The sequence below is a fragment of the Heptranchias perlo genome, chromosome 1 (assembly GCF_035084215.1).
Source record: "Heptranchias perlo isolate sHepPer1 chromosome 1, sHepPer1.hap1, whole genome shotgun sequence".
Lineage (NCBI taxonomy): Eukaryota > Metazoa > Chordata > Chondrichthyes > Hexanchiformes > Hexanchidae > Heptranchias > Heptranchias perlo.
In genome coordinates this window covers 82,936,506-83,008,594 of record NC_090325.1, presented here as the reverse complement: position 1 = coordinate 83,008,594, position 72,089 = coordinate 82,936,506, and the positions used below count along the sequence as shown (strand labels likewise).

The 72,089-nt window shown below is 40.6% G+C and overlaps 1 protein-coding gene across 1 annotated transcript; it reads right to left on the bottom strand.

Annotated features, from left to right (window-relative positions):
* Positions 1-13,461: 13,461 nt before the first annotated feature.
* LOC137323662 (cysteine-rich hydrophobic domain-containing protein 2) lies at positions 13,462-56,602 on the bottom strand. The gene is made up of 6 exons (XM_067987428.1): positions 56,372-56,602; positions 41,531-41,585; positions 39,277-39,432; positions 20,698-20,754; positions 20,460-20,519; positions 13,462-15,703 (listed from the first exon to the last, which is right to left on the bottom strand). The coding sequence occupies exons 1-6, from the start codon at positions 56,515-56,517 to the stop codon at positions 15,653-15,655; spliced, it is 525 nt and encodes a 174-aa protein (XP_067843529.1). The 5' UTR covers positions 56,518-56,602; the 3' UTR covers positions 13,462-15,652.
* Positions 56,603-72,089: the final 15,487 nt, after the last annotated feature.

Genomic DNA, 72,089 nt, shown 5'->3' with positions numbered 1-72,089 from the left:
AACAGAATGGACTGGTTACAATCAGTCCTCCAAAAGTGAATTTAGCTGTCAGCTTAGTACACAGTTTCACTCGATTGGTTTTTTAAAAATATAAACAGGAGTGTAGGTGAACCAAACTCGTTGGTAGCTTTTTCAGTACATTGTCAGGGCGATACTAATGATTTTGTGCATAGGGTTTTAGTGAGTGGGTGGTCGGGGCTGATGGAGGCGCTCGATCTCTCTTTCTCCCCCTCTTCCAGCTGATACTGAGCGCTCTCAACTCAACAACAGCAGCCTGCAGCTCACTTCATTTCTCACATGAGTGCCCTTCTTTAGCCTCTTTTCTCTTTCGCACTTTATATCGGCTTCATTACACGACCGATTCATTTGTAATGTAAATTCCGAAACTTAGGAAAGTTTTCCTTCGCCCTTGTCTGAAAGAATACTAAGAGGTATTCAATACGTATTAACACAAATCAGTGGTAACAGTAAAGCAAATCTCCTTAGCAACATAATCTTGATTGCAAAAGGAGAGCCGAGTGTCACGGCGAGAGCATTTAGGATCCAACAGCCCACATGGAATGGGCATTTATCTGCGAGAATGCAGCACAATACCTAGCAGGCAGACAGACTATGAAAAATTCAAAATTAACTCACAGAATTGTTACTCTTTTTCACACGTTAGACAATCGGCTACATTAAATCGATCGTGCAACTTTTCTTTTCAGCAACATTACACCACACCCAGGCTAACTGGGAGCTAAGCTACTAATGAATGTGCTACGACGGCCTCTCCCTTGCTGGCGTTTGATTTCCAGCAGGATCAGCCTAAAGGACGTTTATCTGAAGGGCAAAACCTTCCACAGACTTCAAAAAAACAATACCCACTTTACGTTTTATAGTTGAACGCGCAGGCCAAATGTGATTACTTCGGTCAATCGTTTTTGTTTTCTATACAATTTTACAACGGTAGAGGCAGCTCCTTGAATTGTCCAGGGGGGTGAGGGGGTGTACGGTTTAGGCAGCAATTGGAAATAAACATCGCGCGTTTATCAAAACGGTACATTTCCAAAATCTAGTGTACTTTGCAAAATGCACATACGAGGACTGGTAGAGTCAAAATATGACCATGGATTTAAAAATAAGAGACATTGAAGTATTAGCAATGCTAACAATCGATCGGTGAAAACACTTGGCCGGAGACCACGGGAGTCCTAAAAAAAGTATTACTATATTTTGCATCAGGAAATGGGGATGCTTCCGGAAGCCAGAAATGTCCCCAGTGTGCAGATACATTTATTTATCAACATTTTTAGGTTATTTCACTTTTCTCGAGATTACTTCATTTCACACAGCCTAGATTTTCTGCCCACTGACTATGTATTGGCGAATTTATTTTCATATGAGCGGTTCGCAGTCTGGTCAATAATAAGCCCCATTACCCATAGTAGGTAGAAGGTCCTCAGTGGTAGAGTGAGTGAAACACCGGGATCAAAGTAATTCACAAGAAAGCATTATTTTGAAATAAAGCTAGAGAACTCAACTAAACTTTCCCAATCAATCCTCTTAAAAAAAAACTCAACTTAATGTTCGTAATTGTGTAAAAACACGCATCAGATGAATTAAACAAAAAATCCATTCAAACTGAGTACCACTTGGGTCATGGGTTCAGATTGTTTACACCACATTAACCAGATAGCACAAAGATAGCTCCCAACATACACTGCTGTCTTGCATTAGTTGGTAGCACTCTGGCCTCTGAGTCAGAAGGTTGTAGTTCAAGTCCCACTCTAGAAACATGAGCACAAAATCTAGGCTGACACTTCAGTATGGTATTGAGGGAGTGCTACACTGTTAGAGGTGCCCTCTTTCAGATGAGATGTTAAACTAGGCCTTGCCTGCCCTCTCAGGTGGATGTAAAAGATCGCATAGCACTATTTCAAAGAAGAGCAGAGGAGTTCTCCCTAGTGTTCTGGCTAATATTCATCCCTCAACCGACATAACTTAAAAAGATTACCTGGTCATTATCTCATTGCCATTTGTGGGACCTTGCTGTGCGCAAGTTGGTTGCCACGTTTCCTATATCACAACAGTGACCGTGCTTCAAAAGTACATAATTGGCTGTAAAGCGCTTTGGGACATCCTGAGGTTGTGAACGACGCTATATAAATCCAAGTCTATTACATTTTCTAACCAGGCTGTGACACTTCTTTAAGTATCAGAATCCAACTGAAGGACACAAGAATATTGGCGCATACAACTTTGTGCATATATGTTTAAAGCACTATCTTTTAATTGGGTTTTAACATCTCCCTCACCAATACAAGAGCAACAAACCAAGTAGAAGAAACTTCTTAGGAGAAACAAGTATGGATGGCGAGTGGTTAGAATAATGGTGAGCCATATAGTATTGAGGGCAGCACAGTTGAAAGATTTGTAGACATCATAAATTACTGCTTCCTAATACAACGTGTTAGTGAGGAACCACGGATAATTGGGTACTTGTTTTAGATTTTATTAGTTAACCTGATGCAGTATCAGACTTCCATGTGGAGGAACACCTAGGCAACTATGACCACAATATTATTAGATTCAACTTGATCAGACAAACCAAAGTCACTGGAAATTTAATGCTAGTTCTGGATTTTGAGATGATGTGGAGATGCCGGTGATGGACTGGGGTGGACAAATGTAAGGAATCTTACAACACCAGGTTATAGTCCAACAGTTTTATTTGAAAATCACAAGCTTTCGGAGGCTTTCTCCTTCGTCAGGTCTGACGAAGGAGAAAGCCTCCGAAAGCTTGTGATTTTCAAATAAAACTATTGGATTTTGAGAAGGATAGATTGCAAAGATGGCATAGGACTTAAATTGCTTTAATTGGACAATCCTACTTGGTGGGGATATTACCAGCACAGAAGAGAAATAGAATACCTTTAAAACAATTCTAATGCAAAAGGAAGTCACATATATACCTAAATACAAAAGAAGGGCACATGGTAAAGCAAAGCCAAACTGGCTAACTGGACAATCAGACTTAAGCAAAAATATTTTAACAGACCAAAAGAAAATAACTCTCAAGAGAACAGGGGTAGGTATTGAGCTCAGCTAAAGACAAAAAAACCCACTATCAGAGCAAGCAAAAGGTAATTGGAGAAGAAGATAATGGATAATTACAGTAGCAATAGTAAAATCTATAGCTATATTGGGAGGAAGATGACTGCGTAGGGCCATTGAAGGATTCCTCAGGGTAGATTCCAGTGAACTTTCAGGATATGTCAGGGGTTTTAAATGATTACTTTGCTTCAGTCTTCACTCCAGTAGACTGTGCTCAGTTACCATTAATGCAATGTGCAGTTGACTCTAAAGTTGTGGATGTCTACAAATCTTTCAACTGTCCTGGAAAGAATAAGGGATTCCAAAACAGATCAGGTTGCTGGTCCTAATGGCATCCAACCAATGGAGCTGTGCTCATTGAGCCCCTTGCTTATATATTTAGCAGCTCACTAGGGTCAGCGATTGTTCCCATTGTCTCTAGGGAAGCTCATGTTGTGCCAATATTCAAAAAAGGGCAACAAATCAGTACTAGGAAAATACAGGCCAATTAGCTTGACATCAGTGATAAGCAGGTTACTAGAAGGGATCATTAGAGATACTGTGGCAACTTTCAACTAGCGAAGTGCAGGGTATGATCACATTGCTTGCCTGATGATGTTGGTATGAGGCATGAACCCTTTTTAGGTTTGCGCCTCATTTAAATTTGAAGGGTGAGTTGTCAGCGCAAATTGCACTGGTAATTGCACAGTTTGCTCATTGGGGGGATGGGGGGGAGGGGGAGATATTGGGCGGGCCCGATGTTAGTTCCTGGTGGTCTGCACCTCTTAAAGGGGAGGTGCGCAGTACCAGGGAAGGACTCGCACAGGAAGAGGAACTTCTGGGGGAAGCCTTCACTCCTGACAAAGCCTCGAGCCCTGCCTTCCTGCTTCTCGCTGTCCATGGGGAAAGATATGAAGTCACTGGCTTTGGAAAAGCACACAGCCATCATCGAATCATAGAATAATCATAGAATCATAGAAAGTTATGGCACAGAAGGAGACCATTCGGCCCATCGTGTCCATGCCGGCCAAAAAAGAGCTATCCAATTTAATCACACTTTCCAGCACTTGATCCGTAGCCCTGTAGGTTACAGCACTTCAAGTGCACATCCAAATACTTTTTAAATGAGTTGAGGGTTTCTGCCTCTACCACCCTTTCAGGCAGTGAGTTCCAGACCCTCACCACCCTCTGGGTGAAAAAATTTCTCCTCAGCTCCTGTCTAATCCTTCTACCAATTACTTTAAATCTATGCCCCCTGGTCACTGACCCCTCTGCTAAGGGAAATAGGTCCTCCCTATTCACTCTATCTAGTCCCCTCATAATTTTATATATCTCAATTAAATCCCCCTTCAGCCTCCTTTGTTCCAACAAAAACAACCCCAGCCTATCCAATCTTTTCTCATAGCTAAAATTCTCCAGCCATGGCAACATCCTTGTAAATTTCCTCTGTACCCTCTCTAGTGCAATTACAACTTTACTGTAATGTGGTGACCAGAACTGTACGCAGTACTCAAGCTGTGGCCTAACCAATGTTTTATACAGTTCTATGGAAGGAATCTTACAACACCAGGTTATAGTCCAACAGTTTTATTTGAAAATCACAAGCTTTCGGAGGCTTTCTCCTTCGTCAGGTGAGTGTGGGATTCCATGAAGGTTACCGCATTGTCATGTGTCTCGAAGGCCGCCTTGGAGTCGGGGAACATTTCAGCAGTCAAGGACATTCAGCCACCGATCTTCGGGTAAGCATTCTCCAAGGCGGCCTTCGAGACACATGACAATGCAAAATCGTCGAGCAGAAATTGATAGCCAAGTTCCGCACCCATGAGGACGGCCTCATCCGGGATCTTGGGTTCATGTCACGCTACACGTAAACCCATCAGCGAAAAAAGAGTTATCTGTTTTTAATACAACTGGTCATTCTCTCTCTTTCGGATGTTTCTCTCTCTCTCTCTCTCTCTCTCTGTCTTTGGGCTCTGACCGTTTGTATATTCAGTAGTCCTGTATGTAATGTCACTATGTCTGATTGCCTTGACAACGGGCAGTTGGAAAAATTATCTGTAATCACCAGGCATTGTTCTCTGACTATATATGCGGTAACCTTCATGGAATCCCACACTCACCTGACGAAGGAGAAAGCCTCCGAAAGCTTGTGATTTTCAAATAAAACTGTTGGACTATAACCTGGTGTTGTAAGATTCCTTACATTTGTCCACCCCAGTCCATCACCGGCATCTCCACATCATTATACAGTTCGAGCATAATCTCCCTGCTCTTATATTTTATGCCTTGGCTAATAAAGGAAAGTATCCCCGTATGCCTTTTTAACCACCTTATCTACCTGTCCTGCTACCTTCAGGGATCTGTGGACATGCACTCTAAGGTCCTTTTTCCATCTGCTGAATGCAGACCTGCACAACTGTTTGGCTGGTGTGGCAGATGTCACCTGCTGCAGCCTAGATTGGCCCCAAGACATAAATGTGCAGGGTCACAGGCAAGGGTTTATATGACCTTGTGCTGGGCTGCAGTTGATCCTGCAGTAGGTGATAGGACAGAGCCTCCTTATACACTACACCTTGATGAACTGCAGGTAAGAAGTTCTGGGTCTGTACACTTGTGTGGGGCAGGGCCTCCTGTAAGCTGCCCTCCTTCAGTCTCTTCTCTCTGTAGCTGCTGCTTCCTGGACTCCAGCCTGCACCCCCTCCTCCTCTTCCAGCCACAACAGCAGTGTAATCAGCAAACCCATTGATACCAATCGGAAGTTTGCCAGAAACCCCTGGTCAAAACCCCTCTGCTGACTCACCAAATTACTTTCACAAATGACGAATATCAGTTCCAGCAGCAAACAAACACACTAGCAGTCCAAATAAATTAACCAGTGATTTACCCGAGAGCAGCTAATGGTCCCATTAAATATCACTAGAAGCGGCACCCTCCAGGCTGTCCTTGCCCACAATTTCGGTGACTGATTCAAAATTGACGACTAGGATGTCAGAGCTATCAAAAGGGCTTTTGGGCCCAAAAAACAGTACAGGACCCTAATTAGCATGCTTAAATGAATGGGCCCGCTGGACACCTAATAGAAGCCCCAATTCAATGTAGCAATGAGCAAATTCGGTGCACGAAACAGGCGTGCAAGATTGGTACCCAACTTTCAGCATCTTAGTGCTCACCTTTTGGAGGTAGAATAGGTGTTCCCAAGTTGAAAGTTTCTCCCACTGTGTATGACCATCTGGACAGAGTAATGGTTATTAGAGACTCTCCACATGGCTTCCGGAAAAGGGGATCATGTCTTACCAACCTGGTTCAATTTTTTGAGGAAGCTCCTAGGTCAATGTCTGAAGGTTGCCCGGTTGACAGTGTATACTTGGATTTTCAAAAAGCTTTTGACAAGGTGCCACGTAATAGGCTACTTTACACGATAGAGACTGATGGGCAGATTTTGGGTTATATAAGGAATTGGTTACATTCTCATAGGCAGGAGGTTGTTATTAATAGTAGTGATGCTGCGTGGAGACTGGTTACTAGTGGAGTCCCGCAGGGATCGGTGGTAGGACCGTCGCTCTTCATCTTTATTAATGATCTGGATGAAGGTATTGAAGGAACTGTCAGAAGCTCGCAGATGATATAGATTTGCATGAGCGTTAGAACCTTGGATAAGAAAATCAATTATAAGCGGATGTAGATTGGGGGATGGGCTCTGTATCACGCATGTCATTTAATATAGATAAATGTAGTGTTATGAACGAGGATAGGGCTAATGGCAAGCATGTGTATACTATGCAGGGTTCCGACCGGCAAAGAGACCTAGGTGTTATTGTACATGAATCGGTAAAGGTTCATTACCAGTGTCACAGAGCTATCGCAAAAGCAAATTATATTAGGTTGTGTTGCTAGAATGAACCAATATAGAATAAAGAGCACTATATTTTCCTTGTCTAAGACCTTGGGTACACCTTATCTAGAATACTGTGTCCAGTTTTGGTCCCCTCACATGATGGATGATATAGAGGGTGATTTCTTATGTTCTTATAGAGGCTCTACAAAAGGTTCAGAGGCAGGCCATTAGATTGATACCTAGTTTAAAAGTTCTTAGTTACCACAATAGGCTTAGAGAGCTGGGTTTTGTTACTCTAGAAAAATGTCAGCTTCAGAGAGATTTGTTTGAGATCTTTCAAATAATGAAGTGGCTAAACTGTGTCCATGTGGATAGACTATTTGCATTAGATAGATCAGGAACATATGTATATGTGACATAGCATAAAATGAGGCTAGGTGTCAGGAGGTTGGTTATTTTGCAGCTCACTATGGACCTTTGGAACAAGTTATTGGGTACAAAATATCCCTGGATACAAGGTGTTGAGGAAAGATAGGGAAGGAAAGGAAAGGGGAAGGGGGGAGGGTAGCAGTACTGATTAAGGAGAATATTGCAGTGCTGGAGACAGAGGATGCCCTTGAGGGGTCAAGGATAGAATCTATTTGGTTAGAGTTAAGAAACAATAGAAGTGCCATTGCACTACTGGTGATTTGTATAGGCCACCAACTAATGGGAAGGATATAGAGGAGCAAATTTGCAGGGAAATTACAGCAAGGTGCAAGAGCCATAGAGTAGTGATATTAGGGGACTTCTACTATCCTAATATAGACTGGGACAATAATAGTGTAAACGGCAAAGAAGGGGAAGAATTTCTGAAGTGTGTTTAGGAGAACTTTCTTGATCAGTATGTTTCTGGCCCAAGGAGGAAGGAGGCATTCCTGGATCTGGTTCTGGGGAATGAGGTGGGTCACTTAGAGCAGGTGTCAGTGGGGGAACATTTAGGGAACAGTGATAATAGTATCATAAGGTTTAGATTAGTTAGGGAAAAGGACACAGAGCAATCTAGAGTAAAAATACTTAATTGGAGGAGGACCAATTTCAGTGGGTTGAGAATGGATCTGGCCTGAGTAAATTGGATTCAAAGATTGGCAGGCAAAACTGTAATTGAACAATGGGTGGCCTTTAAAGAAGAGCTGGTTCTAGATACATTCCCACGAGGGAGAAAGGTAGGGCAATCAAAGCCAGACCTCCCTGGATGATGAAAAAGATAGATAGCAAGATGAAGCATAAAAAGGGGGCATATGATAGATGTCAGGTTATTAATACAAGTGAGAACCAGGCTGAGTATAGAAAGTTCAGAGGGGAAGTAAAAAAGGTAATAAGAGGGGCAAAGACAGAGTATGAGAATAGACTGGCAGCTAAAAGGGAATCCAAAAGTTTTCTATAGGCATATAAATAGTGAACGGGTAGTAAGAGGAGGGGTGGGCATGGCAGAGGTACTAAATGAATAGTTAGCATCTGTCTTTACCAAGGAAGAAGATACGGCCAAAGCCACAGTAAAAGAGGAGGTAGTTGAGATACTGTGTGGAATTAAATTTGATAAAGAGGAGGTACTAGAAAGGCTGGCTGTACTTAAAATAGCTAAGTCACCAGCTCTGGATGGGAAGCATCCTAGGTTGCTGAGGGAAGTAAGGGTGGAAATTGCAGAAGTAGGGGCCACAATCTTCCAAACATCCTTAGACACGAGTGGTGTTGGAGGACTGGAGAATTGTAAATGTTACACCCTTGTTCAAAAAAGGATGTAAAGATAAATCCAGCAACTACAGGCCAATCAGTTTAACCTCAGTGGTGGGGAAGCTTTTAGAAACAATAATCCAGGACAAAATTAATAGTCAGTTGGACAAGTGTGGATTAATAAGGGAAAGCCAGCATGGATTTGTTAAAGGCAAATCATGTTTGACTAACTTGATTGAGTTTTTTGATGAGGTAAAAGAGAGGGTGATGAGGGCAATGCGGTTGATGTTGTGTATATTGATGTCCAAAAGGCATTTGATAAAGTGCCACATAACAGGCTTATCAATAAAATTGAAGAACACAGAATAAAAGGGGCAGTGGTAACATGGATATGAAATTGGCTAAGTAATAGGAAACAGAGGGTAGTGGTGAATGGCTGTTTTTCAGACTGGAGGAAGGTATACAGTGTGTTCCCCAGGGGTTGGTACTGGGACCACTGCTTTTCTTGATATATATTAATAATTTGGACTTGGGTGTACAGGGCACAATTTCAAAATTTGCAGATGAGACAAAACTTGGAAGGGTAGTAAACAGTGAGGAGGATAGTGATAGACTTCAAGAGGATATTGACAGGCTGGTGAATATGTGGCAGATGAAATTTAACGCTGAGCAGTGTGAGGTGATACATTTTGGTAGGAAGAATGAGGACAGTATAAACTAAAGGGTACAACTCTAAAGGGGGTGCAGAAACTTGCCTGGGGATATATATTGAAGGTGGCAGGACAGGTTGAGAAAGTGGTTAAGAAAGCATACAGGATCCTGGGCTTTATAAATAGAGGCATAGAGTACAAAAGCGAGGATGTTATGTTGAACCTTTATAAAACACTGGTTCGGCCACAACTGGAGTATTGTGTCCAATTCTGGGCACCGCTTTTTAGGAAGGATGTGAAGGCCTTAAAGAGAGGGTGCAGAAAAGATTTACTAGAATGGTTCCAGGGATAAGGGACCTGAGTTACATGGATAGACTGGAAAAGCTGGATTGTTCTCCTTAGAGCAGAATCACGAAGGGTCTAGACAAAGTAAATAAAGAAAAACTGTTCTCAGTGGTGGAAGGGTTGCAAGCCAGAGGACACAGGTTTAAGGTGATTGGCAAAAGAACCAAAGGCGACATGAGGGAAAACTTTTTTACGCAGCAAGTGGTTGGGATCTGGAATGCACTGCCTGAAAGGTTGGTGGAAGCAGGGTCAATTGTGGCTTTCAAAAAGGAATTAGGAGAAAATTTTGCAGGGCTATGGGGAAAGAGAAGGGGAGTGGGACTAGCTGGATTGCTCTTGCAGAGAGCCGGCATAGGTTTGACGGGCCAAATGGTTGTCTTCTGTGCCATAACCATTCTATGATTCTATTGGCTCTTGTAGGAGTGCAGATTCTCTGCAAGCATTCAAAGGGGAGCTGGGCAAGTTCCTGGCTGTGGCTGAAATCACAGTACACATAAGAGTAGGGATGATAAGCATCATGGTCACTGTGGTCTCCCGGAACTCGTTTTAATTGCCTGCAGGGGTCAGAAAAGAATTTTCCAGATCTCCCCTGAAACAGCATTGATTTTTTTTAACCTCTCCCAGGATATTACATGGCTGCTGGTAGGTGGAGTGCATTGGGGATCATGATGCTCAGTTGCACCATGACTGTATGAGACAGGCTCGATGGACCAGCTGTTTTTTTTTTCCTGGTTAACATTTCATATAGGTGACAGGCTACTGTCTGCTCACTCAGTATTCCACATTGCAGAGTAAAGACTTTATCTGCAGGCCAATTTGGAAGTGGCTGGTTGGAGTCATTAAACTTGGTTAGTTTAACTCCCACATCTATAAAGCCAAGTGATCGAAAGGATGACATTGGAGAAGGCCACTGTCAAAGCACCCCCACAGTTAGAAGAATGTTACAAAAAATTTGGCTACCTGTCCAAATTGTCAGTAACTTACTACACAATTGCAGAATTGGAGCTGATGAAATATTTGAACACAACATAAATATGGATGAGGAAAGCCATTCAGCCAATTTAATTGACCTACCCAAAAAGACCCTAGTTTCTTCCCTCTCCCACTGTGACATTTTTGTTTCTTAAATAATTCTAGGGTTTTATCCTCCATGCCATCTGGTTGATCACTCTGTGCACAGAACTTCTTGATATCGTGCAAATTTAAACTTGTATTCCCTCATAATTTAGTTTGAATTCATTTTCTGGATCTTTACAATACCATTTATTATTTTATATACATCTACAAGATCACCTCTTAGTTATCTCCTTTCAAGGCTTAAAAGTTTTTCCAGTCTTTTCTTGTAATCTTGCTACTAAAGATCAGCCTATCTCCAATGCTTGAATGTTTCCTTTGTGTCTGTGAGCAGTACTGGACACTCAGGTATGGTCTGACCAGAGAACTATACAGTTTGAGTATGACTTCATTGGTTTGTACTCTATTGTTTTTGCTACTGCTCTGCAGTGGTTGGACATGTTGAGTGTCGAATCTATTTGGATTCAGCGGTCTCTTTCAACTTCATCCGTGGCTATTTTGATGCTATTCATTGATCTGTGTGCCCTCTTTTTCCCCAGTGAAGGACTTTATACTTGCTCGTATTATACTTTGCTATTGTTCACCTAGTTAGGTATTTTGTCCAAATTATTTCGTATTTCCTAAGCGGCTTCCTCAAAATCAACTGTCCCTTCACTTTGGTATCAGCTACAAATTTTACCAATTTGTATTTGAGTTACTGAATACAATTCCATGATGTATATTAAAAATTCACAATCAATAACTTGGTATCCTGTATTGCTCACTGGTATTAGCAAAACAACAGACATTGATTGTATGGTTGTATTCCAATCACCCAGTTCCATAATAAAGACTGAAAGATGAGCAAGCAGTCGGAGACACCATCTTTGGCAATCTTGCTGTTAAAACCAGAAATGTACGACAAGTATACCAAGATTGTTAGCAAGGGATTAAGCATCAATTTATACAAACCAATGGTCACAAGGATAAGGACAGAGAACCAAGGCAATTCAGCTTATCTAGCTTATCCTTCCATAGACACCTGTAATCCCCCATTGCAGTATCCAACTGCTTCAAATATGACTTACCTCTCTTCTTCCTTAACACCCTCCCTCCCATAAAAAACATTAGAGTTGGGTTCAAGCAACTTCCATCCACCTAGTTAGAACATATGAATACTGTATTTTTTTATTATTATAAATCCACAGGTTTACTACCATATTTTGTTGATCAAGATAATGAATTCAGTAATAAAAATGCAGTGAATAACCTGTAAATTTTTTCTATTAACTCATGTCAGTAGATGCTGAGAGGTTGTTTCCCCTGGCCGGAGAGTCTAGAACTAGGGGGCACAGTCTCAAGATAGGGGGTCAGCTATTTAGGACCGAGATGAGGAAAAATTTCTTCACTCAGAGGGTTGTGAATCTTTGGAATTCTCTACCCCAGAGGGCTGTGGATACTCAGAGGTTGAGTATATTCAAGACTGAGATCAATGGATATTTGGATACTAAGGGAATCAAGGGATATGGGGATAGGGCAGGAAAGTGGAGTTGAGGTAGAAGATCAGCCATGATCTTATTGAATGGCAGAGCAGACTCGAGGGGCCGTATGGCCTACTCCTGCTCCTATTTCTTATGTTCTTAGTACGAAGTGGAAATATTTCTTGCAGCAACTCTCCTTCAGCAAAGATTTATTCTGTACACTATGCATATGAAATCAAAATTAGTTCCTTATAAATAGGGTTACAATGTCCTAAAACACACCAGAGGAAATCTTTCCCTATATTCCTAGATTGTTCAGAAAGCAACAGTTGTTATCTTTCACATCTGTTCATTTTGCATTTACATCTGAACACAAAAGAGTCACTGAAAATTTTATTATGACTGTTTTCACACATTTGAAGATTATATTCCAAAATAAATATGGATTATGTTGCTGTGGAGCGAATAGTTTCAATGCACAAAGGTGTTATGATAGAAGGCTGACATTTTAATATTTGTGAATATTTATAACAAATCTCAAAAATTCCAGTCTTGGGTTAGGTTCCCTGATAAACTATAACAAAAATGTTACACATCAAAGATTCCAAATTTACAGTACATTAAGGTCTTTCAAGGTTTGCTGCAGTTATATAAAGCCTACACAGTAAAGATGATTAAATAGGTTTAATCTACAACTGGAAAGCCACTGTTTCCTAGGCTTTGATGAAATAATCACTCCTAGCACAGAGCTGGACTTTGGCCAACTCCAAGGATAATTGGACCTCATTCTTAACCAACAGCAACTGGTATTTAGACAGAAAACCTGTTATTAGGCCAAGTTTGGAACTCTGTATATGAGCAGTTGTTTGGACTAGTTTGAGGTAAAATGTGACAGGAAAAACAAAGATATTTAATAACTCTACCTATATGCCTAATTCCATGTGTAATTGCTCATTAACATTTAGTCCCTTTTAACCAAGAAGATGGATTAGTCCAGGCCCCAGATCTCTCCATGCCTACCAACAACTGGTGTCTGTAGCAGGGTTTAGGACAGGTAATGTAAAGTGTCTCCAATTATTTATTTCTCCTCCCAGGTATAACATTCATAGTGTTAGGTAGTTACCCACAGGCCTGCAAAAAAAACCCTGATGAAACTCATTCCAACTGTAAAGGCTGATTTAAATATGACAGGTAGTCCTGGACTTCCAACCAATGAACAACTGGGAGCAAGTGCTCCATACTTTGATGAAAAAACAAGAAATCAACATTCATATTTAAGATAAAGTAGCATTAATATTCCAGTGTTAAATATTTTTGACCAGTGTCTTTTATTTCTGAAATAACTAGTTCTCATTTATCCATTTGTAGAAAACTGCTTTCTCTGTGTATATTATCCCTAGGAGAGTCACTTGCAGCCACATAATGTAAGTGAACTTAAAGTAAATGATGATGAGCACAAATAGATATAAATGAAATAAAAACATAGTAAATATATGACAAACTGAACATGCACATGATCTGGCTGACACAATTAGCCAGCAATACAAGGTGAACAGCTGCTGACAGACCATACTTCAACATAGACATTATTGCTTATAGAATGGCTACACAATCAATACAATGATGATGTAGTACTGTTTTTGGGGGACAATAAATGGGTGACATGTTTCACTATAGAGAGAAGGAATCAGGTAAATTGCTAAACTGCTATTAAATCAAACAAAATTACTTCAGCATTGACTTTGGTCTGTCAGATTATTGTAACATTTACACAAATGAAAAACAAAAATATTTCCCTCTACATCATAGCAGAATAAGGTGTTTTCCATCCAAAATGAACAGGAATTTTAAGTGAATGCCCGATCTCTCCCCCAACCCTGCGCCTCGGATCTGGGTATCAGGTTAGTGTACACAGACTGACTAGGACAGTAATATATCATTACATACAGCAAAACCTCAAGCCAATTATGAAACTTTTTTGCTATTCAGAAGTTATAGAATGTGTTGGATAATCACACATCACATCTGAACAAATATCATATAATCTTCATACATTTCATAAACTGAAATTCATTGCTGGGTATTGGGAACAAATGTAAGAAAACACTAATTGTGAACAATTTTTCAACAGCAGCAAAGGCTACTAACCAGGATATGGGAATTTAATTTTAAAGATAATCCCTAATGTTCCAGATATTGTATTTAATAAAAACTGGTCCTTTAAACACCAAGGGCCAACTTCTGTGAAATAACTAGACTTTCTAAAAATCAGAGCAAAACTAATAATTAAAAAAGCTAAAAAAATAAAACATTAACCTGCACCATAATTCCTACTAGTATGCAGTGAAGTACTGAAATGGAAAGCAGCACCTCTTTGTATACACTTACAGGTTCCACTTTCTGAGAAGCAGAATAAAAAAAATATTTGGCCTGATCCATCATCAGTCTGCATAAATGAACTGTCATTTGTTAACATCTGAACAGGAAAACAAAATCAAAACATCTACATGTAAACCTAAAATGTACAGAAAAAAAAACAGTAAACAAATAAAGTAACAGAAGTCATATAAGCCATCATTTATGGCAGCTACCTGAACAAAGTATTCATTTATGGTTGCGATACTGTTGCATTTTCCATGGTCCTGGCTCCCAGTGACCATGCAATGCATGCAAAAATCTTCATTTGATTTTGCTACAGTATTAATCCAAGGTATTTTATTCCATCTGTTTTGAGTTAAATGTTTAGGACGTAGGCAGAGCCAGTTGACATGATTTCTTCACTCTGTTTTCTTCATATGAATGTTGTGACTTCTGTAGCCACAGTAGAATTTGTGTCCCTGAATATGTGCACAGTAGGTCTCAAGTTCAAATTGAAAGGGACAGAAAGAAAAAATGATACATTAAAATGAAACAAGAGGACAACATAGCACAAAGAAGTTACTTCTGTTTGTTCTACAGGTATTGGGTGGAGAACGCAACACAGACAAAATGTTGATTCTTCTAATAAATCCAACTAGTGATTTTAATCCTTTATCGAAACCTCCTCGAAATATATGGGCCGAATCACAGACATTGTTACCAAACTGATTATTTTAGTAACTGTAGAACCATTTTATACATAATTTTAAGTGACTTTTTAAAAAAAAACTATTGCGTGTGCAAGAAGAAATGTATATCAAGGATCATTAAAAAGGAGAGTGTAGGATGATGATTAGAAGAATTTTTGGGAGGAGGGTGGTGGTAAGAGACAAATGAAGGAAATGACATGATAGATGCATCAAGTGGACAAATAAGAGAAGGAAAGTTTGGAATGTAAGAGTTACGAGAAATACAGAAAAATTAACGAGCAAAAAAGTGTGTGGACAGCAGCAAGTGAAAAACTGCTAATAACAACCATAAGGATCTGTCAGACTGACACAATCTTCACTAGGAGAGTACCAAGCAAGGCACCAATGGAAGGACAACACACTTGGACAAGTCTCTGAAAACAATATCTGTTGCTAATCTGGTCGAAATATTGGCGTCTTCGGTAAAAACTCTATTAAGACGACCTGAAAAAGAAGCAATTAAAAACAAAATTATTACAAAAAACTACAATCCTCTTAACAGTTTCTTCCTAACATCAATGTTTTAACAAGGGTGAAGGAGGGATGACAGTCCGCAACCATCTCACAAATTTTGAAACCATTTAGTATGTCCTTCCTTTAACTTGAAGGTCATGAGTCAACTCTGCTCCCAGCATGTGACTAACAATGGCCAACAGATTACAACACCCACACAGTATCACTCGAGCGGCCCAAACACCCAGTTAATATAAATAGGAAGAAGCTGTGTGTTTTAACACAATTCTAATTTATTTTGATTGGATTCTTTTCCAATAAAACAGACTAATGATCATTTCCAACATTTTTCTGGGAAATTCTTGAGATTTAGCACCATGAACCTGAAATCTGTGGTAACTTTCATTATTTATAGCTAACGAGTCTGGTGCGGTGTCTAATGTTAATTACATACAGAAGTTCAAACAGGTTCTGAAATGAGAAGTGAAAAAGACACAAGGCCCTGATGGCATGTATTGTAGAATGCTGAGGGACGTTTGAGATGAAATAGCTGAGGCTCTGAACATAATTTTGAAAATCCTCCTTAAATATGCCAGGAGACCAGAGGGTTACCTCTATTCAAAATGAGATAACCTAAATAACTAAAAACCAATCAGCTGAACATTGGTAGTGGGTAAGTGTCTAGAGGCATGGCACAAAATTAATATTTACCTAGAAAGACATAAAAGGTAATTAAGGAAAGCTAGCATGAATTTGTAAAAGGTAAGTAGTGTCTGACAAATTCAATAGAGTTATTTGAGGAAATAACAGAGGGTACTGATAAAGAAAATGCAGTAGATTTCATGTATATTGATTCTCATAAGGTGCTGTATAGGTTTGTTGATAAAATTGAAGATATTAAAGAGAATGTGGTAGCATGGATAGGAAGTTGGTTAAAGGACAGTCGAGAAAGAGTAGTGGTTAGTGGACGTATTTCAGACCTCAGGGATGTAAACAGTGGTACCCTCCCAGGGCTGGGATCATTGCTTATATGATCTGGGATTGGGTATAGGGGTAGAATATCAAACTTTGCAGACAACACAAGAAAGTATGGTTAACTGTGAAGAGGACTGTAAGTGACTTCGAGAGGACAGACAGGTTAGTAGGTTGGGCAGAAAGGGGTGAAATGAGATATAATGCAGAGAAATGTAAGTGATACATTTTGGGAGGAAGAATAAGGAGGTAAAACTTCAAAACAAGCAGGGGAACAGTGAGACTTAGAGATTTAGATGCACAATCTATAGAAGTGGGAGGACAAGATGATAAAGCTTATGGGATCCTAAGTTTTATAAATAGGGGTATCAAGTACAAAAGCAGAGAGGCAATGCTAAACCTAAACAAATCACTGATTAGGCTGCAGTTAGAATATTGTGTCCAGTTTCGTGCCTTACTTTAGGAAGAATGTCAAGACCATGGAAAGGGTGCAGAAGAGACTCACTATGATATTAGGGATGAGGTTTTAATTATGAGGAAAAAAAAAGAGAAACTTGGGCTCTTTTCATTACACTTCATTTCATTACACAGTGAAGGTTAAAAGGAGATCTGATAAAGTGTTCAAAATGATGAGGGTTTTTTCTAATGTAAATAGTGATAGATTATTTCCACTGACCGGTGATTCAGTAACTAGAGGGCATAAATTTCAGATCACCAAAAAACAAAGGGAGAGGTTCAGAGGATTTTTTTTTAAAAAGAGAATTGTTAGGACATGGAATGCCTTACCAGAAACAGTGGTGGAAATGCAATCCGTAATAGTTTTTAAAAGGAGAAGTGAATAAATATTTGAAGAAAATTTAAAAGGGCATGGAGAAAGAGCAGGGGAATGAGACTTTCAGAGAATCAGCATAGGGACAATAGCCCAAATGGCCTCCTCCGGTGCTGTACGATTCTATAATTCTTGAACTTCGCCTTCAGTCTCCTTTCCCAACTCTCCTCCGAATTCCTACTTGGGGTCTAACTCCTGACTCCTTTGTGAAATGCTTCGAGATGCATTGCTATGTTAATGGCACTATATAAATGCAAGTTTTTGTTAATGTAGTACAGGCAAGCTGCCCATGTCCAGAAAAAGTGGAGGCATATGACACATAAATGGCTGCTATTTATGTTTGGTGCAGTACATCTGCTGAGGCAGAGAAAAACACTTCTCGAGTCAGTACTCCATATAGTTGGTGGCACTGTTGACAAAGTTGGGGCTGTTGTTGGTGGGTAGGCTCTAATATAAGTGTAACATAATGTATTTGTTAGAGAAGTCACAACTCTTCTGACTTCAAAATTATTTTTCAATAAAACTAAAAATCAGAGTTACATTTTTTCCAAGGATAGTACCAAAATTATGGGTTTTGAGATTTTCTGAAGAAATGCTTTAAATTTAGGTCTAAAACCTAAATGTAGAAAATATGTAGGAACATTTTGAAGTTAATATAAATAGAGAATGAGAAAACGTCAGCAATTATTTTATTTTCAAACAAACCTCATCCATCAAAGTTTTTACACTTTTATATATACTTTATATGAGAAATACACATTTATTTAATGTTTTGGCTTGTGCATGTCCTCACTAAGTTGCTTCAAGTTCATTTGCTTAGAGCAAAGAAGTTTATATTTACACCTGAATGTAACTGTTGACAACTTCTAAACTACTTGGTCCATTCCTTTCAAATTTTTATCTTCCATTAGTATTTATAATAAACTATTCCAATTTCTTTTCTAAAAACAATTTTAAATTAATATATGATATTGATGGTGCTTTACCTTTCTACGTGCCGATTTTTAAAATTTAAAAATGGTTTAGAACTTCGTATATGTAGGGTTACTAGTTACCCTTTAGCTGCAACTATCAGCAAAACAGTTCATGCTAGCATAGAATAAATCTTAATTCAAACTGTTTTCTTGTTTGTTTGGAGACTAGGGACATGACGTTGCTATCTATGAAGAGAAAAACCTTTAACAACTCACTCAGGTCCTCCCTCCTTTGCATTACAAAAAGCTCTTCACGTGCCTTTCACATTCTCATAAATCAACATGTTTGATATAGTTGCTGATGTTACAAATAATCTATAGCAACCAATTCAGCGAATGGGTGCTGTTCCACACAAAAAAGCATTTTGAAAGGCCTTTGTTATCTTGTAGACTTTGGTTTCAAATAGGGTTTTCAATAAGGTTAACAGCAAGAAAGGTGATGAGAAAAGCTGATAGTTAAATAAGACATTAAATAGAAGTTAACTAAGATTTGTGAAATTCCACAAGGGAAAAAAAATTGAAATGTTTATTTTATAACTGCAAAATGAAGAGTGAAACTGCTACTAAAATCTTATGGCTTTCACAATCCTAAAAGTATCCGTGGAACATAGAGGAGGCATTCTGAGTGACCTATGGAAAATTCTCCAAACTCATTTTGCAATCTCTCAAAAAAAAATTCAGATTAAAACTAAAACTAAATTGCTTGTTATGAGTTAGGATACAACAAAACATTTTATATGCCAACTTGCTTCCTTGAGGAAAACAGAGGTACAGAAGTCTGACCTTGAAACTACATGCAACGGACACATTGCAATTTATATACAAACTCAGATCACTTTGGTTCTATTTTTATTATTTTTTAAAATATTAAACAGCACAGCATTTGGACTATGGATAATATCCTTTAAGTACTGGTCATTTGTCTGCAGTGGTCAATGTTAGTAAGTTATCCTTAATCTGTTCTCCCTCCCTCTCACCCCACCCCCCAAGTCTTTCCATACTAAGCCAAGAATACATTAAAAGGACATTACCAGGCATACAAGAGCGATATTAAGTGATGTGCCTCTTCCTATGGGGATTTGGCATGGGGGGGGGGAAATAGGGAGAATGTCGCAAGCCTTACCTGATTGTATATATTATAATGGGATTTGGTGGGTGGAGCAATTGTGGGAGTAACATTCTTATTCTACTAATCTGTAGGAATGTGACGTGCCACCTTGTTTTTTGACTAGCCGATGCCAATTCTACATCCTGCTTGCAGAGCTTTCTAAATGATAATGCGTTTCAGAAACAAAGGCAAAAGGGGAACAGTGAAATTCCTGGTAGAAGCAGTACTAGATTAAGTGACCCAAATAGTTTTCCTTTAGAGTTTTCAAAGTAAACAAGCAAACTGCATGCGTGTAATTTTGCTTTGACCCACAAATTTGACTCTCTCTTTATAAGATGAGATATCTACTCAATAAATAGAAAAATCTTAACAGTTTTGTCTGATCACTGACTACAACAATGATTTTACTTGGTTCTCATGGGACTTCTCCATTAGATCATTATTCAGAATGCAGGTAGCTTCATTTTCTGTGCTCCCTTATGTGTGTGGTTGGAAGAGAGATTATAATTTTACTTCGCATAGTTAAACTGAAACAGGTTTAAAGGTTATTGTGATGAACTCATATAAAAGATTCTTCTCTTCGGAGGCACACACCACCCCCCTTAATACATCTCAGTTAATTCATTCTGGCAATTAATTTATTATTTTCAGAACACAGTGCAAGCCTTGTTTTCAGGCCATTCATAACTTTATAAATCTGCCTTGCACGTGAATATGTGCATCTGTGGACCGTACAAAATTTTTCCACTCAAGCGACTAAGTAGGCTGACACCTTTCTGATTAATAACTGCTAAAAGAATAAGATCAGAAGCAAAATAAATGATCATTTAATAGAGAAAGTAACAAAACAGCCCTTTAACTTACATATTCCATCATGTTATTGGTTTCACATTTCCTTTTGCTCAGTCTCCAGTGCAAGCACAGCTGGAAAAGAAATGGAGAAAGGGAAGAAAAATGACTTCCATTTTATTCCTGCATCCAGACAAACCCATTTATCCATCTTTCATATTTTTCTACCAACAAAAGCATCTGTTTCCATACTGTGCAATTCAGACCCCAATGGTCTGAACCCCATGCTAAAGTTGCTCCCTGCGGCACTCACCTTGTGGTATAACCTATTGTTTTCCCATTCTAATAACTTCTCGATCGATCTTCGTGTCTGGAAGACAAATGAGGTAGAATTTTACTCTTGACTGGCTTCTGAAAAACTTTGCAGTGCAGCTGCTTGTGTGAATGGAGGAGGCAGAGAGGTGTGGGGACAGTGACTGAATACAGGGTGGTCCTATGCCACAGTCTGTGTGTGCTGTCAAAGCACCTTTAGTGTTAAATAGTAACTAGAAATGGTTCTTATTTCTCCCCCCACCAACAACTTTTTAAAAGGCTTTTAGTTATGACAAAGGAGAAAGTTATTACTATTTTAAAATAACTCATTTCAGTATCACATTGACTACTAAAAGCCATCCAAAAATAATGCATGCAACTTCAAACAATATCAAATGCAGATTGTGTACAAGCAAATAGTAAGATTAATTTACGTATACAAGAAACATGCTGCCAAAATCTACATACCCAGAATATTTAAGAGGGTTTGTATATGCATAAATTTTATTTCTGTTTATAATAATTCTCAAACCATGTACCAAATCAAAAGCTCTCCACAATAGGAAATTAATTGTATAATTTTAAAGCAGATCACACTGCACTATTTACGAAGGATAGTATCAAACTCGACCAAAAGAATGAGGTTTAAGATTGAAAAAAACAAGGATTCCTTTATTACAATTAGTATCCATTAATGATCAAGTTAAATGTGTTCTAGCTACACATAAAACCTAAAGAATTATCAGTAATTAGATTTAATATAAATACAAAATGAAAGCTACAACTCTTATTGAAGTTTAGCAGATTATTATTATAATACAATTTATGTATCAGTGTGCTAAAATTCTGTTTGCCCCAATACAGTGAAGTTAAACCATCAGGCAGTGAAATTTGTTTTACTATTTGTATATCGTCTCATTTCTCAAAACACATCCCTTTATTTCATGTTCCTTCATCTGGTTTAATTTTGCAGAGCGAAGAGAATGGTTTACTATGCATCTTCTTCAGGGGTGCCCATGACTATCCGAACTAATGTTGGAAGCTACACGCAAAGCTAGTTTCATGTTATGTTTGAACCAAAAATAGAACATGTAACACTGGTGATATTGCTTCGAATAGAACAAGAGGGACAAAAGAATCCCTACTGATTACCCCTTTCATATCACTAACATATATCTATATATCAACAGGAATTGGACTCAGATAGCAGAGAAAAATTGTTCTTTTTAAAAAGGGAAGGGGGAAGGGTAAATAAGTGATGAAGCCAGGTGTCAAAATAAGCCTCTATAGCTGCAGGTGCAGAAAAGTCATTAAACATTGCCCTGCAGTTCAACTGCACCACTGATGCAGCTGCTGCTCACAAATCCAAGTACATCACTGTTTAAAAGGATGTCAACACAAAAAAACAGGTATGAGATACACATTTGTTCTTTCCTGTTCCAGCTTACAACTGAAGCTTCACAGTGTTAATTAAGAAAAGTTGTAACTTTTCACAAAGTATATAACTAAGTCACAGATATTCTCATGGACATTTGCAAGGAATAATTTTCCCTTGAAGGCAGATTTTAGTCAACCCAGAAAAGTGTCCATCACAGCTTTTGGCGGGCTAACCATTCCTGTTCACTTAGTGAGGCAAGAATCAAACCTGTAGCATCTATGTCAGAAAACTAAACAGTTTTGGCAATTACATTTCAAAATACTTTTATCTGTAAAATGTTATCCTTCAGACGTGAAGTTATGTTTTCGATTATATGAAATTCTAACCAACACAAAGATTGATATTGATGTAACAAGGCACTTATTTTAAAGTATATTGTTACCAGTTTGATTACACAAATGGAACATGAAAAAATATAATAACCTACACTGCTAACTAATATTTCTGCTAAGTGCAGTGGAATATCTTGAAAAACATTCAAAACACAACAGAAAATGTTCTATAAACAATCCAAAGTACTTCCTGTGCATGTTATAATAAAATAATACATTTAAGCAAACAAATGAACATAACCAGGTGTTCAAATATCATTATTATTTTTCAGAACTTTTTTTTAAACTCAATCCATTACTCAGAACTGTGGAAAATTAAATTCTAAAAGATACCATGGGGGAAAAAATCCACTTTGAACTTTAAAATTTTTTCCAGTCTAACTTGAATTTGAAAAAGGAAAAAAATCTAATGTAATGAAATCTTTTTTTTGTGATTGTAGTGTAGGTACATACATAGATTACTGTGATTTTTACTTTCTGAAAATGAAGAGGTTGGCAAATCAAAAGCATTTCAGAATTAAATCAGATCTTCTTCTGAAAACAAAAATACCCTTGGGGGAGGTTTAATTCCCTACTTAACGGTTACATCAGCCGTCCAGATGTAGACGTTCCAGTTACTAATAATTTGTTGAACCACTGGTACTTATTACTGGTTATTTGCCAGCTACACAAACATAAAGTAGAAGCAATGGAGTGAACAGGGTAGAAGTTATATTGTTGAACAAAGAAAATTTGCTAGATACATTTCATATCCAAACTTTGCTAATGTTGCTCAATGTCATTTGTGAACACAGTAACAGCAGCTATGTATTGTCAGATTAACCATTTCTGTCGGCTAGCTGCTTTATGAGGTAAGCTGTTTTTCAAAGCCTGACCTCACTTGCATGTAAACGATATAGCAGTTTATGGTCACACTTTTTAATTTTGGTTGCTAGTCAATTTGAAATAAAAAGAAAATAAGTTTGTGGAGTGTAATTAACATTCAGTTCAGTCATTTTGGCCCTTGTCTAGCCCCCAAAGCTTTGTTGAAATTTGCCATTCTGAAGGCTTGAGGGAAATCGATTTGATTCTAATGGTACCATGAAAAGAACATGATCTAACTGCTTTCAGCCCTCCGTAAATCTGTACTTGGTCTTTATCACAATGCTACCCCAATTTAAAAAGCACTGAATGTCTCGTCAATGACTTTGTGAAACAGACAAGGAGCGGACATAAAAATTCCAATAGTTGTTTAAGCAGCAAAGTTCATTTGCATCACAGCGAATTTGAAAAGGCCTGACCTCTCAAACCGCCTCTCAGGTCTATGAAGTTGTAGCCTTGACAAGCTTGCATTGACAGAGCTCATTGACTCTGAAAGGCTACTTTATCAATGGAAAAAGACGGTACTACGTTCTTCTACTTCAAACTGGCATCTGCCTGCCCACCCGCTGCTGATCCGAAGGTGACACTAATACAAAACTACAGATTTTACTCTCCAACATCTCTTCAGCGCTGACGTTAAGTACAGGATATACTTCATTTCTGTTTTTTTCAATGCTGGCTAGCTGCATTCTGCAGTGGTTGTACTTCTTAACAAAAGCAAGCACCAATGGAACTATTGGGTGCAATCACATTATAGGCTAGAACAAAAACTTTGAACAAGCTGGAAGACTGCTCAGCCTCGATAACAGAAGCTGCACGAATCGCAAATTTCAATGTCGGGCTCTCAATAAAGGAAGTTTTACAAGTTATTTTCCAAGGTTCTGTTTCTAGTAAACTTGCTAACACACATTCTATCAAACTGAAGTTTCAACTAAGATAAAACACTGGGAGATTAATGATCACAGACTATTATCTGATAAAAATCTTATCTGTCTGTTTTTTCACCATTAGCAAATCTGAATATGATAATGCATTTCTACACTTACAAATACATAAAATGTTCCTGATGAAAGGAAATACACTTCATTCGATCTTAATTTTCCTTGTAATCTTCTCCTCTTTCTTTCTAAAGGCGTTAGTTTCTTAGCGAGATTTGGTTCAGCAAACATTGGTTGCCCTCTGATACTTTTCCCAAGTTGCCATTATTCATGCGTAAGCCTCAATGACAGTTGGCAGCAGAGCCCAACGCTGTTCTTACCAGACCCCAACACATCCAAACTTCTAAAAGGGGTCACTGGATAGTGTGTAGGTTTAGAGGTTAATTGTAATGGCGCTACTGCTGCTCTAGCTGAGATCAGGTAGCTCAGCATAGAGAATTAACCTAGGATTTCATGGTCTGTAAGTTGCAGCTACTCATTGGATATATTCAGTGAGGTATCAAGGAAGCTCGTATCAACCCATTTATATGGCTATAGCAGTCTCTGAAGTACAATGTTAATCCCAAAATGGATGTTTGCCAGAAATTGAGAAATATTGTTCTAACTGCACAAATATTCTGTTATTACTTGGCAGCCGGGTAGCTCCAGTGATCATGGCTGGAGCCCCATGTTTTATCACCTTAAACTGGTATTCAAACCTGCCTAAGGCAAACTGGGAAAAAATTTCCAGGGTGCTAGATAGAGCATTATACGTATTGCATCTTGGGGAATGAAGAAAGGAAAGGCAGGAAGGGGAAGAAAGAAAACTGTAAGGGTATACACCTCCTGTTGGGTGATCTGAGGTGACATTTAATCGGTCCAGTACATAATATCCTGGTTCTGACTCAAGAAGGAAACACGAAAACCAAATTTAAAACACCAAACATTGTATAACCAAATCCATGAAGATTTTAGCAATAATTTGAAAAGATGTGCAAACAACGTTAAACTGAAAAATGATTGCAGAGCAAATAGAATATACATTGAAACTACAGCGCAGAAACAGGCCATTCCGCCCAACTAGTCTATGCCAGCGTGTATGCTCCACACGAGCCTCCTCCCTCCCTAATAGTATATGTGATTATAAGTTTTTGATAAAAGTAATGAAGGATTCCTCCTCTATTAAAATGTACACATATAATTCAAATAAAAGTTTTTTTTAATGTCACAAGGGCACTGGGTACTACACTACATTGCCCCCATTTTAATCCAGATGACATTGATGGGAGGAAAGTCATCTCTCACTGCCAGCTGTAAGGTTCACATGAGAAATGAGTTTGGGCCTACAGATTACAGGTTCAAACAATTTGGCACAACTCAGCAATCTCACTCAAAGACCACAAGGATGGCTGATGTAGGAAAGAGAGAAGAAAAAAAATCACACTGTTGCAATGTTGGAACCAAGATGCATTATTGAGGCATTGTAGGGGGAGTTTTACTTGGCCAAATGTGACTGGGGTGCGTTTTACCTCAACGTTACAAGGGTAATTTTATGGCTTTGCATGTTAGCGGGGAGCTGCAGTGTCTGACCATACATATCGTAATTCAGCGGGTGTTGTGCAGAATTTTCTGACAATTTGAATTAATGGCTGGAAAGTCATGCACAATATGCACCCGAATTTCTGATACCCTAGACGACGTGACTCTTTGTCGCGAGTCCAAAATCAGAAAATTATCAGTTAGGTAACCAAAAAGGAAAACGTGTTCTGTTTTCTAGCACTGACATTAGTCACCTTAACAAGTGCTTCTCCTCCCCCCTATATTTTTGTGTTTAATTTCACAATGAAATCTTCTGTAACATAATAGTGCCCAGCAGTCAACTATTGAATTATTTTTAAATTTCCTTTATTGATTTTTCAAAAGCTTACATTCACTTGTATATTTTATAAAGTCACTGGACAACTTTGATTACACAATACATGAGGAAGGAACACACAGACACAAATATTTTTGATATGGCTGTGTATGCGCTAGGTTATATGCAGGATAAAGCAATTTGCTCATGGTCTGTGGGATTCAACTATGTTGAAAGATTATGTAGTATTTAACTTTTTGACAATACATATCTTTCATGTGCTTTAGTTAGTGACAAAAAGGCAATCAACTAAGTCTTTGAGAGGAAATAACTGTAGTTCAAGATAAAATGATAAACGCCAGTGCGACCTATTAGTCTTGATTTAATTTTATTTTGAGCTCAAAAAAGAAATATTCACTGATAGGAAACAACAAAGTCCATTTCTCAGTTTGATCAACTGAAATGTTTATTTTTCAGTTAATGTGGGGCCAGTATTTATTCAAACTATTTGTTACACAAGATGCAAAAATTAGTTTTTACTATAAAGAAAGTTATTTAAGAAATCTGACTGCTGATCTCCACAGCTGTTAATTGTTCCAACCAAACACCAGTCTTTATGAACTTAAGAAAAGATTTGAGTCTGCACCTGAAAGTACTAAAAACAAAGCAGATAATGTGGGTAAGCTGCTCTGCATGTCCAATGAGAAATTCAGTGAACTAAAAAGCATTTCAGTCTCCAATAATGCATCTTCTTTACAACTTGACAGGTGACAAAAAAGCACTTGCACGTGCAGTCTAATTAATCACTACACTTGACGTCTCAGTGATTTACAGTGAGAAGCAGGTGAAAAGTACAAAACAAAATAGGAAACACTTGATTTTTCAAGTCAATGGAGGGAAATGTCATTAAATCACAGCCAAAATAATGCAGTGATTTAAAAAAAATCTCCAGACCCTAAAATGACTCTCAGCAAAATTATGATAGTTTAGTTGTACAACAGATATTTAAATTGCATTATTCCTCTAACATAGGTGATATGTAAAAAGGCAAATTGAATACCACTATGGTTTAGACAGTCTGAATTTTATTGTTTTGTAAAGCATCCCATCAGATCATTGTCTAAAGTTGGTTTAATGTGGGTGGCCTTAACTACAATTGTCATTTTTTTCCATTTCTATCTCTAAGCAATAATAAAAATTACATTAACACAAACCCTCAATATTTGCTGTCACATAAGTCTCCAGGAAGCTTAGCAGTAGTGCCCAAACTATTAAATAATTAAAAATAAAATCCCTTAAAAATGTACAAGCTTCCATTAAAAAGTCTATATTCCACTTAGTTGCATATCTAAATCCATTACAATTACCATATCTCACTGTTCATGCTCATAACCGCCATATTTTATAAGATAATTTTAATAGTTGAGAGTTTGACGGGAAAGTCTAATTTGCATGTGCAAGTATGACCACATTACATAATTACATAACATTAACGTTAATATTAACACAACGTAGTATCCAGTCTCCCTAAACAGCATAATATACTTTGTAAATTCTTGTAAGATGGGATTTATGGTTTTCAGAACAAAAATTCATGCTTATGCTGATGCCAGTTCTTTACCTTTATCATAGTTTACCCTCTTAGGCAATAACAACAGCTTGCATTTATATAGCATCTTTAACGTAGTAGAATGTCCCAAGCAATGTAAAAGCTATTAAAACAATACTCTGCAGGAGTATCAAGTTGACACTCCAGCATGTTGTGCTACAGAATGGAAGGGCACATGCCCATAATTCTCCAAATAGCAGGTTTTTAGTCTTAGTTATGCCCGAAGGAGAAGTATTTCACCCTAGGGGTGTGAAGGTGACAATGACAAAGGTGAGCAATACAGACCATTCACACACTTTCTAGAACCTGGTTAAAAAGCAGCAATGGTTGGTCACCTGCTGAACTTAGGAATGGTATGTGGTGAGGAAAAGAAAACAATCCTCCTCCTCAAAAAACTTTATATATGCTAGTTGCTTTGTTATGCAAAAGTATTCATTATTCATGTCACCATGCATTAAGGAACCACTTTAAAAGAAACTGACTGACATTATTTCAGCCCAAATAAGCATTTTGTGTGTTTTTTTAAAATAAAGAAAAAGTAGACAGGCAACATGCCATGATTGTGCAGCACTCATTTGTGAAGTGTTAGGCCCACATCACAAATTCACAATCTTGGTCATACTGTCGAGAGGAAACAGAAAAATCAGACACTGGAACAGTCTCTTGGGCTCAAGTTAAGTCATGTTATTGAGCTAGAGTAGAAGGTGCTTTACACTATATCGAACTGAATTTTACGTGCCTGGGAGGGGTTTTGATGTGAACAATGGATGCCAGATATGCAGAAGTGTTCCATTAACAGAAGCAACAACACTCTCTTCCCCTCCCTTTACAACAAGAAAACATGATGTGGAGATGCCGGTGATGGACTGGGGTGGACAAATGTAAGGAATCTTACAACACCAGGTTATAGTCCAACAGATTTATTTGAAAATCACAAGCTTTTGGAGGCTTTCTCCTTCGTCAGGTGAGTGTGGAATTCCTTGAAGGTTACCGCATATATAGTCAGAGAACAATGCCTGGTGATTACAGATAATCTTTCCAACTGCCCGTTGTCAAGGCAATCAGACATAGAGACAGTAAATACAGGACTACTGAATATACAAACGGTCCGAACCCAAAGACAGACAGACAGACAGACAGAGAAACATCCGAAAGGAAGAGAGAGAGAGAGAGAGAGAGAGAGAATGTCCACTTGTATTAAAAAGATAACTTTTTTTTCCGCTGGTGGGGTTACGTGTAGCGTGACATGAACCCAAGATCCTTGTTGAGGCCGTCCTCACGGGTGCGGAACTTGGCTATCAATTTCTGCTCGACGATTTTGCGTTGTCGTGTGTCTCGAAGGCCACCTTGGAGAACGCTTACCCGAAGATCGGTGGCTGAATGTCCTTGACTGCTGAAGTGTTCCCCGACTGGGAGGGAACTCTCCTGTCTGGCGATTGTTGCGCGGTGTCCGTTCATCCGTTGCCGCAGCGTCTGCATGGTCTCGCCAATGTACCATGCTCCGGGGCATCCTTTCCTGCAACGTATGAGGTAGACAACGTTGGCCAAGTCACAGGAGTATGAACCATGTACCTGGTGGGTGGTGTCCTCTCGTGTGATGGTGGTGTCTGTGTCGATGATCTGGCATGTCTTGCAGAGGTTGCCGTGGCAGGGTTGTGTGGTGTCGTGGACGCTGTTCTCCTGAAAGCTGGGTAATTTGCTGCGAACGATGGTCTGTTTGAGGTTGAGTGGCTGTTTGAAGGCGAGTAATGGAGGCGTGGGGATGGCCTTAGCGAAGTGTTCGTTGTCATCGATGACATGTTGAAAGCTGCGGAGAACATGGCATAGTTTCTCCGCTCCAGGGAAGTACTGGACGACGAAGGGTACTCTCTGTTGGTTGCGTCCCGTGTTTGTCTTCTGAGGAGGTCTATGCGATTTTTCGCTGTGGCCCGTCGGAACTGTCGGTCGACGAGTCGAGCGTCATATCCCGTTCTTACGAGGGCGTCTTTCAGCGTCTGTAGGTGTCCATCGCGTTCCTCCTCGTCTGAGCAGATCCTGTGTATTCGCAGGGCCTGTCCATAGGGGATGGCCTCTTTGACGTGGTTAGGGTGGAAGCTGGAAAAGTGGAGCATCGTGAGGTTGTCCGTGGGCTTGCGGTAGAGTGAGGTGGTGAGGTGCCCGTCTTCGATGGAGATCCGTGTGTCCAAGAAAGAAACCAATTCTGAGGAGTAGTCCATGGTGAGTTTGATGGTGGGATGGAACTTGTTGATGTTATCGTGTAGTCTCTTCAGTGATTCTTCGCCGTGGGTCCAAAGGAAGAAAATGTCGTCGATGTACCTGGTGTATAGCGTTGGTTGGAGGTCCTGTGCAGTGAAGAAGTCGTGCTCGAACTTGTGCATGAAAATGTTGGCGTTTTGGGGTGCGAATTTGGTCCCCATGGCTGTTCCCTGTGTTTGGGTAAAGAACTGGTTATCGAAGGTGAAGACATTGTGATCCAGGATGAAGCGGATGAGTTGTAGGATGGCGCCTGGAGATTGGCTGTTCTTGGTGTTGAGTACTGATGCTGTTGCAGTGATGCCGTCATCGTGGGGGATACTGGTGTAGAGTGCCGAGACGTCCATCGTGGTGAGAAGTGTTCCTGGTTCAACTGGTCCGTGGGTGCTGAGTTTTTGTAGGAAGTCTGTAGTGTCGCGACAGAAGCTGGGGGTTCCCTGTACGATGGGTTTCAGGATGCCCTCGACGTATCCAGAGAGGTTCGCACACAGGGTTCCGTTGCCTGATACAATAGGACGCCCGGGTGTGTTGGCTTTGTGTATCTTTGGGAGGCAGCAGAAGTCTCCCACGCGGGGAGTACGTGGGATGAGAGCGCGTAGGATGCTTTGAAGGTCTGGATCGAAGGTCTTGATCAGTTTGTTGAGCTGTGTTTGCAACAAGAGCAGGGAGCTTGAGAAACTCGGCATCACCACCAGCATCAACCAAGCCTCCCCCGGTACCACGGTTGCAACCACAGGGAAGTCTATCGTCAATTTATCCGACCACACCCTTCAACCAGACGAAATCGAAGTTCTCAGCCGAGGGCTCAATTTCTGCCCCACCACCAAAATGGACCCCACTGGTCTCACGGCGGACACAGAGGAATTCATCAGTAGAATGAGGCTCCAGGAATTCTTCCACATATCCCAAGATTTCAGCAGCGAACCCAATGAGACAATCAATGATCCGGAACAGCAGACAGAGGGATCACAGCAACCGAAGAAGAAAGAGTCAAACTGGACTCCTCCGGAGGGTCGCTGCCCTAAGCTTGACATGTATGCTCAAGCTGTCAGGAGATGCGTCAACGCCAGATTCATCAGCCGCACTCACAAGACAGTCCAGAATGTCACCCGAGCACAACGCAACGCCATCGACGCTCTCAAGACCAACCGCAGCATCGTCATCAAACCAGTGGACAAAGGAGGAGCCATCGTCATACAGAACAGAACGGACTATTGCAAAGAAGCATACTGACAACTGGACAACCAGGAACACTACAGACGGTTACCCGCAGATCCAACCAAAGAACACACCCAACAGCTCAACAAACCGATCAAGACCTTCGATCCAGACCTTCAAAGCATCCTATGTGCTCTTATCCCACGTACTCCCCACGTGGGAGACTTCTGCTGCCTCCCAAAGATACACAAAGCCAACACACCCGGACGTCCTATCGTATCAGGCAACGGAACCCCGTGTGAGAACCTCTCTGGATACGTCGAGGGCATCCTGAAACCCATCGCTGCAACAGCATCAGTACTCAACACCAACAACAGCCAATCTCCAGGCGCCATCCTACAACTCATCCGCTTCATCCTGGATCACAATGTCTTCACCTTCGATAACCAGTTCTTTACCCAAACACACGGAACAGCCACGGGGACTAAATGCGCAACCCAATACGCCAACATTTTCATGCACAAGTTCGAGCACGACTTCTTCACTGCACAGGACCTCCAACCAACGCTATACACCAGGTACATCGACGACATTTTCTTCCTTTGGACCCACGGCGAAGAATCACTGAAGAGACTACACGATAACATCAACAAGTTCCATCCCACCATCAAACTCACCATGGTCTACTCCTCAGAATTGGTTTCTTTCTTGGACAAACGGATCTCCATCGAAGACGGGCACCTCACCACCTCACTCTACCGCAAGCCCATGGACAACCTCACGATGCTCCACTTTTCCAGCTTCCACCCTAACCACGTCAAAGAGGCCATCCCCTATGGACAGGCCCTGCGAATACACAGGATCTGCTCAGACGAGGAGGAACGCGATGGACACCTACAGACGCTAAAAGACGCCCTCGTAAGAACGGGATATGACGCTCGACTCGTCGACCGACAGTTCCGACGGGCCACAGCGAAAAATCGCATAGACCTCCTCAGAAGACAAACACGGGACGCAACCAACAGAGAGTACCCTTCGTCGTCCAGTACTTCCCTGGAGCGGAGAAACTATGCCATGTTCTCCGCAGCTTTCAACATGTCATCGATGACAACGAACACTTCGCTAAGGCCATCCCCACGCCTCCACTACTCGCCTTCAAACAGCCACTCAACCTCAAACAGACCATCGTTCGCAGCAAATTACCCAGCTTTCAGGAGAACAGCGTCCACGACACCACACAACCCTGCCACGGCAACCTCTGCAAGACATGCCAGATCATCGACACAGACACCACCATCACACGAGAGGACACCACCCACCAGGTACATGGTTCATACTCCTGTGACTTGGCCAACGTTGTCTACCTCATACGTTGCAGGAAAGGATGCCCCGGAGCATGGTACTTTGGCGAGACCATGCAGACGCTGCGGCAACGGATGAACGGACACCGCGCAACAATCGCCAGACAGGAGAGTTCCCTCCCAGTCGGGGAACACTTCAGCAGTCAAGGACATTCAGCCACCGATCTTCGGGTAAGCGTTCTCCAAGGCGGCCTACGAGACACACGACAACGCAAAATCGTCGAGCAGAAATTGATAGCCAAGTTCCGCACCCATGAGGACGGCCTCAACCAGGATCTTGGATTCATGTCACGCTACACGTAACCCCACCAGCGAAAAAAAAGAGTTATCTGTTTTTAATACAACTGGTCATTCTCTCTCTTTCTCTTCCTTTCGGATGTTTCTCTCTCTCTCTCTCTCTGTCTGTCTTTGGGTTCGGACCGTTTGTATATTCAGTAGTCCTGTATTTACTGTGTCTCTGTCTGATTGCCTTGACAACAGGCAGTTGGAAAGATTATCTGTAATCACCAGGCAATGTTCTCTGACTATATATGCGGTAACCTTCAAGGAATTCCACACTCACCTGACGAAGGAGAAAGCCTCCGAAAGCTTGTGATTTTCAAATAAAACTGTTGGACTCCAACGTGGTGTTGTAAGATTCCTAACAAGAAAACATACAGAGGGTGGTTCGGGTTGGCATCAGTGCTGCCATAAACTTTACTAACAAATGTAAAATCCACCAAAGCAGTTGAAGATTCTCCTACTGTTTTTGTTCATTACAAAATAAATTTTAAAATGATTTAACTACCTTCTGCCCGATATGAAACAGGGTGCACCAATATAATGATTTTCAAATAATACTGGCCGTGCATTAAGCAACAGCTAATGGTATAGCATTGTCTATTTTGGGAACAATAAGGTCAAGTAAGTTTAAGATTTGAAAGAAATATATAGGGAATAGATGGCAAAGCAATAAATAAAAGGTTGGGTATATAGCCAGAACAGTACATTCTATAGCGGTTATACTAAGGCTTCACAATGCATTGACCAGATCGCATTTGGAGTATGGCTCAATTCTGCTCCCATTACAAAAATGACTTAAATGCACTGAAGGTGTCGAGAACATCAACACGAATGATCCCAAATGTAATGGGGACGAGCATTTAGCTGGGAAGACCCTTGTTATTTACTATTATGTATTTTTAATATGTATTTTAAAAAAGGTTTCCCAAGCTTAGTGCTGGGAAAATCCTATTGGGGATCCTGCCAACCCTTCCCAGTCAGTGGAACAAGCCTCATTCTCGGCTGTTACTAGATATCATCAACTATTCTATTAGTTATGGAGAGCTGTGGTAAAGAAACTGCTACTTCTAGTAATCAAAGCTGTATTTACTGGCACTGAAATGAAGTAATTTACAAATGGTACAACTTTTTGGCTAAGTGCGTAAGAATATGTCAATGTCATAATGAATGAAAGGCTATCAGCCAAAATATATCAATTGCCATGCTAATGAATTAAAAACATTTTCAGACACTGTTTATTGCATTATATTATTGTTATTCTCAGTCTTCTGCATGGCAGAATATGAATTAAATCAAATGTGGGAATAATCCAATGCCATTCTTATGCTGGTTGGCTTGTTTAAAAGTTAATTGTGAGCCAAATAAAATTGGTCATTAATTATGGTCAACACATCCTGACAAGAAGCTTACATTTACATAAAGGGAGCATTCAGAACTTTAGAAATAGGTAGAGGCTGGAGAATTGAATTTCTTTGTCAGGGGCACAGTTATCTGGTTGAAAGACTGATTATACACATCTGACAATCACATTTAAAACAAGTAATGTTCCATATATTGTCATCCAGAGTATTACTAGTTATATTCGCAAGTGTGTTTGTATTCAAAGAACTAGCATGCTACTTTAAATGGGAAAATTATATCTTCTGTATAAGTTCCCCCTCCATTTATGTCTCACTCACAGTTTACAAAAATTCTATCTGAGGAGAAATTATTTACAATGGAATACTGCACTCTTAGACCATCTGACACGCTAAGTCAGGTAGAGGCCTGATTTGCCCTAAGCTTATTACAGACTCTGGCTCCCGCACTAAAATAGGAATCGATAATCTTTTCATTCCTGGATACTGATCTACAGCAAAAATTTTCTACTGCACTGTTAAAATTATATGAGTGATGTTAAAAGAAGTTACTTATTACTAGAAGTACTTCTTCACTGCACAGATTATTCTTTAAAATTCATGCTATTTTGAAATTCGCAAATATTTGAATGAAAATCAATAAAAGGCTAGTTGCCACCTTCTTTTCTAAAGGCTTATGTTTCAAAACATTTTTTCTCCTTAAAACACACTTTAGTTAAGCATTATTCAAAATCCATTTCTTACTGTTTATGTTATACATTTAGTGCCCAACATTACAGACAACTACCACTGGCACTGAACCAACAGTATTCCTGCAGTAAAAGTGTGGGATGTCCTATCACGCAAGTCATATCATACCCTTATCTACTTGGCACTTGAAAATGAGGAACAAGTCCATTTCTTTTTTTTAAAAATAGAAATAAACCAAAAGTACATTCAGTGTCAGCTATGACTCGTTCTGGCATTCTCACCTCTGACCCAGAGGTCATGGGTTCAAGTCCCACTCCAGAGGCTTGAGCACAAAATCTAGGCTGACATTCCAGTGTGGTACTGAGGGAGTGCTGCATTGTTGGAGGTGCCGTCTTTCAGATGAGTCGTTAAACCGAGGCCCCGTTTGCCCTCTCAGGTGAACGTAAAAGATCCCAAGGCACTATTTTGAAGAACAGCAGGGGAGTTATCCCTGGTGTCCTGGGTGATATTTATCCCTCAACCAACATCACTAAAACAAAACAGATTATCTGGTCATTACCAAATTGCTGGTTGTGGAACTTTGCTGTTTGCAAATTGGCTGCCATGTTTCACACATTACAACAGTGATGTCACTTCAAAAAATACTTAATTGGCTGTAAAGCACTTTGGGACGTCCTGAGGTTGTGAACAGTGTTATATAAATGCCAGTCTTTTTTTTCTGGTTATAAAATTAAGTTTTGTGCACAAGGTGCAAAACTTTTCTTCCCCCCCACCCCAAGAAAAAAAATCATAAACAGTTCATATAGAACTAGGCTTACATGGCAAGTTGTTGTCTGAAAAAAAAAACTGGAAGTTGTTTGAATTCTGATGGCTTTACATTGCAGATTTATTCTAAAATTAAGCCTCACCTTTTCTGGGAGGCAATATAGTTCTGGAAGTCAGCAGTGTGATCTTCATCAACAATTCCTCCAGAAAAACCTTCAAGCATTTTGCAAGTATATACTCAACAAGACACACCAATATTGCAGCAAGTCCATGTTCTGCATCCCTAGCTCAGTTGTTCAGATTAGTTATGTTGTTGTGTAAGTGTATATTCAGTAGCGGAATCTGGGCTCGAATTGAAGTCGGTTAACAAGCATCGCAAATCCACTTTGTTCATGTAAACTATTCGATTTTCTTAAACCCACTGCAGCTCAACTGTTACAATTGCTTTTCCATTACTTAAAAGTCTAAGAATAGTGGCTCAATTCAAAAATTAACTTCAGGCAAATTAATTTTTATAGTCCTGTGAATTGGAAGACATTCACAGAATAAATCATCCCATGTTGATGAAGGTAGCGCAGTAGATTTTATATATGTGGAGTTTCAAAAGGCATTTGATAAAGTACCATGTAACAGACTTATTCGGAAAATAGATGCTCATGGGATTAAAGGGACGGTGGTAACTTGGGTACATAATTGGCTAAGGGATAGGAGGCAGAGAGTAGTGGCGAACACATGTTTTTCTGACTGGAGAGGAGTATGCAGTGGGGTCCTCCAGGGGTCCGTATTAGGACCATTGCTTTTCTTGTTATATATAAATAACCTAGACTTGGGTAAAAGGAGTAAAATTTCAAAGTTTGCAGATGATACAAAACTTGGCAATATAGTAAATAGTGAGGAGGATAGCAGCAGACTTCAAGAGGATATGGACAGACTGCTGAAATGGGCAGACACATGGTAGATGCACTTTAATGTGGATAAATGTGAAGTGATGCACTTTGGGAGGAACAACATGGAGAGGCAGTATAATCTAAATGGTACTATTTTGAGGGAGGTGCAAGAGCAGAGGGATCTGAGGGTGCATATTCACAAATCTTTGAAGGTGGTGGGGCAAGTTGATAAGGCGGTTAAGAAAGTGTATGGGATACTTGGCTTTGTAAATAGGGGCACTGAATGCAAAACAAGGAAGTCATGCTAAACCTTTACAAATCACTAGTTAGGCTTCAGCTAATTCTGGGCACCACAGTTTAGGAAGGATGTCAAGGCCTCGGAGAGGGTACAGGGGAGATTTACCAGAATGATACCGGGGTTGAGGGATTTGAGTAATGTAGAGAGATTGGAGAGGCTGGGATTGTTCTCCTTAGGGCAGAGAAGGTTAAAGGGAGACCTAATAGAGATATTCAAAATAATGAGGGGTTTTCATAGAGCAAATAGGGAAAAACTGGCAAGTGGATCAGTAACCAGAGGTCATAGGTTTAAAAATAATTGGCAAAAGAACTAGAGGGGAAATGAGGAGAAATTTTTGCAGAGGGTTGTTAAGATCTGGAATGCACTACCTGAAAGACTGGTGGAAACAGATTCCATAGGAACTTTCAAAAGACAACTGGACATGTACTTGAACAGGACTAAGTTGCAGGGTTATGGGGAAAAAGCTGGGACGTGGGACTAAATTGGACAGCTCTTTCAAAGAATGGGCACAGGCACGATGGGCTGAATGGCCTCCTTCTGTGCTGTAAGATTCTATGTGAAGGTATACTTCTTGCAAATGAACCATTTTTTTTAAATGGAAAATGTTTTGGTTATTTAGCAGTCTTGCATTAATCTATGCTTTCTGAAAATGGCTTCTCAAGTAAATTTATAAACCTTTGTATTAACAGTCTGTTATATACAGTGCCATGCTAAAGATGCTTCCAATTGGAGCTAATAAAATTATTAAATTAGTTTCATTTGTGATGTTGTTGCTGATTACAAATGCAACAATTGAGCACTTTTCATAAACAAAGCAATTTGGAGAATTTAGGAAAAAAGAACTAGTGCAATTTTTGGAGCTTACATCAACTTTCATATGGTGCTTATACAAAGCTCCATTTACAGCTCTCATCTCAGTACGCTACTGAAACATCTGTGAGGTTGAGTTACAATGGAGACTCCAATCTCATAATACACTGGCTATTTTGAACTACTGAATGCTTGCTGGGCACCTTGCCAAAATCCCTTGAGAGGGGATCCTACAGCACCTCACACCCATTGGATTCAAGAACAAAGATCAGTTCTGGGAACAAAACAAGCTTATTTTAAACTAATATACTGAGTTTTTGAAAGGTCCCCCCAACAAAAAAAAATATCCTCGCTAGCTTAGTCAAACATACCAATTAAGCATTTGAAAGAAATGTATCAAGAACTTTATTTAAAAAATGATTTTTTACACCTATAGTTTACCATAACTTTTAATATTGGCTGATTTTATAAACTTCAAGTATACCAATATTGAAAAAAATCTGGTACTTCTCATTGCAGGTATTTTATAATTTGGATTTACTATACTATTGCAGACTATGAATCTTCAAAATTCAGTTGCTGAGGTGTAGGACAACAATGCAGTGTTGCATTGCCACTATACTGTTGCTCAAAAGTAAAATTCAAAGCACCAGGGCCATATTAACATAAAACCAATTTTTTTTAATGTATCACAAGGATTCTGTATGAGTATAAGTATTACTGTGCAGTTTAGTCTACAATGGGTTCACTTCAGAACAAAACACTGTATATAAAACTTTGATTTTGACTGCTTTAGTGGCAATACCCAATGAATAGCTTAAAATTAGTCTAAGGGATATTTAGTAAGAGTTTTTGTAATATTAGATTTTGGGATATCCATCAATATTTTGTTTTGTTTCAAATGGTATAAGACTGAAAATTATCTACATAATTTAACAGAGTATCCCCTATTAATCGATGTCAACCTCTCCTTTAAATTCTGGTGGTAATCAAGGTTAGGTTCAAGAACAGATTTCACTGAAAGCCAGTCATTTCCAACACTAATTAAATCTTACTTCTGGGATTGCAGATGACATTCTGAAAACTGATTTATACAGTAGATGTAAACTTAATTCTAAGTCGATAATAGTGTTTAATTGTTTTAACACATTTTTCAAGGAAAAAAGTATTCTGTAAAACAAACCCTAATTTTGAACAAGATGAGAAAAAGGTTTCCATGATCACCAAAATACAGTTACAAATTATTTTAAATTCCAAAAACACTAATCCCAATTTGAAATCCAGCCCAGACTAGTGGGATGAAAGTCTCTTTCTGCTTGCTACAAGAATCTTTTGTGAAATTAGTTTAGGTAGCCTCAACCCAGTCCCTGGTGAGCACAGGCCACAAAACTGTCCCTAATTTGGCAATAAATAGCGCAAATTGACAATTTCACACAGGATACTTAACTGTGGGAAATGTAATACTGATGGAAGTAGGAGTGCTCTTTATGGTTGGGGTTGAGGCATATTGTTGGAATAGAGTAGAGGGAGCATTACTCTGCATGTTATTTTGCTATAACTGGCCTGGGTGTACTTGATAATGACATTGGGTGCTCCACATGAGAAGCAGTTCCATTCAGTAGCTAACATTCCTCACCTTGTTCAGCACAAAATTCAATATTGATCAAGTGGGTTGAAGACATATTAAAGACTTCAAGAAAACTTACCCTTTTACTGAGACAGATTACTGGCCACATGCTGCAGCCCAAGGTACAACAACAGCACAAGCAGCCACAGAGCAGCCATCGCACGTTGACAGGAAGGTTCTTCTTCAAACAGCTGTTAACCCGGCTAATGCTGGCCTTGAATTCCTCTGGTGCAACCTGTTGAAGCAAAACAGTTGAAAACATAATGGACTGATTCAAAAGTTCTCCAAGTACTACAAATGGTAGCAATTATTGTATTATGCATGTTAGTTTTTAACCCGTAGGCACCTGGCAAGTCCAGGGAAATGACTGTCTTCCTGGGCTAGATAGTTTTGTAAGTTTTCAACTCACAATCTGTAAAGCTGAAATATTACAGTAATGAAGTTACTCAAATGCCAGAAGTAGCTTTATTACAGTAAAAAATTCTAAACTATAATACCTAAAATAAAACAGTAGTTAAAATAGAAGTTGTTAAGGAGGCATACTTGTCTCACTCCAGTAATATTTAGTATTGCCAGCAGCTTGGAGAGTCAGTTTATCCGAACCAACTTTTAATCTTGTTACTACAACAACTTGCACCTTTAGTGTAGAAAGCTTCCCAAGGCATTTCACTGAAGTGTAATCAGACAAAAATGGATGCGGAGCCAAGGAGGAGATATTAGGAGAGGAGTGGGAGATGGAGAAGAGGAGAAGCTTAAGGGGGGAATTCCAGAGCATGGGGCCTGGACGACTGAAGGCATGGCCACCAATGGTGGGGAGAATGGAGGGGCTGGGGGTGGGGGGTGGGGTGGGACACACAAGATAGCAGAGTTGGAGGAACGCAGGGCTGGAGAAGGTCAGAGAGACAGGGAGCAGCGAGGTCATGAAGGGATTTAAACAGGAAGATGAGAATTTTAAATTGGAGGCGTTGGGGGACCAGGAGCCAATGTAGGTCAGCGAACAGAGGGGTGATGGGTAAGCGGGACTTGGTGCAGGACAGGATATGGGCAGCAGTTTTGGATGAGCTGAAGTTTACAGAGGGTGCAGGAAACTGCCAAGACACGAGAATCTGGCAGTTGGCAGCAAACCGGAGACGGGACCAGGCCACAGGCATTAGCAAATGTAATCATTTCTGAAGGAGTTGTGAATGCCGAGGTTTATTTTCTTGGAGAGTCTGGGGCATGCCTCTGCCCCCAAATCAAAATGTATTTGAGACAAAAACATATATTTTTTTTAAATGCCCCATCCTTCTTTTAGACCCTCATTGAGATGAGCAAAGCTATAGCTGAGCCTCTGAAATCTGTTTGAATAGAAGCAAGAATGGGGGAGTCAGACTGGACTAAAGCAGCCATGGTAATTTGTTGCTGTAAATTGTCTCTTAGAGTCCATTAGCATTTGTGGTACTGGTATCTTGGTTTTTTAAGCAGTTTATGGTGAACTAACTTTTAAAAAATTGGTTCTTGCGATTGGGAGGTGGTGCATGATGTCTAAAGGATAGGGTGAATATTGATGGACCCGATGTTTTTTCTCACCCATCTTTTTAGGCATAACTGTTCAATTCAGTGGTGCCAATACACACTTCACAATGTATAACTAATACCATATATTCTGATAATGCTTAAATCAGGATGGCTATAACAATGTTTTTAAAGTTACAGTTGCAAAGAAAACAGATAAAGATGAGAAAGACACAGTGCATAAAGTTTTAGGATTTTCTAGATATAGGTCGATTATGTATTGATAACTTAAGTGCAGTAGTGACACTGCTGCATGCTCTCATCATCTTTTTCAAGATTTGTAGAACTTCTTGCTAAGTAAAATGGTAATGACAAGTGGTCACTGACCAGGAATAAAGAGAAAACTACTCATCCAAGACTACTACAGCAGTATTTAGCTCCTTCAGCTTGGACAGAACTCACAGAGTAAATATGTAAATGTTAAAGTACAATTGGTGATACAGACACAACACAAATATTACAGCATATATAAAGTAAGGTTTTCATCAACAACCATAAAAATGGCAATGTTCATGCTGATCTTTATGACCTGTTAAGCTGGGGGTTATGGCTCTGGCATTGGTGTGAGTTGTCTACTGCTGGTTGACCACCCAGTGTTCAGGTCACATCTGTGGCATACATTTTTAACTTGTTTTAGAAGCAAAAACCTGTTAATACTGCCCACATTTAATGCACTTTCACTGAAATAATTATAGCTTTGTAAAATTATTCAATTGTAAGTTCCACCTCCATCATCAGCAAATGGAAACTTGACTCAAGATGAGAAATCAAAGATTTACCTTTCCTGTCAACGATGAAGGGAATTCTGATTCAAATTTGTTGCTCAAACCAAACCTGAAATAACAGAACAAATTAGAACATGGATCCTACACAGCTCTGAAACACTTCATTTGAAGAACTGAATTTGACTTTGCAGTATAATAGATTAACAAAATAAAATATTTCATCTGTAAAACATTCAGAACAATGCAACAAAGAATAATGCTAGAATAATTTTTTTTTGGAATGGGGGAATAGAAAGTTTTGTTCTCAAAAAAATTAGTCACTACGGAATGTCAACATTCCATTATCGGTCAGCATCAAGCACTCCCTGTACAGCATAGCACAGGCTCACCCCAACCTTAAGAGTGCAGCCCTATTGTATCAGTGCTACACTTCTACTTTTGTCTTGTGGCCTTTGAGTGGCACAGCCTAAATAGTGCTGAAATAAAGGCATTTTATGATTTAGAAGCTGCTCCACTAGGACATGGACATGGTTGTCCAAAGTCAAACAACCATTAGAATGAATGCACCCTTGCCTTACGCTCTATCAATATGAGCTGGTTTGGAACCCATGTCCTAAGGTTGAAAGGGCAGTGTTCAAACACATGGCACCAAACAGCCTATGAAATCGAAAATTTCTCCCAAGTAAACCTTGTTTACAATGATATTGGGCACTACTACTGAATACTTTTGCTATGGAAGGAACAGATATGATGACATTTAGCTACAACATACAAAATTGTTAGGTTATGAAATGTAGGTTATGAAATGTAGGATGAGAGTGCAATTCATCCAGTTTTTGTTGAAAACTATGCAAGATTGGTCATTTAGCTGGAAATAGCATTGCCAGTTCTAGACACTGCATACAGGTTATTTAACATCTTTCCCCAACCCACAGCAATAAATCAGTGAAAGAGATAAAGCGTGGCATGAAAATATAATTCAACAGGACACTGTCCTTTTTCTTCCCATTCCGAAGAATGCTAAGCTGCTGTCCAATGTTGATGGCACTTTCTGATGTAGATCGCTGTGCCTACTGGCAGCTGCATGTATAGATAGATGGTTAAAGCTACAACGTCTCCTATTCGATTAATTTTTCAAAACATTGTTTCCTCCAAGATTTTCATCATGCCAGCAAATAGGTTAGTCTCTTTCGATAAAAGTCCTTTCTTTGAAAGTTTTTCTCCACATATCATTGACAAATTATGTCATGCAACTAGGAAACTGCAGGATACCTGATGCACAACATTTCCTTCAATTTCCTTTCTTGACAATGCTAAGATACTACTCCCAATCACCTATTATTTTAATTGAGGCAGAGGCCACCAGTGCCACTCAATGCAAGAGTATGCAGGGAACCATTTTGACAAACACAGATGAAATAAGAGTCTAAATGGGGTAGAGGAACAGAGGGACCGGGGGCACGGATACACTGATCACTAAAAGTAGCGACGCAGGTTAATTTTTTAAAAAATTCATTCATGGGATGCGGGCATCGCTGGCAAGGCCAGCATTTATTGCCCATCCCTAATTGTCCTTGAGAAGGCAGTGGTGAGCCGCCTTCTTGAACTGCTGCTGTCCGTGTGGTGAAGGTTCTCCCGCAGTGTTGTTAGGTAGGGAGTTCCAGGATTTTGACCCAGCGATGATGAAGGAACAGCGATATATTTCCAAGTCGGGATGCTGTGTGACTTGGAGGGGAATGTGCAGGTGGTGTTGTTCCCATGTGCCTGCTGCCCTTGTCCTTCTAGGTGGTAGGTCATGGGTTTGGGAAGTGCTGTCGAAGGCCATAAAAAAAGCAAAGCACTGGGGTTCGCTTCTAGAGGGATAGAATTGAAAAGAAGTGAAGTTATGTTAAACTTATATAGAACCATGGTTAGACCACTCTTGCAGTACTGTGAATAGTTCAGGTCTCCATATTATAAAAATGATATAGAGGCACTGGAGAAGGTGCAAAAAAGATTTAATAGGATACCAGAACTGGGATGTTATACCTATCAGGAAAGATTTAACAGGCTGGGGCTCTTTTCTCTAGAAAAGAGAAGACTGAGGGGTGACCTGATAGAGGTCTTTAAGATTATGAAAGGGCTTGATAGGATAGACGCAGAGAAGATGTTTCCACTTGCAGGGGACACCAGAACTAGGGGCCATAAATACAAGATAGTCACTAATAAATCCAATAGGTAATTCAGGAGAAACTTCTTTATCTAGAATGTGGAACTTGCTACCACAAGGAGTAGTTGAGGCGACTAGCATAAATGCATTTAAGGGGAAGCTAGACACATGAAGGAGAAAGAAATAGAAGGATATGTTGATGGGGTTAGATGAAGAAGGGTTGGAAGAGGCTCGTGTGGAGCATAAACGCTGGCATGGACCTGTTGGGCTGAACAGCCTGTTTCTGTGCTGTACATTCTATGTATTTCTATGTAATTCAATACATTGGTATTACTTTTTCACTAACACCATCAGAATAGAGATTCTTGTTACACTTTTACATCGTTGTGTGCCAGATCAGCCTCCCATTAGTCCTGCAATCAAATCAAGTGATGCAAGTGAATCATTTTGGGAGTGTTTTTTTCTGTTGAGGATTTTGTTCAGCTTTCTTAAATCTTTATATAAAACAAACCGTCTGTCTTTTCAGAACTATGTAGTGATATAAAAGATTCATTTTTGGGTATCTTGGCACCTCATTTGTAATGGTCCTGAATTTTAGAAGTTCATTACAAAGCAGCTATCTTCTTTATCCAGATTCTCACTGATCTACTACACCTGCAAATGTCTTCAAAATGTAATCTGCAATGTGCTCAGGATCTGTGCAGAAATACAACTCTGAGTAGTATGGGGTGGTGGGAGGAGAGGCTAAGTAATAAAATGTTATGCTTCTACACATTGCGGAGAAGTACCTAGATTCTGGTCGACATCATTCCCCTGAAGGCACGGTCAATATTAGCAACTGACCACATGAAGATCCTTGGGAAATAACTTGTGTTCTTTCGTGGCACAGTACATTGGTGCTCCAGTGTGCTTTTCTTCTCCAACTTAAACATCTGAAGACTCAGTTTGCAGAACAATTTTTTTTTGTGTGCAGCAGACAGGAAGTGACTTTCCTTGACACATCACATACTCATCACTTTCCAACATTAAGGAATTCTGCTGAGTGAGACCCAAACTCACTACAATGCAGTGAAAATTTCATAATAGCCACAGCTGTAAAGGGTTGATATGTCCTTTAATGAACCAGACCGTAATGTCAAATTTTGTATACATGAACCTCTGAACTTTACAGATTACTATTTAAATGATCTGCTCTTGCTTTATTCTACAGAATAGAAGAAAAAAAGTTAAGGCTGACAAAGGTTTAACGAGACAACTTAGATATTAATTAATCCAGAAGTATCGCTGAATCCATGGTTTTTGAAGCTTTAAACATCTCTGCTACATTTACATATTATTAATGTTATCACTGTTATAGTTTGATCTAAAACTTCATAGCAAGACTGGAGAACTTTCAGAACCCATCATTGCCACTGAACTTTGAATAGAAATGTAAGTTTCTAATAAAACAGATTATATCTGGAGGTAGGTCAATGAAATCTATTTTTACAAATATAGGCCCTTTGGTATTTTTCAAAGTTGGAAAGATGCATATTTAGATAAACATTAATAATTCAATGCAAGGCGAATTATATGATAGACAGATCACTAATTGGAACAGGTATTACAATTCTGTATGTTGTTAGAAGCCTCCAAACTGGAATTGAAACGTAACAAAGACGGACAACGTTTCAGTTCCGCTTCGCAGTTTCAAACCAAGCTGCACTGAAAAAAAAGGCAACAAGCGGAAGCTGCACGTCTCTCAACAGGGGATGGGAAAATTGAAGGGGACAGTCATGACTGGGTGGCTTCTACAACCGCCTGGTGCTTAGCTTCCGGGGGCACTGCGCTCTCAACTGTAGGAACCAGAGATCAAAAAAGGATAAAAATAATTTGAGAGAGAGGATCAGCCATGATCATATTGAATGGTGGAGCAGGCTCAAAGGGCCGAATGGCCTACTCCTGCTCCTATTCTCTATGTTTCTAAAAATTGAAAGGCAGTGGGGGTAGAATTCACCCAAAAATATTAAATCTAGAAAAAGTTAAAAATACTGAAAACAATTGACCTTTTCCAGTAAAGCTAGTGACAAAATATTTTCTCCACAAAGTTCTGCGTTTAAACCACCCAGCATAGAAGGCAGAAAAATTAACATATTTGAGGATCTTTGTTTCCAATGTGCTGTGATATTTTTGAAAAAATAGCATACAATTATTTGAAAAGTTTAGAATTGAAATGAGGGTAGGGCAAGCCAAATGGAAGTGGAATTTTACTCATGAACGTTTAAAAATATATTGTTGAGAGATTAAATACTAAAAGTGGTCAAATAATACACTAGAAATTAGTCTGGAACCCTGTGCAATGAACATACCCACGTTAGAAGAAAAACAAAGTTGAATGCAAGGCTCTAAATTACTTTCAAAATGTTTTTCTCCCCATCAGTTTTCATTCAGTAGCTCAGCCAAGAGGCCATTCTTCCTTTGTGAACCAGGGCAGTAAATATCTCTCTTCCCTTTCCGTCCCAATAAACATGCTTCAAAGCTGAGCCTGTTTTCAACCAACATCCACACTCACAACTGGAGTCACTATACAGCAACCAGAAGGAGGAACCAAGGCTGATTTTCCCCTCACTGGTCCAGCATCAACAAGTCCCAGCTGAAATTGATGTTGTTCCTCAAGGTGAAATAGACTGACATCAGGGTCAGACTAAAGCTGTCCTCAGCCAACATTTATAGTCATTTCGAAGCAGGGGTCACTGACAGCAATCAGAAGCAGGAACCCTAGCTAAATTGTCCCCTTTGCAGCCCAGGACATTGAAGTCTCTTGTTGTGCTCCATTATTGTCCTCGCTGAAATCAGCTAATTCAACAGATCAGGGGTTGAACCTGATTAATTTCCATTAATGCAATGTTAAAAGTTCTTATCAATTGCACACTGGTTTAAAGCATATACTGTTAAAGTGTACAGATCTTATACCTTCTGATGGGGCAGTCATCTAGGTGTACAGCTTTTTAGTTCAGCAGCCCACTGTCACATTTCATACCTTCAATGCAAAGCAATTAAAATCATGCCTACCCGATATGTTAGTAAGTCTGAGTGATCATGCATGGCAAGATCAATTCATTGTGATACTTCTGGACAATTGCTCGAGCAGACGGTGCCATATTATATGCAAGATTTACAGATCAACAAATGGTTATTACATCTCTAAATTGTAACTGGTCACACTATTTTCAAGTTCTATTAACTTTATATCAGAGATGCACTTTCTTGTATTTTCATTTTTCTTTCTTCAAGTCAGGTACTAATAAATGCAAATCTGTGCTTCTTTCTGCCTGCTTCTACTCCACTCACTTGTCCATTTTACAGTGTCCTGCTTTTTTTTGTAAAAGAGGGAAAAGCAATGGCTTTTCCTTATTTAAAATCTATTTAAAGAAGTATTTTGCAAATCTGTTTATACCCTATATTTGAGTACCTGGTTTCACACCATGTGCATTTGTAAACATCTACTCATTTATTGCAATACCACATCAGTTAAGCACACAGCAGGTTTCATTGTACAGTACCAGTACTCAATTAAAAACCTTCATTTTCCCTGATGATGTACTAATTCTTAGGATCAATCAGTGGATAGGGATTCAAATCAGCTTTAAATCTAAAGTGCAAATTAATTCTGAAAGTTTCTTAGTTAAAGATTGTTTGGCACTTTTAAATGCAAATGAAAAAAATTAGTGACCATTAGAAAAAATAGTTGTGTATAATTTTTCTTGAATACATTTGATCATTTTAGTCAGAGTCTAGAGGATTGCTCAACAATTCTAACACATACACTATTCTAAAGCCTCCTCATTTATAAAAGGAACCTAGCATTATACTAGGGGAAGACACTTAAAAATTATAGAATATGAACTTCAATCCTTTTTTGAAAAAAAAACAATGAGGTTGGTAGATTTAAAAGTGACTTGTGCATTAGTTACAGATCTTATTCTCAATTCACAGCTCTTGTGCATTAAATGGGAGAGGAAAAAAATTACATAACTGTTGTCTGCTGTCAACAGTGTTGACAGCAGACAACAGTTCTAACAGCAACCACATAAAAACAAGAGCACTGTCTTTTGCAAGGCTACCTGAAGCACTCTGTTTAATTGAGAGAATGAACTAGTAAACAGACATTTTCACAACCCTCACCAGAACTATTCCTTTACTAGTTGGTGGACAACCCAACATTACAATCTATAAAGCTTTTTAACCATTTTTGAGGAGAAGGACCACTTCTAACAGATGTATGAACGGGATAAGTGGTAGCTTCAAACTGTGCCAAATAGCAAAAGGAACAATATGTGATCAGAAAGAATGCATGTAAAGTTAGTTTAAATGCTAACAGAACACTTTTAGTTGCTGTATTAATAAGCAAAGTGTTCATGGACAAACAAGATATATCTTGCCACATGGCACAAGTCACCGTCCAACGTGTAAAGGGTGCGTAGGAACCGAGACACCTGGGGGTTCACATACACAAATCTTTGAAAGTGGCAGGACAAGTTGATATGGCTGTCATTATCTCATTGCTGTTAGTGGGAGCTTGCTGTGTACAAATTGGCTGCTGCATTTCTCTACATTACAACAGTGACTACACTTCAAAAGTACTTCATTGGCTGTAAAGCGTTTTGGGATGCCCTGAGGTCGTGAAAGGAGTTATATAAATGCAAGTTCTTTCTTTCAAAAAGCATACACGACCCTTGTCTTTAGAAATGGAGGCATAGAGTACAAAAGCAAGGAAGTTATGCTGAACCTTTATAAGTCATTGCTTAGGCCTCAACTGGACTATTGTGTCCAATTCTGGGACTCAGCCTCAACTTGACTATTGTGTCCAATTACGTCTAATTCTTTAGGAAGGATGTCAAGGACTTGGAGATGGTTCAGAAGAGATTTACTAGAATGGTAAGGATGAGGGACTTCAGTTATGTGGAGAGACTAGAAAAGCTGGGATTGTTCTCCTTAGAGCAATGAAGGTCATGGAAAGATTTAATAGAGATATCCAAAATTATGAGAGGTTTTGATAAGAGTAAATAAGGAGAAACTATTTTCATTGGCAGGAGGGTCAATGAGCAGAGGGCACAGAGTTAAGATAATTGGCAAAAGAACCAGGGGGGAGGTGAAGAATTTTTTTTTATGCAGCGAGTTATCATGATCTGTAATGCACTACCTGAAAGGGTTGTGGAACTAGATTCAATAGTAACTTTCAAAAGGGAATTGGATATATACTTGTAAAGGTAAAACTTGCAGGGCTATGGGACTATTTGGATAGCTCTTTCAAAGAGCCGGCACAGGCACGATGAGCCGAATGGCTTACTTCTGTGCTGTAAGATTCTATGAACGCACACTTCTAGAGGGGATGGGGAGTAAAATATTACAAATAGGTTTGTTATAACCAAAATTAAAACATCCAGTAGTTAGCAAAGAGGCTGTTTCAAGAAACTGTTATTCCTGACCTATTCTGTGTCTTTCCTGCGAGAGAGGCTGGTACTCATTTCTTCAGTTTTCTTTTTGTCTGAGAAAATCCTATATGAATACAAAACCATTGAAGTTTAGAGTATTAAAAGAGTACTTTACTATCCTGTACAGATATTCCAAGCTAAGTAGGAGTGAGATTCTCTGGCAACATGAAGCAGTCAGAAACACACAGGGTGGTCAAGTAGATTTTAACAACCCTACAAAAGATGTGTTTTGAACTTATGTCTACTTGCAATTAAGGGTGTACTCAGAACAAAGTAGGCAATATTGTGATTTGAATTTCAATATTTTTTCCTGTGGACATGTAATTATTTTCATACTTGATCTACAGTATTTAGGCATGCTTGCAAAATAATGCCATTTTCTTGCCAAGAAAATCTGCTTTGGAGTGCTCCAAAGTAATGCAGAAGACCCTCTGCAGAAATAGATTTTGGTGTCCATAAAAGATCTTTCAGCAGGGAGCATTTTAAATAGAAATACTTTAGATGATTTTTCCATGCAGAGAGAGTCTTAAGCAAAAGGAGCATATCAGAGATTGGGAAAGTTATAGAACATGGTGAGATCAGACTCTGACATACCGCATGAATTTCTCCCACAACTACAATATTATTTAATGCAAAGTTATAAGTCAACTTTAAGAACTCCACTCCTGATCAATACAAAGCAATCCCTGCTGGAAGGGTACAATTGTGGATATCCAGACAAAGACAAGATTGGGCTTGATTATGATTTCTCCCTCCCTCCTGGTTGGACAGCCTGCCAACACTCACTGCCTAAACAACAGCCATTTAGGCAAGGTACGAGAGGTTGCCTGATATCCATGGAACCACTTCTCAATAATGAGTGAATGACTTAAGATGAGGACAGAAAATTGGCAGAAAAAGGTATTACATTTTTGGGTCTTTCCTACCAGTCTTATTGTAAGCTTTTCTGCTTTTGAATTTTAGGTCATTCTCATAGGTGAGTCCCAACTCCCTATGCTTGAGTGCCTGCACGAGTCACAATATCTTGGTATGCTTTTGGCAATATGCCCAGAAGAACCTTTCCTTTAATTATTTTTAGCTACTGGAATTATTTTCATCCTCCATAGGAGATCGCTTTCATCTTTGATAAGCAATACAGCATCACAACTTCAGCTCTTGCTTGAAGCTTAAATTAAGTGCATTTATTTTACGAAAGATGAACAAGTAAATAACAGTGATAGAATTTCTACTATGTTTGTGAGTTCTAATATCTAGCTCCATGAGTTGAAAAAAATAAAAGTTGTCAATCTATATACTTATTTGTGATGTGGAGATGCCGGTGATGGACTGGGGTGGACAAATGTAAGGAATCTTACAACACCAGGTTATAGTCCAACAGTTTTATTTGAAAATCACAAGCTTTCGGAGCTGACAAAGCAGGTAAGCTCCGAAAGCTTGTGATTTTCAAATAAAACTGTTGGACTATAACCTGGTGTTGTAAGATTCCTTACATATATACTTATTTATTCTTCTATAAATATTTTTGCATGCAATCCTTTTCTTTATTGTAATCTTTTTAACTGTGGGAGCTAACTACGTTACTTTTCCGTGAAGATTTTCAAAGGCTCAAAAAACCACTAACTCCATTAATTAACAGTTCCTGCCACTTAAATTCTCTTTGACTGGGTGCCCAGGCTTGCTGAATTTTAATAAATGGCATTTGGATTCAAAAATCACCGGCTGTCATACACATAACTGAACCAAAGTATCAATATATTTGAAATACAAGGATTGGTGGCTCTCTCAAGCCATGCAAGCAACCAAACAAGACTTGAAACATTTATATTGAGTTAAGTTTGGTACAACTGTAGGCAACTGCTTTGTAAAAAAAACATTCCTTATATATTATGATTCGATTTAAAGTGACAGCCACCAAGTAAATCTGAATTTTAAAAAAACTTTGTTTATGTCACAGAAAAAAATTCTTTATGCAACTTACAACAGCAGATATTTATGCAGCTTTCTTTTTGAAGAAGTTAATCAATTCACCATCAACTGCTTTTGTTGGAAGTCTCTTCCATATATCCATTAGCTGGGGCGGGAGGGGGGGGGGGGGGGGGGGAGGTGCAGGGCTACAGGAGAATTCTAATCTCTAGTTTCACTTGAGGGTTGTCAGTTTTAATTCTATGCCATCTATTTTTCTGCTCAATCTAGGTCAAATAGCCTACTTTTACCCACGTCACCCACACCTCTTAGCATTTTAAAGCCCCCTCATTCTTCTTTTCTTCAATTAAATATTTAGGTCTCCGAGTGCTCATGGGTTAAAGTCCCAAGTCCGAGAATCAACCTAGTCATACTTCTTTCAATCCTTGCCAACATATCAATGTCCATTTGAAGATAGGGCATCCAAAATTGCGCACCCAGTGTGATCTCAACACTGGTCACAGGAGGTTAAAACAACTTCTCTAAACTTATATTTAAATGTTCTTGAGAATTAACATAGTATTTGATAGCTTTGTTAATAATACTTTCGCGTTAGATTTTTGCTTAATTGGGGAATCATGGAGTATTTACATAACATTGTCCGGTGGGAGATTAATTGGGAGGGGTGGAGTCCTTGAGACAGTAAATCCACATGGTCTGTGAAAGGATGGCCAATGGCCCTCTTCTTGTTCCATACTTTCAGTTCTTGAGAAGCCAGTATCATCATCCATCGCAATAATCATATTTGTTCAGCAGGGTAAGGATTAATTCTGCATTTGACAAAAATCAATTATTCCTATGCTGGTCAGTAACATATAAGGAAGGGTCTTCATTTTTTAGAATATTGCTCTGTAACATATAATGTCATTTCTCAGTTTCTAACAGTAGGTTATCACCCAATAAATTAAGTTATGATTTGCACTGATTAATTAGGTCATGTTCTTTGGCATTAATGCCATCAAGTTCATCGCCACAAAGTGCCCTGGTTGATAACTACCAGCAAAACAAACAGAATAAAGCTGCCCCCACAAACTCCACAGTATACAAGGCTGTATCTTGAGAGTTAAAATGACAAACGCAACTGTGATAGCGATTCTGTGTTCTTTAGTCTTAGTATTACTCCTGCCACAAATTAAAGTTGCATGTATTTGTGATTCCACTTAATGAAAATGAAGTATTATTGACTGGTTCCAAATACTATTGTTTGTACTACAACTAAACATACAAGTTTGTTTAATAAATAATCTCCTAAGGGAAAAAGCAAGAGTTATACAGCCCTTGAATGTAACATTAGCTTGTAAAATATATGCCAGGATGATGCAGTAGGACATTAAGAATTCACTTTATTATGTAAAATGGTTTGATGTGATTGCAATATTAAGAAATGAGACTCAAAACAACCTAGTTATGGTCAGAGCTTATTGTATCAGTGTTATATTTAGAGAACTACTGTATGAACAGTCCTTACCATTTTGTCAGTACTAGTTTATTATTATAGTGGCTTTTTGCCAGCAGTTGGCTGAAACCCACAGCTATTACTATGTTTTCTAGTTGATGACAATCAAGTGAGACAGTTAAGTCCCAGGAATGTTTTAAAGCTGAAAACTGTGATTCTAGTGTTTTTAACAAAAATGCCAGGAATCAACCATAATTCGGAACACCTCCACAAGACATGTTTACAACCAATTGGCTTGCCAGCTATTAAGAAAATGAAACCAAAATATGTGTTTACTCTTTTTCATTATACTTTTATAACGGGCAGCAATTTTCCAGTAATCCAATATAGATTAAGCTCTATTAATCTTGCATTGATTTCACAAATGTAATTGTTTGATCAGGCTATCATGAATTGAAGTGGATGAAGCATCCTGGTCAATGGACCCCATGCTGAAAAATGCCATCTGACATACAGCAGGTCAGACTTTATATGACAATTCATTAAAAATAGGTGCGCGAGAGTGAGCACAATGAAAATAATTCCATCTCAAGGTTCAGATGATGGTAAACCGCTCAAGTTTTCCTTCTGTGGCTGAATCTTGCAATCACTCCAACCCACCATTCTCCAATATGCATTGACTGTTATTTTCCAATATCCAACTGTAATGTATCTCTTGATAAACTTGCTGGGATTGTATCACAATAACTAAACACATACACTCATCGACTACATGAAGCTCAACGACTATTCGCATCCACCGTTATAGCTACCACCAGAGAAGCAGGATCCAAACATGCTAAAACCACCTGTACACAAGGTAGCAATTTTATAGCAATAATCTTATCTTGTGTTTTAAAGAACGAATTTTAACTCACATTTCTATGACCCCTTTCAGTCTTCACGGCATCCCAAATTGTTTCACAATCAATTAATTACTCTTGAAATATAAGTCATTCTTGCTATTTGACAAACGCAGCAGCCAATTTGCACACAGCCAGTGCCACAAACAGCAAACGAGGTAAATAACCAGCTAATCTGTTTTGGTGGTGTTGGTTGAGAGATAAATGTTGGTCAAGACATCTGGAGAACTCCCCTGGTCTTATTTGAATAGTGCATGGGATATTTTATGTCCACCTAAGCAGGCAGACAGGACCTTACTTTAACATCTCATCCAAAAGATGACACCTCTGACAATGCAGCACTCCCTCAATACTGCACTGAAGTGCCAGGCTAGATTATGTCCTTAATGTTAGTGAGCAAGATGAAACCCAAGAAAAACAAAAGCTTAGCCTCCTGATGACTGGGAAGATAATAGCCACACAACGCAGCCAGTCTGTACTGTGGCTGATTGGATAGGCTAACACCTTGAAATAAATACTGTGTGCATGAAAAATAGGTATGAGAATCAGAACTTATATCACAGAAGTAACTTTTATAAAAAGAAAAAAAATAAATTTTCTTGCACTATAATGGCTAATTCATTTCCATGCATTCTTCAGGTGAGACTGGTATTCACAATAATAGTGGAGTCCACTTAAAATATGTTTTTTGCATACATTCATATTCACAGCAATGTGATTACATACAAGACTAACTTCTGCTAAAATGCATGTTTCACCATCAGTACCCTTATTAAAAATGCATTATTTTTTGTAACACTGAATTTTGCAATGCCCTTTGCTTGCAAATTATGTAATTACTACACATCATCAAAAACGATGGGTACCTAATCTGTATGCCAGTTCTTTTGATGAGGCAATCAGCACTCATATTGAATGCACATAGAACAAACAGATCATTACTTATAAACTTTGTAATTATAATTTTTCTGATTATGTTTCTGTTTTTGGTAGTTTTGTTACTGAATGCTTTAGATCTTATTAAACCAACTCTAAATTGTTGCTGAAATCAATAGTGGGAAGCAGCTTAAACTATCTGAATAATAATGTCCATTATTGACTGCACCTACTGATACTAATTCATCTGTTGGGGTCACTAACTCTACAATACCAGCTCTTGATAAGGTTATTGGCATATTGTTCATCATATTAAAAGGGACTAAAATAGACAAAAGAGTTACCCTAAATTTTATACAGGATTGAATTTTAAGAAGGGATCCAAATGATGAAAATTAAAGATCTAAATATTGCCAAATTTCAATCTCTGGATAAAATCGAATCTCCACTCTTCTTTCCATCCCACAAAGACAATATCTGTGAAGGATTGGATACCTTGGAACTGTCTGAAATATCATATGCACTACCCTTGCTTCAGTCTTTACAGTTTCAGATATCTAGCAATATTGAAGTATTGGGAAGTTAAGTTTTGATGACATTGATGCACTGTGAACTTTGTATTGGCTCAGCATTGCTTTCATATCACATGTTCAAAACTTGACTGAGGATTGCCTCGAGCTGCCGTTACAGATGATGGATGTCAATTCTGAATACACACAACAGATAATATGATTAGACAATAATTGATTGTAGTGCCAGGGAACTGAAGATTGCAGACAGTTTAAGGATGAGACTCATCAACCTCCTTATCCTAAATTTCTTGATACAGCACAGGCTGTTATGCATTATTATTTACGTATATAAACATGCTATAGATGTATCATGTTAATTCCCAAGAATTCAAATGAAAACAGGAGTCAGTGCTAAAATGTCAGAAAATAATTTCTGAAAATCACATGCTGAAATTTGTATTTTTTAATAAACAATTTTCCCCAAACTCCTATCTTAATCTCCCACTACCATTAATTACTAACGTGTTAAGGATACAGTAGACACTCAAAATGCTTTTGAAAAACAGCCAAAACTATGAGATAATGGCTAGGTTATATCAGAGATCCGGTATTTACATGATCCACAATTCATTACAAAATGCAAATGCTGTAAAGGTTATCAAAATCAGTGCCTATATTTACAAATGAAAATTTGCAAAGCTATACTTTACTGCTTTATTTACTGTGGCCACTGTAAATAGTTCATCAATATTTAATTTCATATAACCCCAATTTTGTCTAATAATTTATGATCCCAGCAATACAAATTGTGCAACTTCTGCAATTTTTAATTCATATTTCTATTCGTTACGAATTTTTGTCTCCTCAGCAATTTTCCTCCTCCCCAAAGTCATTGACTCCTTGCTAGGGTAAAGTTCCATGGGTGCCAGGCATCACCCAAGTAGGCACTATCTCTTGTATCCTGCTGCCCATATCCTAACTCACACCAAGTCTGGTTCACCCATCACCCCTGTGCTCGCTGGCCTACATTGGCTCCCTGTCTGGCAACGCCTAGATTTTAAAACTCTCCCAGATCTCTGTGTTTCTCCAATTCTTGTCTCTTGTGCATCCCCAACAGCTGCCTGGACCCTAAGCTCTGGAATTCCCTCCCTAAACCTCCTCCTTTAAGACGCTCCTTAAAACCTACCTCTTTGACCAAGCTTTTGCTCACCTGTCCCTGGGTGGCTCGGTGTCAAATTTTGTTTGATAACGCTCCTGCGAAGTGCCTTGGGACGTTTTACCATTTGAAAGGCGCTATATAAATACAAGTTGTTGTTGATGAGTTGACTCGAGCTGAGTCAGACCCATCACTGCATCAGGCTATTAGGCAGCGTCGCGTCTACAATCAACATGAACTTTTTCTGCAGAGAAACAGAGGGACCGCAGGACATCCCGGGCTGGCGTGTGGCGGCCTGTCACTGCCATTGCCTGGGGTCTGTGTCAGCACGACTTCACACATAGGACCTAAACCCCGGCCAGGCGGCCGGCTCTGCTTGGGCCCCGGCTCCCTATCACCTCCCGCAGGTCAGGTTACTTTCTCCCTGACCCCCACCCACCAGTTGTTTTATTTTTTGGTTGACCTTACACGGTGACGTGTCCTGATCCCCGCACCACCACCGGGTCGGGCGCGTACTTGAGCAGCTGCTCCTCCAGCGCTCGCTCCTCGTCTTCTTCTTCTTCTTCATAGATCGCATCGAAGTCCGCCATCATCCCGGAGGCCGCCAGCTCCATAGAGACCGCGCGTTGCGCAACGCAGCAGATCGGAGCGGACACAGGCAAAGATCGCGAGAGCGGCGCGATCCCGCCCGGTGGAGGGGGGAGGGGTCAAAGAGGAAGGAAGTGACGCAAGTGCCGCGGGTGTACTGTCAAGGTAGCGAACGCTGAGTGAGGCTGTCAGTCATCGGAGAAACGCTGAGGCAACTTTATTCATGGGCTGTCTGAGTCAGACTCACTGTCAGAGCAGTGTTGTTCAATATAAATCATCGACTAGCCACATGCTCAGGTTTTATTAGGAAACACCTTACACACGATACAGGTAACTGTACTTCACCAACACTTGGAATTCCGCCATGAGTTTGTCCAATTGTAAACAATTTTACAACACCAAGTTATAGTCCAGCAATTTTATTTTAAATTCACAAGCTTTCGGAGGCTACCTCCTTCCTCAGGTGAACGATGTGAAAATCCGTTTGTCCAACACAGCGCATCTGATCGCTGCTTCGAAGTTTTTGTCCAGCAGTTGCGAGAGATACTTTGATTTCATCGGAGTGACTGTTGACTCACACAACGAGACGCACCAGACCCGCTCCTGCACTCCATCCGAAACACGTTACTTGCCCCATGCAACATGATGTGACCTGTTGGAGCTGCCTGTTATTGGTTGGACTTGTTTTCTTCTGCTGGCTTGGACTGGTTATTCCAGTTGGTTGAGCTGACCACAGTGACGGCTCTGCTCTCCACAAAATGTTGTGATGTGGAGATGCCGGTGATGGACTGGGGTTGACAATTGTAAACAATTTTACAACACCAAGTTATAGTCCAGCAATTTTATTTTAAATTCACAAGCTTTCGGAGGCTTCCTCCTTCGTCAGGTAAAATTGTTTACTAAATGTTGCTGAAGGTGTTGCTATGGTGCTGAAGTCTGGGGTTCCACACTATTTTAGCAGATAACCAATAAGCCGTAACCAAGAAAGTAAAGCACGCTCAATGAACCCACTCGCCTTACCATTATACTAACAAACCCACAAAACCCGCATGTGCTATGCGAATGAGTTATTGAGATCACATGCCTATGCCTCTGTTAGTCATTTTTTATTTACTATTCAAAAATGCAATTAGTCATATCTAGATTCCCAATTAGCTATGTGTGGCTAGTAATTAATGTATTGCACAACATTCTATTAGAGTTACTGCTGAGCTGTCTGGAAAATTCTAAAATGTAAATTGGTTACCAAGGCCTGGATTTTCCTCTTATTAGCACCTGATTTTCAACTGGTAGTCAGGTGAGCTGGTCACTTGGTTGGTGGGTGGGCCAAGTCAGATGCCCATCATTTTTTTGCCATTTGGTGGAAGTGCCCAGCCTAAAATAGGTGGCTGCATTTAAATGGGGTGGTAATAACATGGTGACATTATATATTTCATTTTCAATATTTCAAGCTCAATAGCCCTGAGTGTCAACCACACGCTTATAAAGTGGGTCTCCAGCATTGCTAGGTGGAAATGAAAGGGCAGCCGTTTATTTAAAGACGTTACAAAGGAAGCCATGACTTACGCCACTTACTTAAACTGACCCACAGCCCATCTCTACCAAAGGCACCACCAGTGGCTGTAAAGATTGCAATAGCCCTAAACTTTCATGCCACTGGGGATATCAGTAATTAGTTTAGCACAGATACACGAAGCAAGTCACAGTTGGATTATTTGTTAAAGCAAGTCAATTCATCCACTTCCCCACGGACAACTGGCAGTAGCACGACAGGGTGCTAATTTTACAGAGGTTCAGGATTCCACAAATACAAGGAGTCACTGATGCACCCACATTGTCATATATGCTCCATAAATCAATACCATCATGTACATCTACAGGAAAGGATTCCACTCTTTCAGTATCCAGGTTATATACTATAAGCAGTACTACATCATAACAATTAATGCACATCTTCCTTGAAGCTGCCTTCATTTTTAGGCAGTCCACTGTGCCTGCACTCTTTCAGCCAGAAAGGAAGGTCTCTGGCTAGCTTCTGAGAGATCAAGGCTACATACTACAGTCATGGCTGATGACACCTGTGTGCACTCCTAGGATACTGACTTGGCACCTCTACAACAAGATGCATTATTCCACAGAGTCATCATGGAGCACATAATTGGAATTCTGAAGATGTATTTCAACTGCCTGAATTGGTCCGATGGTGCTTTACCGTATAATCTAGCTAAGATCTTAAGGCTCCTGGGTATGTGCTGCTTGCTACACAATTTTACTTTATAAAGAGGCCTCATCATGGAAGCCTCTGAGGATGAAGGCACCCAAGGGCAGCAGGGTGGTGGGGTTGGAGGGGAGGCTGGTCAATCAAAGGAGCAGGAGAAACTGCATGAAGAGGATGTGGAGGATAGCCTGTTTTTGGCTGCAAGAGACATATTAATCTGATACAACAACAACAACTTGCAATTATATAGTGACTTTAACATAGTAAAACATCTCAATGTGCTTCACAGGAGCGTTATCAAACAAAATTTGACACTGAGCCACATAATGAGATATTAGGACAGGTGACCAAAAGCTTGGTTAAAGAAATAGGTTTTAAGGAGCATCTTAAAGGAGGAGAGAGAGGAGAGAGGCGGAGAGGTTTAGGGAGGGAATTCCAGAGCTTAGGACCTAGGCAGCTGAAGGAACGGCCGCCAATGGTGGAGCAAAAAACATCGGGGATGCACAACAGGCCAGAATTGGAGGAGTGCAGAGATCTCGGAGGATTGTGGGGCTAGAGGAGGTTACAGAGATAGGGAGGAGTGAGGCCATGGAGGGATTTGAAAACAAGGATGAGAATTTTAAAATCGAGGTGTTGTTGGTCCAAGAGCCAATGTAGGTCAGCGAGCACAGGGGTGATGGGTGAATGGGACTTGGTGTGAGTTAGGATATGGGCAGCAGAGTTTTTGATGAGCTTAAGTTTATGGAGGGTGCAAGGTGGGAGGCCGGCCAGGAGAGCATTGGAATAGTTGAATCTAGAGGTAACAAAGGAATGAATGAGGGTTTCATCATGGAGACTTCTTGACTACTGCATCTAGCCATTGTATAATGTCTACATTTTACTCCTTTCCCACCACAAAGATGGATATTCAGAGAATGGAATCCTTTCCTATTGACATTGAAGGAGCATATGGGACATGTGGGTGCACTCTATGGGGGTAATTTTGACTTTGTGCAATAGTGTAAAATGGGTGATAGCGAATCGGTAGCATGTTTCACATCTCTCCTGATTTTCATTTTCATTGACTACAATGGAGTCACAAAGTCAAAATGGTATTAAAAATGAGAAGTCCAGTGTGCTCGCTTTAGAAGTGGGGGTGGTAGAGGAAGGGACAATTGGAGCCCCACAGTAAAAGACACAAAAATAGATAATAAAGCAGTTGTCAGCAGAAAACCTCTCCCAAAAAAAAAGACCAAAAATCGGGTGAGAAGCAAGTTTTCTGTGAATACCTACTGGGCCCTTTAAATCCACTTTGGCCTTCTCTGTGATGCCTAATAATGCTGGATGTCCATTTTATGGGTGTAATTGCCACTGAGTCTAGATGAGGATAAATGGAGCATATGACATCGCCTCGTTTAAATATTCCTGCCCATTTTTGAACCGACATTTCCGTTCTCTAACAGAACCCTGCTCCATTTCACACCCCTGACCATATGCCACCCAAAATTGGGCAGTATTCATCTAAAAATCTGTGCCACTACTCCCAGACTTCAGCGCTCCCTCCCATTAATCCCACAACCGGCATCCCAGTGTTCATAAATCCCAGCAATCACCTCCCTCGACGCCAACATCCCACAACTACCCTCCCACTCCTCCTCTATTCTGGAATCTTCTCCCCCACCATTCACACACCCTATCACATGCATACCTCACCATCCCCAATATTCCCGTACTCCCTTGGCATGAATAAATCCCACAACCACCACGCTGCCCACTTCTTGCATATCCCATGATACTCTGCCCAGTCCTCCCATACATCTGAAATATCCTCTCCACATCTCCCACATCTATAAACCCCTCTCTCTAATTCCTGGACAGCCTGAAACTCATCCAATACTCACAAACTTTGATACTCCTCTGCAATGCGTATATGTAAACATTTTTCATTTTCTTTCATACCTTCTCCTTCACCATTCTCTCCTTCATCACCACCCTAACTCTTTTCTTTCCATTCACACTTCATCCCACCAATCTCTTTTGTGCTCACCATTCACCGCCTAACTCCCTCAACCACTAATTTTCCTGTTCCTTTGTCCTCTAACCTTTCACTGCTCCCTGTCACTCAATTCAAACTTCCACTTTACCACATATTCTCCACCACCAAACTCTTTCCTACTCACCACTATCAAACTCTCTGCTGCCCCATTCTTTCCTCCTCCTTAATCTTCTAAGTTTTATATTTCCCCACCACTCAGCCCAAAGTCTCCAATCTTTCCCCTCTGCCCATCACACATTCAACTTCACATTTAGCTATCGGGTAGTTTGTACCGGATTTTTTGACTGGAATCTCTCTCCTTGATTTGAAAAAGCATTGCCATATTAATAACTTGCCTGGAAAGCTTTGCCTGTCCCACATTAGCTAGGGAGCAGGAAATCCAGCAAGGGAGCAGCTCTTAAAGGGCTGCTGCTCACCATTAAAGGTCAATTTTGCTGGAGACAGTTCACAGTGTCACAGTGGAGATATGTGGGCATCATTGGTCTCTGATGTTGTAGAGTTAGAGATCCTGCTGCAGAAGGTGCACCAAAGGACGGTGACTCTTTTTAGAGTTGAAGACCAGCTTTCAGTAGAAGAATAGATGGAAGCTGTATTGAGAGAGGTTACTGACTGAGTCCCTGTACCTGGCTGGAAGTGAATAAGAAGTTATGGTTTCTGGAAGAAGATAACGATAAGTGTGCTGTTGTACACATTTCTTGTGGAGCCCATAAGCATGACACAAGTTGGGAACTTGCAAGAACAATGGGATCTACACCCTGAAAAGAATCTTTATCAAGGGTGCCAGACGAATCCTTCACCCTTCACCTTAATGCCTCATCAAGGAACCATCTGGATTTATCACCCAGTTTATGCCTAAGAGTTAATGAGGATAATTTTTATTTTTATTGCTAGGCGAAAAATGGGTGCTAGTGAATTGTTACATGAAGTATGTGTGAGGAGATTTACCCCATTTGATACACCAAGGCACTCTCGCCAGAAGACAGCAGTACAGCATGGCAGGCAGGAGGTACCATTCAGTTCTTTAGTACAGGCTTACTCCCACACAAACTTATACATAATCCCACAAACAATACACACACTAGGGCCGATTTTAACTGTAGCTGCCCAGCACAAACAGGAGAGCAATGGCCTGAAAATGGCATTGAGTCACTTATTGCCCCATTTGAGCTGATGTTTCAGCTGCCGTTATCTTGATACGGGCCTTTGGATGGGCAGCCAGAATGCCCACCTGTTTCAGGTGGGAGGCTACCTTTAATATGAAAATCGGGGTGCTATGATATACATCAGACACTGATTACAATTTTAATGTACAAGTGTAAGCTCTGCCCATTAGAAGCCAACATTGAGCAGCCTAATCAGAAGTCCTTAAAGGGATTGCTTAAAAAACGGCTCAAAACCATTTTCATCTTTAATTTTTGTGGGTCTAGAAGAAGCAGGAATGCTCCTCCTGGCCTCAAAAAAATACTCCGGCCTGTGTGTACCCCTCCCCACTAGGATTGTCTGCCCCTCCCCTCTGGGCTGTGGCCTGGTTCCACGTAGGTCAGTCCACACCTTGAGTACTGTGCCCAGCATTGACCACCAAGACACAAGCCCTGGAAGTGGTACCAAGAACAGCCACAAGGCTGATCTATAGAGTCAGGGGACTGAGATATGAGAAACTTGGGATTCTCAGCCATGAAAGGAGGCAGCAAAGATGGAACCCACAGAAAATTATAAGACAGCTAACAATATAGAAAATGTAAATCCAGAACACTACTTCGAGTTAAACCATTACAGGATGAGCCAGAGCCAAGTCCACAGCATCATGGGTGGCTCAGCTGTACTGGGGGCAGGGGGGGGGGCGGGGAGGAGAAAGGTCAGGAAAGCAATAGTGATGGGGATTCAATAGTTAGGGGAACACACAGGCATTTCTGTGGTCACAGACGTGATTCCAGGATGGTATGTTGCCTCCCTGGTGTCAGGGTCAAAGATGTCACTGAGCTGCTGCAGAACATTCTGAGGGGGGAGGGTGAACAGCCAGAGGTCATGGTCCATATCGGTACAAATGACATAGGTAGAAAGAGGGATGAGGTCCTGCAGGCAGATTTTAGAGAGCTAGTAAAGAGAGTACTAAGCTGGACTTCAAACGGTAGTAATCTCCGGATTACTCCCAGTGCCAAGCGCTAATGAGTACACAAATAGGAGGATAGTGCAGATGAATGCATGGCTGGAGAGGTGGTGCAGGAGGGAGGGCTTTAGATTCCTGGGGCATTGGGACCGGTTCAGGGGGAAGTGGGACCTGTACAAGCTGGACGGGTTGCACCTCAACAAGGCAGGGACCAATATCGTGGCAGGGATGGGATGGGAATCTGATTGTAGATTCAGGAGGGAAAGAAGCAGAGCTGGAAATGGAAGGCAGAAAATTACGAAGTGAGTTTGTAAGGCAGAGGAAACAAAGGCTAGAAAATAAACAACAAAGTAGTTTGGCAGTGCTAAATGGTATATACTTCAATGCAAGGAGTCCTAATGAATAAGGCAGATGAATTGAGGGCACAGATAGACACGTGGAAGTATGTTGTCATAGCTATTACTGAAACATGGCTTAAAGGGTAGGAATGGCAGCTCAACATTCCTGGTTACGGGGTTTTCAGACGAGATAGAGAGGGGGATATAAAAGGAGGGAGGGACACAATATTGGTTAAAGAAACAATTACAGCTGTGAGGAGGGATGATATGTTAGAAGGATCATCAAATGAGGCCATATGGGTTGAACTGAAGAACAAAAAAGGGGCAATCACAATGCTGGGAGTGTACTATAGACCCCCCAAACAGTCGGAGGGTGATAGAAGAGCAAATATGTAGGCAAATTTCTGAGAAGTGCAAAAACAATACGGCAGTAATAGTAGTGGATTTCAACTACCCTAATATTAACTGGGATAGAATCAGTGTAAAAGTTATAGAGGTGCAGAATTCTTAAAAAGCATTCAGGAGAACTTTTTTAGCCAGCACGTAGCAAGCCCAACAGGAGAGGGGGCAGTTTTGGACATAGTTTTAGGGAATGAAGCTGGAAAGGTGGAAGGGGTATCAGTGGGTGAACATTTTGGTGGTAGTGATCATAATTCAGTTAGATTTAGCGTAGTTATGGAAAAGGACAAAAACAGACCAGGAGTAAAAGTTCTCAATTGGGAAAAGGCCAATTTTGCTACGCTGAGATGTAATTTAGCAAAAGTGGACTGGAGACTGCTACCTGAAGGTAAATCAGTGTCAGAGCAGTGGGAGGCATTCAAGGAGGAGATAGTGAGGGTAAAGAGCAAATATGTTCCCACAAAGAAAAAGGGTGGGACTCACAAATCTAGAGCCCCCTGTATGTCAAGGAGCATACAGTGTAGGGTAAGGCAAAAAAGGGAAGCTTATGTCAGATACCGAGAGCTCAATACTGCAGAATGCCTACAGCAATATAGAATGTGCAGGGGTGAAATTAAAAAGGAAATTAGGAAAGCAAAGAGAGGGCATGAAATAAAAATACTGACAAGTAAAATCAAGGAAAACCCAAAGATGTTTTATGAATATATAAAGAGCAAGAGGATAACTAAGGAAAGAGAAGGGCCTATTAGAGACCAAAAAGGATACCTGTGTGTGGAGGCAGAAGACATGGATATGGTTCTTAATGAATACTTTGCGTCTGTCTTCACAAAAGAGGGGGACGATGCAGACATTGTGGTTAAGGAGGATGACTATGAAATAATGGATGGGATAGACATAGTGAGAGAGGAAATATTAATGGGTTTAGCATCTTTGAAATTCGAAAAATCACTAGACCCGATGAAATGTATCCCAGGCTGTTAAGAGAAGCAAGGGAGGAAATAACAGAGGCTCTGACCATCATTTTCCAATCCTCCCTGGCTACAGGTGTGGTGCTGGAGGACTGGAGGACTGCTAATGTTAAACTGCTAACTGCTAAAAGGGAGAAAGGAATAGACCGAGTAATTATAGGCCAGTCAGCGTAACCTCCGTGGTGGGGAAATTATTGGAAAAAATTCTGAAGGACAGTATTTATCATCATTTAGAAAGACACAGATTAATCAAGGACAGTCAGCATGGATTTGTAATGGGAAGGTCGTGTCTGACTAACTTGATTGAATGTTTTGAGGAGGTAACAAGGAGGGTTGATGAGGGTAATGCATTTGATGTAGTCTACATGGATTTTAGCAAGGCTTTTGACAAGGTCCCACATGGCAGACTGGTCAGAAAAGTAAAAGCTCATGGGATCCAAAGGAAGGTGGCAAGTTGGATGCAAAATTGGCTCAGTGGCAGGAAGCAAAGGGTAATGGTCGACAGGTGTTTTTGTGACTGGAAGGCTTTCTCCAGTGGGGTTCTGCAGGGCTCAGTACTAGATCCCTTGCTTTTTGTGGTATATATCAGTGATTTAGACGTAAATGTAGAGGGCATGATTAAGAAGTTTGCAGATGATACAAAGGTTGGCAGTGTGGTTGATAGTGAGGAAGAAAGCTGTAGACTGTAGGAAGATATCAATGGTGAGGTGGGCAGAAAAGTGGTAAATGGAATTCAATCCAGAGAAGTGCATTTGGGGAGGGCAAACAAGGCAAGGGAATACACAATAAATGGTAGGATATTGAGAAATGTAAAGGAACAGAGGGACCTTGGAGTACATGTCACAGTTCCCTGAAGGTAGCAGGACAAGTAGATAAAGTGGTTAAGAAGGCATTCGGGATACTTTCCTTTATTAGCCGAGGCAGAGAATATAAGAGCAGGGTTATGCTAGAACTGTATAAAACACTAGTCAGGCCACAGCTAGAGTACTGTGTACAGTTCTGGTCACCACATTACAAGAAAGATATGATTGCACTAGAGAGGGTACAGATGAGATTTACAAGGATGTTGCCAGGACTGGAGAATTTTAGCTATGAGGAAAGATTGGATAGGTTGTTTTCTTTGGAACAGAGGAGGCTGAGGGGAGATTTAATTGAGGTGTATAAAATGATGAGAGGCCTAGATAGAGTGGATAGGAAGGACCTATTTCCTTTAGCAGAGAGGTCAATAACCAGGGGGCATAGATTTAAAGTAATTGGTAGAAGGATTAGAGGAGAATTGAAGAGAAATTTTTTCACCCAGAGGGTGGTGGGGGTCTGGAACTCACTGCCTGAGAGGGTGGTAAAGGCAGAAACCCTCAACTCATTTAAAAAGTACTTAAATGTGCACTTGAAGCGCCGTATCTACAAGGCTATGGACCAAGAGCTAGAAAGTGGGATTATGCTGGATAGCTCTTTTTCGGCCGGCCGGCCGGCACAGACACGATGGGCCGAATGGCCTTCTGTGCCACAAATTTCTACGATTTCTATGATTCTATGAGACAATCTAGGTTCCAACTGGAAAAAGGGCAGTTTAGGACTCATGTTAGGAACACAGAAGCAGGGCATCACGAGTAGGCCATTCAGCCACTTGAGCCGATTCCATTATTCAATTAGATCATGGTTGATCTAATTGAATAATAATCAGGTAAGGATGTTCCCAAGGATGGGTGAAACTAGAACGAGGGGGCATAATCTTAGAATAAGGGGCTGCTCTTTCAAAACTGAGATGAGGAGAAACTTCTTCACTCAGAGGGTGGTAGGTCTGTGGAATTTGCTGCCCCAGGAAGCTGTGGAAGCTACATCATTAAATAAATTTAAAACAGAAATAGACAGTTTCCTAGAAGTAAAGGGAATTAGGGGTTATGGGGAGCGGGCAGGAAATTGGACATGATTTTAGATTTGAGGTTAGGACCAGATCAGCCATGATCTTATTGACTAGCGGAGCAGGCTCGAGGGGCCGATTGGCCTACTCCTGCTCCTATTTCTTATGTTCTTATGTTCTTATTGATCTATACCTCAACTCCATTCATCCTCCTTTGTTCCATATCCCTTGATACCCTTACCTAGTGAAAATCTATCGAACTCAGTCTTTAAAATTTCAATTGACCCAGCATCCACAGCCTTTTGGGGATGGAGTTCCAGATTCCCACTGCCCTTTGTGAGAAAAAGTGCTTCTTGATTTCATTTCTAAAGGGTCTAGCTCTAATTTTAAGATTTTGCTCCCTTGTTCTGAATTCCCCCACAAGAGGAAATAGTTACTCTGTATCTACCCTACCAATACCCTCACCCTCACGTCAGCTGAGTGTGACCATGGGGAAAATGATCACATAGAGACGGATGAGAGTTTGGCTGAAGAAGGACTGAAAAGCAATAGTGACAGTGCCTCCTATGATGACAAAACTGTAGAACTGACTACACAGAAAGATCCCGTTGACAGTCCAGGTACTTCCAGTACTGATACCAATAGTGGTGATGATGATGATGAGCAAGATGCCTTAAACCAACAACTTCAAGACATACTTGATTGGACTGTACCTCCTACGCCACAACTGTCTCCACTTCTGTGCTCCCCTTCAAATAAAAAGCAAACCTTATTTGGAGAAATTACGAATTCAAGTGATGATGAAGATGGTAATCTTCCTGGAAGAAGCTGCATTGAAAGTGTTTCTGAGACTGATTTTCCTATTGATCAACTTGATAGTCTGGATGCACTGAGTTGCTGATAACCAATCAATCATCAAAAGTGGAAGTGGGCATTTCTGAAAGTATGGCTGGAGAGTTATCTGCTGAGAAAATGGATTGCACTGAGGCACAAACCGAAGACCCAAATGTGCAATGTTTGACAAAAACTGAAGTGGAGGGTGAATTGTCACATCCTTGTTTGATTGTTGGAGATGTTCAGTGTAAAAATGAGAACATGAGAGATTGCTTCCCCTTGCTGGAGAGTCTAGAACTAGGGAGCATAGTCAGAGGATAAGGGGTCGGCCATTTAAGACTGAGATGAGGAGGAATTTCTTCACTCAGAGGGATGTGAATCTTTGGAATTCTCTAGCCCAGAGGACTATTGATGCTGAGTCATTGAGCATATTCAAGACTGAGATCGATAGATTTTTGGATCTCGGGGAATCAAGGGATATGGGGATTGGGCAGGAAAGTGGAGTTGAGGTCAAAGATCAGCCGTGATCTGATTGAATGGTGGAGCAGGCTCAAGGGGCCGTATGACCTACTCCTACTTCTATTTCTTATGTTCTTATGTACCCTATTAAATCCTTCTATCATTTTAAATACCTCGATTAAATCACTCCTCAAACATATAAATTCAAGGAAGTACAACAACAACCTGCATTTATATAGAACCTTTAATGTAATAAAATGTCCCAAGGTGCTTCTCAGAAGCATAATCAGACAAAAATTGCCATCGAGCCAAAGAGGGAGACATCAGGAAAGGTGATCAAAACCTTGCTAAAAGAGGTAGGTTTTAAGGAGGATCTTAAAGGAAGAGAGAGAAGTGGAGAGGCAAAGAGATTTAGGGAGGGAATTCCAGAGCTTAGGGCCTAGACAGCTGAAAGCACAGCCGCCAATAGTGGGGTGAAGGAAGTGGGGGATGAACCAGAGGCCATAGTTGGAGGAACGCAGAGTTCTTGGAGGGTTGGAAGGCCGGAGGAGGTTTATCTTTATTTGTTCATGGGATGTGGGCGTTGCTGGCAAGGCCAGCAATTATTGCCCATCCCTAATTGCCCTTGAGAAGGTGGTGGTGAGCCGTCGCCTTCAACCGCTGCAGTCCCTGTGGTGAAGGTTCTCCCACAGTCCCGTTAAGTAGGGAGTTCCAGGATTTTGACCCAGTGACGATGAAGGAACGGCAATATATTTCCAAGTTGGGATGGTGTGTGACTTAGAGGGGAACATGCAGGTGGTGTTGTTCCCATGTGCCTGCTGCCCTTGTCCTTCTAGATGGTAGAGGTCGCGGGTTTGCGAGGTGCTGCCAAAGAAGCCTTGGCAAGTGCTGCAGTGTATCCTGTAGATGGTACACACTGCAGCCATGTTGGCCCGGTAATGAAGGGAGTGAAGGTTTAGGGTGGTGGATGGGGTGCCAATCAAGCGGGCTGCTTTGTCTTGGATGGTGTTGAGCTTCTTGAGTGTTGTTGGAGCTGCACTCATCCAGGCAAGTGGAGAGTATTCCATCACACTTCTGACTTATGCCTTGTAGATGGTGGAAAGGATTTGGGGAGTCAGGAAGTGAGTCACTCGCAGCAGAATACCCATCCTCTGACCTGCTCTTGTAGCCACAGTATTTATGTGACTAGTCCAGTTAAGTTTCTGGTCAGTGGTGACCCTCAGGATGTTGATGGTGGGGGATTTGGTGATGGGAATGCCTTTGAATGTCAAGGGGAGGCAGTTAGACTCTCTCTTGTTGGAGATGGTCATAGCCTGGCACTTGTCTGGCATGAATGTTACTTGCCACTTATCAGCCCAACCCTGGATGTTGTCCAGGTCTTGCTGCATGCGGGCACGAACTGCTTCATTATCTGAGGGGTTGCGAATGGAATTGAACACTGTACAATCATCAGCGAACATCCCCATTTCTGACCTTATGATGGAGGGAAGGTCCTTGATGAAGCAGCTGAAGATGGTTGGGCCGAGGACACTGCCCTGAGGAACTCCTGCAGCAATGTCCTGGGGCTGAGATGATTGGCCTCCAACAACCGCTACCATCTTTCTTTGTGCTAGGTATGACTCCAGCCACTGGAGAGTTTTACCCCTGATTCCCATTGTCTTCAATTTTACTTGGGCTCCTTGGTGCCACACTCAGTCAAATGCTGCCTTGATGTCAAGGGCAGATACTGTCACCTCACCTCTAGAATTCAGCTCTTTTGTCTATGTTTGAAGCAAGGCTGTAATGAGGTCTGGAGCCAAGTGGACCTGGCAGAACCCAAACTGAGCATTGGTGACGAGTTTATTGGTAGGTAAGTGCCGCTTGATAGCACTGTCGACGACACCTTCCATCACTTTGCTGATGATTGAGAGTAGACTGATGGGGCGGTAATTGGCTGGATTGGATTTGTCCCGCTTTCTGTGGACAGGACATACCTGGGCAATTTTCCACATTGTCGGGTAGATGCCAATGTTGTAGCTGTACTGGAACAGCTTGGCTAGAGGCACAGCTAGTTCTGGAGCACAAGTCTTCAGCACTATAGCCGGGATGTTGTCGGGGCCCATAGCCTTTGCTGTATCCAGTGCACTCAGCCGTTTCTTGATGTCACAGTAAGGTAGCATAGTGGTTATGTTACTGGACTAGTAATCCAGAGGCCTGTTCTGATAATCTGGAGTCATGAGTAACAGTAATGATGGCCATGAAACTACCGGATTGTCGTAAAAACCCATGTGGTTCAATAATGTCCTTTGGGGAAGGAAACCTACCGTCCTTACCCGGTCTGGCTTATACGTAAATCCAGACCCACAGCAATGTGTTTGATTCTTAATCGCCCTCCCAAATGGCCTAGCAAGCCACTCAGTTGTACAAACTCGATACAGAAAGTGACAATAAGAATAAAACTGGACGGACCACCCGCACCGGACATGACAAAGGCAAACCAAGCCCAGTCGACCCTGCAAAGACTTCCTCACTAACATCTGGGGACTTGTGCCAAAATTGGGAGAGCTGTCCCACAGACTAGTCAAGCAACAGCCTGACATAGCCATACGCACAGAATCATACCTTTTCAGCCAACGTCCCAGACTCTTCTATCATCATCCCTGAGTATGTCCTGTCCCACCGGCAGGACAGACCCACCAGAGGTGGTGGTACAATGATATACAGTCAGGAGAGAGTGGCACTGGGAGCCCTCAACATTGACTCCGGACCCCATGAAATCTCATGGCATCAGGTCAAACATGGGCAAGGAAACCTCCTGCTGATTACCACCTACCGCCCTCCCTCTGCTGATGAATCAGTCCTCCTCCATGTTGAGCACCACTTGGAGGATGCACTGAGGGTAGCAAGGGCACAGAACGTACTCTGGGTGGGTGACTTCAATATGCATCACCAAGAGTAGCACCACTACTGACCGAGCTGTCCGAGTCCTGAAGGACATAGCTGCCAGATTGGGCCTGTGGCAGGTGGTGAGTGAACCAACACGAGTGAAAAACCTACTTGACCTCGTCCTCACCAATCTACCTGTCGCAGATGCATCTGTCCATGACAGTATTGGTAGGAGTGACCACCGCACAGTCCTTGTGGAGACAAAGTCCTGTCTTCACACTGAGGACACTATCCAACATGTGTGGCACTACCACTGTACTAAATGGGATAGATTGAGAACAGATCCAGCAGCTCAAAACTGGGCATCCATGAGATGCTGTGGGCCATCAGCAGCAGCAGTAGAATTGTATTCTAGCACAATCTGTAACCTCATGGCCTGACATATCCCTCACTCTATCATTACCAACAAGCCAGGGGATCAACCCTGGTTCAATGAGGAGTGTAGAAGAGCATGGCAGGAGCAGCACCAGGTGTACCTAAAATGAGGTGCCAACCTGGTGAAGCTACAACTGGTGAGGATCCGTGAACATCCCCATCCTCAATGATGGCAGAGTCCAGCACGTGAGTGCAAAAGACAAGGCTGAAGCTTTTGCAACCATCTTCAGCCAAAAGTGCCGAGTAGATGACCCATCTCAGCCTCCTCCCGATATCCCCACCATCACAGAAGCCAGTCTTCAGCCAATTCGATTCACACCACGTGATATCAAGAAACGGCTGAGTGCACTGGATACAGAGATAGGGAGGGGCGAGCCTATGGAGGGATTTGAAGGATGAGAATTTTAAAATCGAGGCGTTCAGGGAGTGTGATCTAATATAGGTCAGCGAACACAGGGGTGATGGTGAATGGGAATTCGTGCGAGTCAGGGTTTGGGCAGCAGACTTTTGGATGAGCTTAAGTTTATGAAGGGTGGAAGATGGGAGGCCAGCCAGAAAAGCATTGGAGTAGTCGAGTCTGGAGGTATGAATGAGGGCTTGAGCAGCAAATGAACTGAGGCGGGGCAGTGATGGGCAATATTATCGAGGTGGAAATAGGCGGTTTTGTTGATGGAGAGGAAATGGGGTCATAAGATCAGCTTAGGGTCAAATAGGATGCTGAGGTTGTGAATAATTAGTTTCAGCCTGAGACAGTGGCCAGGAAGAGAGATGGAATCGGTGGCTAGGGAACGGAGTTTGTGGCAGGGGCCGAAGACAATGGCTTTGGTCTTCCCAGTGTTTAATTGGAAGAAATTTCTGCTTATCCAGGACTGGATGTTGGACAAGCAGTCTGACAACACAGAGGCAGTGGAGGGGTCGAGAGAGGTGGTGGTGAGGTAGAGCTAGGTGCCATCGGCGTACATGTGGAACCTGACGTTGTGTTTTTGGATGATGTTATGGAGAGGCAGCATGTAAATGAGAATAAGGAGGGGACTAAGGATCGATCCTTGGGGGACCCCAGAGGTAACGGTGTGGGGCAA

Bases quoted from the DNA above. Each gene is read 5' to 3' on its own strand.
- LOC137323662 (XM_067987428.1), bottom strand. From the start codon at position 56,517: ATGGAGCTGGCGGCCTCCGGGATGATGGCGGACTTCGATGCGATCTAT. The intron at 20,755-39,276 runs GTAAGTTTTCTT...TTTGTCTTCCAG, and splicing joins TAATCTGTCTCAGTAAAAGG to ACACGAAGATCGATCGAGAA. The intron at 15,704-20,459 runs GTAAGTTAAAGG...CTTCTTTTTCAG, and splicing joins CCAATAACATGATGGAATAT to GTCGTCTTAATAGAGTTTTT.